Source organism: Spea bombifrons, chromosome 3 (genome assembly GCF_027358695.1).
Source record: "Spea bombifrons isolate aSpeBom1 chromosome 3, aSpeBom1.2.pri, whole genome shotgun sequence".
NCBI lineage: Eukaryota > Metazoa > Chordata > Amphibia > Anura > Pelobatidae > Spea > Spea bombifrons.
The window spans coordinates 44,043,994-44,104,941 of record NC_071089.1 but is presented as its reverse complement, the minus strand read 5'-3'; the positions used below and the strand labels follow the sequence as shown (position 1 = coordinate 44,104,941).

Here is a 60,948-nt window from a genome sequence, read left to right as displayed (position 1 = left end):
CTACCGCTTCTGCAGGGAGGCTATTCTGTTTATCTACCACCCTCTCAGTAAAAGTAAAACGTCTAAGCCTCTGACCCTCTACGTGTTGCCATATATTTATTAAGACCAAAACTCGTTGCAAGCCAACACGGTACAAGTTGCTGCTACTGCAGCAGAAGTGGTCCTCTCCGTTGCCATATGCATAACCATCATCAGCGAACCCTCACAGCGCAAGCCTCGCTCCCGTTGTGGGATTGGGCGCGGGAGGGTACTATGACGGGAACCCAGTGACAGGGCGCGCTGTGGGTTCGGCCTGTAACGTCACAAGAGACAGGGGGCGGGAATTGGCGGAGGGCAGCAACCAGTCCATGGCTTCTCTCGGGAAGCAGAATCAAAACAACGAGGCACGCCTTCTAATCCTGGCCGCAGCCTGCCTGGGTACACGGGCTGCTGGTGCATGGGGCAGATAGCATGCGGAGTACACACGCCTAAGCCGCAAGGCTTGTTAATGCAGCCTCTTTCACGTGCAAGCTTTGCAGCTCTCAAGGACGCTGTTCTCTGCTTTCCCCGAGCTGCGCTTCACCGTCTCTTATACTCATCGGTGTTTTCGCTGAGCATTATTTCCCTTTCCTGGGCTCAGGCACTATGGGGATCGGAGAGGCGAGCAGCTGAAAGCACCCGCGGAGGATCTGAAGAGGTGGATGCGCGATGCCGAACGTGAAAAACAACAAGGGAAAGAAAAATAAAAGGGCTAACAGCAGCGGCGATGAGCAGGAAAATGGAGCCGCGGCAGCTGCAGCGGGGGGCACGGCAGCGGCCACAGCAGGAGCTACTGCAGTATCTGCAGCCGCAGTGTGTGCATCCTCGGCGGCAGCACCAGTAGCATCGGCCGCACCTTCCAGTGACACCAAGAATGGTAAGGTCGCTCCTCTCACATGGCGCTCACAATGGGTGGGTACTGCTTCACGGTGTGGCCGCATCTTCTGCCCCTGGCTGATGAAGGGTAACGTCCGCGGTTGGTGTTTTGACAAGTGACCCATTAGTATTTCCACTCCGTAGAAACGTAAAGCGCCTTTGTTGTCAGCGAGCCGCAGCGTATACTTCCAGGAGTTGTCAATCAGTGTTGCTGTGTTTGCTTCTTGGGAGTCATGAACAAGTTCTTGTTTGCAACGGCCCGTGCGCTCGGTAAAAGCATAAGCAATCCTTACCGTGGGCCTATCATTATTAAATCACACGAGAGCAGTGATGATAACATGTCAAATAGCTAAGCCCTCCATTGAACAGGCCATCCAGTCGTCAAGCATAGACACGGCTGTCAGCTTGTCAAAGAAAGGCCTTGCAGGAAGCATTTCATTGGTTTAGCCCATGGAAAACAAATGAGTGTATTCGTAGGGTATGTTGACTTTCATGCTAGTGGTAGAAATGTACACTTATTAGCTCTTGGCAACCTTCCACAGCTCCATTGGTGAGATAAAACACTGGCAACACTGCAAACTTGTTACTTTTCAAAAAAGGATCAGTAAACTGCAAAACTTTTATTACATTATCATGCTTCATGGTAGTTGGTTTATATGCCGCCATTATAATCCGCAGGGACAACTGTAGCTGTCTTGTTGCTCATTAAAGTGGAGAAGATGTGGCAAAGTAAATTTCCTGTAGCAAAAAAGGAAAGCAAGTTGGCCACATAACTTGGCCAAGGCTGCCAGACCCAGTCGGCAACTTTACAACAGGGCAGCGATGGCATAATGGGGTGGAACAGTACAGAACGTTAAGTTGATACCATATTGTTATATGTAAACCGTTTTATAATGCAGGACTATAAAATGTAGATTTTGTGACAAATCTGGTTACAGAATTTTGCACAGACTGAAAAACTAAAGGTAGTATATGGATAGGCTTTAATAGGTTTATGCGCTAATGAAAACTACAGAAGTTATTTAGTGGTATTATGACACTTGTGTAGGAAATGACAAGACCCTCTGATGCACCTTACATGCTAGTTCTCTATAATTGGTACTCCTGGTTAAATCTCCAACATTTATCATCTTTGTAACAATGCGTGCTGGAAGCAGCATGATTGTGTTTCACTTTCAGTTTAATCTACATGTTTTTATTGTGAAGACTTAATCTGATCGAGCCCTTCGTTCATTGAGTGACGTTCTGAAAAGAATGGATTTTAAATCCTACCATGGCATGGAACATCATGGTAGGGGTGAGGATGCTTGTGTGCGCTGCTGTATACTGGTTCAGAGTGCAGGGACTGTTTTGTAGGGGGCCAATAGGGACACAGCTATGTGGTGTGATCACTGTGATTGGATAATCATAGAGATCACATCGCAAAGCTATGTAAATGAACATTGGCTTTACCGTCCTCCATCTTTCTGAGATTGAGAGGCAGATGTAGTGTGTTATATAGGCTTGTAAGTTGTATTTATCCAGCATTACATACTTCTTAATATAACCAAAACCTCTCATTTATGTTTATATATGTGTTGGCAACTTACTAGGATGAGAAGCGCAGACAGTCCCCCCCCCAAAAAAAAAATATACCCCATAGTTCTTCTCCTTGCCACAACCTTTTACGGTCTTCAGGATTATGCTGTATAGCTTTCATTTTTCATTTGTGTCAGTTGGGAATTACATTTGTTGCCGAAAAACATGTCCAAATTGTTTTTTGTCCATTTGCACATGTCTATTAAATGCTTTGTATGAGTGTTTTTTATCAGCATGTGTGTATTACACAAAAATCCACTATTAAAAGTTTGCATTCACATTTATAGGCTACAAGTTTTGGATTTCATATTTAAAATTTTTATGCTTTAAATACGACTTTACCCATTGTGAATATTTCCTTGGTAGAATGGATTGGTAGCGTCCAAGTGCCAGCCAGATGGAGGTGCTGCACCATAATTTGTGGTTTTGTTGTTTGGCATACTGTTGTGGACTACTTTGGAGGGGCATCTGCTGCTGTGACCCTACTGTTATCTCACCCCATCATGACATACCATGAACTCTTGAATAATGAGCTAACTTCACGGATACCAATTACAAAAGTTATGGTGGGTAAAGGTGATGGGAAAACCCTGCCACTTAAAATTAAGGGGGTAGCAGAAGCATTATTAAACACTCATCTACAGACAAAACTCAGGTAAGAGGTGCAGTAGCCAGGCTACTGCACCTCTTACCTGAGTTTTGTCTAAAAGCTGCCTTGTACAGCTGGCAATTACTTTCAAAGGTTCCATGTACAAAGTAGATATAGAGGCAAAAGGTGATCGTTGTTGACGTTATTTGCATGTGCCTACCCAGAATCCCCTGTGGTTGTGGCAGCACCATGAGATTTCTGAGGGAAAAAATAAGCCTTCTGGCTTGTCTGCGAACTTCACTGATGGCAGTGAAATGCCTATGTGATCTTAGGGGGGATTAATGCTGCTGGCTGCCTGAAATTCCAGGCAGTCCAACAGCAGCCAATCAGAGCCCATCGCAAGCATGAAGGTGTGATTCACATACTTTTTTTGCGTTATTTGAACTAGCAATGAGTAATTTTGAGGAAGACCCAGGAATGCATGGATAACCCATTGTAACTCCTATTATCTGTCTTATGAAGAGTCCACTTGGGATGAGGTCAAGATATTTCCAAGTGAGGGCTAGAGATTTATAGGACAGACAAGATGAGATGATTGCAATTACTACCACAAACTTTGATATAGGCTAGTGGTAGAATTAGTGCATTTATTTATAAAGCACTGGGGAATCGGCCGGCGCTTTATAAATATATATAATATAATGGAAACCGTTAAAATACCACTATTTGAGATGCCCTGTGGTGTGTATTTTTCAAATACGACTAGACGGTAAACTCCCAAATGTGGCTTTTTAGTCGCCAAACAACCAGGCAAACTTATGCATATGGTATCACCGTTCTCAGGAGATGTTGCTGAACACGTATTGGGGTCATGTGAGAGTGACGTATACCAAGAGAAAAAATATATGGCTTGATTGGAGTAAATTGACTGACTTCAAATATTTCCCAAATAGGACATGGGGTAAGATCACCAGATTTGGGAAAAAATGGTTTTGAAATAGCAAAACACTACTTGTACTTATTGCCATATAACGTGCTAAAAAACCCCATGAAAACATTGAGTTTTGAGTTTAGAAATACCATTAGTCTATTTAGCAGTTTTTTTTCATTGGCTTTTTTAGATGAATAAAATTGAGTGCTTTTATTCAATTTCACCACATTGTATTGATTTTTAATAGGAAATTAGATTATATAATCAAAATAATGGTATCTAAAGAGAGCTCTTGTTCGGGGGGGGATATACAACTTGTGTGAGTATGCTAAACAAGAGAGCAGAAAATTAGAGCTAAACACGAGCACCACATACAGTGGGGCAAAAAAGTATTTAGTCAGCCACCAATTGTGCAAGTTCTCCCGCTTAAAAAGATGAGAGAGGCCTGTAATTTTCACCATAGGTACACTTCAACTATGAGAGACAGAATACAGGAAATCGCATTGTAGGATTTTTAAAGAATTTATTTGCAAATTATGGTGGAAAATAATTTGGTCAATAACAAAAGTTCATATGAATACTTTGTTATATTCCCTTTTGTTGGCAATGACAGAGGTCAAACGTCTTCTGTAAGTCTTCACAAGGTTTTCACACGCTGTTGCTGGTATTTTGGACCATTCCTCCATGGAGATCTCCTCTAGAGCAGTGATGTTTTTGGGGCTGTCGCTGGGCAACACGGACTTTCAACTCCCTCCAAAGGTTTTCTATGGGGGTTGAGATCTGGAGACTGGCTAGGCCACTCCAGGACCTTGAAATGCTTCTTACGAAGCCACTCCTTCGTTGCCCGGGCGGTGTGTTTGGGATCATTGTCATGCTGAAAGACCCAGCCACGTTTCATCTTCAATGCCCTTGCTGATGGAAGGAGGTTGTCACTCAAAATCTCACGATACATGGTCCCGTTCATTCCTTCCTTTACACAGATCAGTCATCCTGGTCCCTTTGCAGAAAAACAGCCCCAAAGCATGATGTTTCCACCCCCCTGCTTCACCGTAGGTATGGTGCAACTCAGCATTCTTTCTCCTCCAAACATGACGAGTTGAGTTTGTACCAAAAAGTTCTACCTTGGTTTCATCTGACCATATGACATTCGCCCAATCCTCTTCTGGATCATCTAAATGCTCTCTAGCAAACTTCAGACGGGCCCGGATATGTACTGGCTTTAGCAGGGGGACACGTCTGGCACTGCATGATTTGAGTCCCTGGCGGCGTAGTGTGTTACTGATGGTAGCCTTTGTTACTTTGGCCCCAGCTCTCTGCAGGTGATTCACTAGGTTCCCCCGTGTGGTTCTGGGATTTTTGCTCACTGTTCTTGTGATCGTTTTGACACCACGGGTAGAGATCTTGCGTGGAGCCCCAGATCGAGGGAGATACAGTGGTCCTGTATGTCTTCCATTTTCGAATAATTGCTCCCACAGTTGATTTCTTCACACCAAGCTGCTTGCTTATTGCAGATTCAGTCTTCCCAGCCTGGCGCAGGTCTACAATTTTGTTTCTGGTGTCCTTCGACAGCTCTTTGGTCTTAGCCACAGTGGGGTTTGGAGTGTGACTGTTTGAGGTTGTGGACAGATGTCTTTTATACTGATAACAAGTTCAAACCGGTGCTATTAATACAGGTAATGAGTGGAGGACAGAGAAGACTCTTAAAGAGGATGTTACAGGTCTGTGAGAGCCAGATATCTTGCTTGTTTGTAGGTGACCAAATACTTATTTTACCGAGGAATTTACCAATTAATTCATTAGAAATCCTACAATGTGATTTCCTGTATTCTTTCCCCCCATTCTGTCTCTCATAGTTGAAGTGTACCTATGGTGAAAATTACAGGCCTCTCTCATCTTTTTAAGTGGGAGAACTTTCACAATTGGTGAATACTTTTTTGCCCCACTGTAAATGTTAAAATAGCTTCGGCCATGGAGGGTACAAAAAGAAAACCGCCCCGTCCTTAAGGGGTTAATGATCATACAAAACACTTGTCAGCCCATCTTTACAATTTTAAGTTATTGAAAAATCATCCCTTTGTTTGCTTTTAGTCAAAAATTGCAGAAATTTACAGTATCTCACAAAAGTGAGTACACCCCTGACATTTTTGTAAATATTTTATTACCGTATTTGCTCGATTATAAGACGACCCTGATTATAAGATGACAAATTTTGAGTATTTTGGAAAAAAGAAAAAGCCTGAATATAAGACTACCCTATAGGAAAAAAGTTTTACTAGTAAATATTCACATGTAAACTATTTTTTATATTTAACAAAAACTACGATTGAGAAAAATGCATTTTTGTTTTTATCTCCTTTTATTTCTCAACCTGTCCCCAGTTATGCCACTCTGCCCCCTAGATATGCCTTATACCCCCCTATATGCCACTCTGCCTCCTAGATATTCATTTTAACTTCGTATATGCCACTGCCTCCCTGATATTCCTTTTAACCCCTATATGCCATTCTGCCTACAGAAAGCCCTTATACCCCCCATATGCCACTCTTACCCTCCCCCGACTTACCAGTGCTTCCCTAGACTTCTCCCCATGATTCCTTGGTGTGTAGTGGGGCAGTCGGTGAAGGTCTGTGAGATGCGAGCAGACAACCTCTGCACTGCTGCCGACAGAAGTGCCGGTAGCAGCGGGGGTTGTGTGTGTGTGTGCATCGCACAGACCTCCACCGGCTTCCAGAGAGGAGGATCCAGGTCCCCTGCAGCGCTGCGGGGATCTGGATCCTAGTCTTGTGATCAGACCTCCTATTTGAGGTCTGATTAGAAGACGACCTCGAATATAAGACGATGGTTATTTTTCTGGAAAAAAAACTTGTCTTATAATTGAGCAAAGACGGTATATCTTTTCATGTGACAACACTGAAGAAATTACACTCTGCTACAATGTAAAGTAGTGAGTGTACAGCCTGTATAACAGTGTACATTTGCTGTCCCCTCAAATATAACTCAACACACAGCCATTAATGTCTAAACCTCGGCAACAAAAGTGAGTACACCCCTAAGTGGAAACGTCCAAATTGGGCCCAAAGTGTCTATTTTGTGTGACCACCATTATTTTCCAGCACTGCCTTTACCCTCTTGGGCATGGAGTTTACCAGAGCTTCACAGGTTGCCACTGGAGTCCTCTTCCACTCCTCTATATCGACATCACAGAGCTGATGGATGTTAGAGACCTTGCGCTCCCCACCTTCCATTTGAGGATGCCCCACAGATGCTCAATAGGGTTTAGGTCTGGAGACATGCTCGGCCAGTCCATCACCTTTACCCTCAGCTTCTATAGCAAGGCAGTGGTCGTCTTAGAGATGTGTTTTGGGGTTGTTATCTTGTTGGAATACTGCCCTGCGGCAGGGAGGGGATCATGCTCTGCTTCAGACCACAGGACATGGTTCCAGTAATCTTCAGCAAACTGTTTGCGGGCTTCCTTCTGGGACGACAGCCATGCAGACCGATTTGTGCGGAGTATGGTCTGAGCCCCCACCCCGTGGAGTGCCGGCAGGAGAGGCTGTCTGAGAGTATCGGAGAGTAGGGTGCAGGTCCCCTGCACCACTGCGGGGCATCTGTATCCTAACCCTGCCAGACCTCGAACTCCCTAATGTTGGGCTAGTTAGAGGAAGGTCGTGATCTCCCCAACCAGCCCTGCTCATCGGGCGCTGATCAGGGCTAGTTGGGGAGATCACGATCTTGCACCTACCTCGGCACGGCCCTGAAATCCGGCACAGGGGAGGCTGCTTCTCCGCTTGCCCCTCCCCTAGAGATTTGTGATTCTCCAGTCCGGCTCGGTAAGTTTCAGTACCCGGCGTATAAGACAACCCCCGACTTTTGATTAGATTTTCACTGGTTAAAAAGTCGTCTTATACGCCGGAAAAATACGGTATATGTTGTACGAATATGCTATTTACTTGAGATGGCAACAAAGTTCTGTGGATTTATCCATATCTAAATAAGGGGTAGTTATTTTGTATGGACAATTATGTAAGCATCCGCTTAATGAATGTGTATTGTTCCGAAACAGTGTCTTGTGTAATACTACAACAAAATAGGAGAGGGTTGCCAAAAATATTTAAAGATACATGTCTCAAAAGGGGTGAATATGCAGTGCCTGGGTCTTAAAGCTAGCTGGTGTAAAAGATAAGCACACAGGGTGATCTCTTAGATCAACTCCCTCTGACATTTTTATACCAGACCTTGCATAATTAAATAAGTGGCAATTTACTTAATGTGTTCTAAAAAGGTAAATGTTTGGTTCCTGTCAACTAATTGTGTGTAACAGAGCTCAGCGGTACACTATCACTGCTGATGTCCACTTCAGAACGGGAGAGCTCTCGCGTTGCTCCTCCTGCTGGCTGTTTGCAAGTATAGTAATCTGCAATGCAGGGCTATGGAGCAGAGCTATTACATTGTAACCAGAATAAACAGACCAGGAGGAGGAGAAAAATAGTGTCTTCCATACGAAAAATAAAAGAAAATCCCAATAAAATATTAAGGAAAAAAATTATTGGGAGCCCAGTGGGGTCACTGTGATGTCACAGGCATAAAAAATGTCTGAGATCCCCAAAGGGATGCTCTACTGGGAACAGTGTAAAAACAAAATGTATTATATATAATAAAATCGTAACATAAAGTGCCCCTTACCACTTCCACTATATGTACAAAAAATATATTATTTATTTCAAGAGATGTTGCTCAACATAAATTGGGTCATTGTTCAGCTGTAGCGCTTACAGTATAGACAAATGTAAGATTGCAAAAATGTTTTATGCATTTCTATTTTTTGAAAAGAAGGCCCTACTTCCAACAAATGTGTATAATACGATACAATCGCGTAGAGCTCTACACGCTGCCCGGACTAAGCACTGGGGACTCAGAAACACCGGTAAGTTGGAGGGGGGGGGGCATAACACAGGAGGATGCAGGAGCGTGGAGCTCTACATGCTGCCCGGACTAAGCACCGGGGGCTCAGATGCAGGGGACCTGGATCCTCCTGTGCTATGCGCCCCCCCAAACTCAGAAGCACCGGTAAGTTTGAAGGAGGGAGGGGGGGAGTGTTAAATGGGGGTGTAAGGCATTTCTGGAGGCAGAGTGCTCTGTGAAATGCCTTTTAACCCATTTAATGCCACTCTGCCTCCTGAAATGCCTTTTACCTCCCTATATGCCACTCTACCCCATAAAATGCCTTTTAACCCCCAAAATGCCAGAGTGGCATATAGGGGTATAAAGCATTTCTGGAGGCAGAGTGGCACATAGGGGGTCAAAAGGCATATCATGGGGCACAGTGGCATATAGAGGGTTAAAAGGCGTATCATGGGGCACAGTGGCATTTAGAGGGTTAAAAGGCATATCATGGGGCACAGTGGCATATATGGGGTATAAGGCATTTCTGGGGCAGAGTGGCAAGCCTGGGGGCAGATGTGCATAACTGGGGGGGGCAGGTTGGAAATAAAAACAAAATATTTTTCTCAATCATAGCTTTTATTAACAAACAATTGTTCACATAGTTTACATGAATTAACATTTACTGGTAAAACTTTTTTCCTACAGGGTCGTCTTATATTCAGGCTTTTTCTTTTTTTCATAAGTTAATATTCAGATTTTGGGGGGTCGTCTTATAATCAGGGTCGTCTTATAATCGAGCAAATACGGTACTTTAGTCCATGAGACCCAGTGAAGTGATCTGTCTATTTGAAAGCTGAAATTACACATTCCAAATTTGACCCCCATGATGTCTGAAAAACATGACATAACCATGCGCATACCTGGGAACTTCTTAGCTCTGGCTACTCTGGAGCCTTTCCTTGCAGAGCACGGCCCAGACTGCCCGTTGACGTCGGCGGGCGGTCCCGTTGAGATCACAGGAAACATCCCCATTTCAAGGGAAAAGGGGTGGGGAGCGGGGCGTGTGAAGACCCGCGACCCGGAGGATTCCTGGAAAACTGGAGAAGCAGTTACTCATCTCCGGGTCAAACTCGGAAAGTTCCTAGGAATGACCATGCATTTTGGATATTGCTGTACTCAGGGCTGTTGCTGAATGCAAATCAAGAATTGTTTCTGTATTCGCACATACCGTTGGAAAGAAATGTACCATGTTTATCGGTGTATAACACGCACTGGTGTATAACACGCACCCCCATTTTAACAAGGAAATTTGAGTAAGAAAAAATAAATTTAAACTTGGAAGCTATGAACTTAATGTTGGAATAATGTTTATAACGTTATAACATATATTATAATGTAATAAAAGAAATAAAGAATAAAGAAAAAGCACACGAAAAACTTCATGAGAATCACTGCTATCTGGGAAACCACACACACTCAGACACACACAGTAAGACACACTGAGACACACACACACACACACACACACACTCAGACACACATGCAGCCAGACACACACTTAGACACACACACACAAACACACTCAGAGACACACACACTCAGAGACACACAAACACACTCAGACACACACACACACATTAAATTTATATATTACTCCCTACCGTTTGGGAGATCTGGTATGGGTCCTCTTTATCTTCCAGCATTTTACTTTTTGTGCTGATGCCGGGGCCGGAGTGACGTCATCACCCAGCTCCCGGCATCAGAGAGGGCGCGAGAGAGCTGTGCAGGGGAAGATTGTGCAGCTCTAGGATTTATCGGCGTATAACACGCAGGTAGGGTTTCAACTTCATATTTAAGTTAAAAAAAAAAGTGCGTGTTATACGCCGATAAATACGGTACTTTTGGTTGTCAGCTTTCAAAAAGTATCTCCTTTTGTTTAACAGTTCTAGATTCTCTAGTTTTCTTTTCTATAACTATAGACTATAAGGGCTCAACTACCAGCGTATCACGTTAACCCACATTTAAAAAAAAAATCTAATCTAGTTTAGAATCAATGATGCACATTTTTAGCCTTGTAACTACCAAACTACACTATGACCAATAGTATATAAGCACCTGACCATCACACCTATTGCACATCACATCCAAGCTTATTGAACTTGTTGGGCATCACATTCTAAAACCATGGGCATTAATATGGAGCAGGTTCTCCTTTTTTGGCTATACCAGCCTCAATTCTTCTGGAAAGTATTTCTGAAAGACAATTTGTGAGGTCAGGCACTTGGAGGAGAAGGCGTTGCTCGTAATCTATGTTCCGTTTCACTCCAAAGGTGTTCAATGGGGTTAACTGCTTTAATGGTTATTATTTTACACTACAGGACCATATCAGTTTTTGCTTTTCTGCTATATCATTATTCAACTTTGATTTCCCACTAACTCATTCAGTGCATACAAATTATATATTGGGTTGATTTTTCCGGACAAGTAGGCCTTTCTTTTTAATGTAGCATGAAAATAAAATCTAAAATCTATAAAAAGATACATAACCAGTGCAAATGGAGGTAAAACAAAAGAAAATTTATTTACCGTATTTCCCCATGTATAAGACGCCAAAAAAATTTTTATTGGATAGGGGGACCTACTGCTTACCTCTGTGTTGCTCAACAGCATCTCTTGATCTGTCGAGGTCACACAGGAACCCAGTGGAGTCACGTGAATGTACATCACATGACTCCGCTCCGTTCCTGTTCGAGCAACACAGAGGGAAACAGCGCCCCCCATGGAAGTCTGTGGGCGGCACCAGAAGATCTGCAGTTCAGGTAAAAATATTAATATTGTTTTCGAATCTTTTGTCCAATTTTGGTGTGTTCACCACACCTTTATTAAAAGTAAGTAACACACCAAAATAGGACAATACAATAACAATATCAATTTATATATGATTAACCCCTTAATGTCCATTGCTGGGTCAGGCACTTCATGCAAAACGGTCACTTAACGACCTATGACGTGCCTGACACGTCATGAGATTTAAACAAGCTTAGAAAGTGATCAACGATCATTTTCTAAGCTTAAACGGTGTTGCTGTAATGCCTCAATGTCGAGGCATTCAGCAACACCGAGATCGGCATCATGGGCCATGTCTGGCCCCTCCCTGGGGCGTCAACATCCGCCATACATTGTATGGCGGCAGACGCCCGTTTTAAAAGCGTTTAGGAGGCGATCAACGATCACCTCCTAAACTTAAATGGTGTCGCTTGAATGCCTCGATCAGGAGGCATTCAGCGACACCAGACACTTGCCCCAGGACGGGCTGTGACCACTCCGAAAACACACAGCACACCCACATATTTGCAGTAAATTCATACCTGGGAACTTCTCGGCTCCAGCTACCTGGAGCGTTCCCTTGCGGGATGCTGCCAGGACCGCTGGGTGGTCCCGCTGCCGTCGGTGGGTGGTCCCGCTGACATCTGGGAGAACACCTCCATGTAAAGGGAAAAAATGGGCGGGGAACGGGGTGTGTCAAGACCCTGCTCCCACGACCCGGAGGATTCGGGTCTTGACCCGGAGGAGCAGCGTTCACCCGGCTATCTCCAGGCCAAACCCGGAGAGTTCCCAGGTATGCTTATTATTCACTGTAGTTCTGATGTATAAAGTCGCCGTGAATATTGAACCATTGCAAAATACAGGGTTTGGTTTGTGCCTCTGGTTTGAGCCTCTGGTCTCAACATTTATGCCAATGGATCAATATATAACCATGTGTTTAATTTATATTTTTAATCAAATAATCACATGCAGTACTCGCATACATTAAACAGATACAGTACTGTGAACACATACAGCACAGTAATGCAAAGTCCATTAAAAAAACTTTAAACATATATTAAGCATTTTAAGTCTGTGGATCGTCGTCTCAACCTAGGCTTGCCCCAGGAAAAACACTGGTTGGTAGAACTTATTCTGCAGAAGAGCAAGATGTTGACGAGGGTGGCATCTCAACATCTGGAAGTTCTACCCCAGTGCTTTGGTTCCCTGAGATCTGTTAATGGTTTCGACAGTTTACCCTCCTGAATTGGCTTGAAAAATTGGCTCAGCCTTGTCTGCTCTAGACATAAGTTGCAAATGCAGTGGAGTTTATGGATTTTACACAGTTTTCTAAAGAAAAGTCAGTGGCTTTTGCTTGATATCTAAAGCAATCTTGTGTACGTAAGATTTTGGTTGTTGTAAAACTCATAAAGTGCACCCAGGTGTTTAATTTTTTTTATTTTGTTTCTTTTTAATCAAACTAGACGAGCATTCAAGGTCTTCTTGCCTAAGGGTGAAAAAACTCCCCAAAGCAAAAATCATACAAACAAAGCCTAGCTCTCAATTGGAGTCCTCTCTTATCTATTCTTTGTGGTTCAGGGTGACCAGCTTCATAAAAAAAAAGTAGAAGTCATTACAACAGAGAAACATTGGGGGGAACAAATATTATTGCTCACTTTGGCAGAAACCCGTGGCCAAAATGCTCCTAGTAAAATACCTTGAATTGTCTGCTTTTCAGAATTGTATACTTTTGTCAGTGTTTGTTGGTGGGCAACTAAACTGTCCCTAATGAGGTTTAGACCCAGCAAAATAAACAGTGAAAATGTCAAGCTAAAAAACTACATATTGCGAAACTGTTTTCATGTAAAGTCCCTGTACCCCTCCTGTGAGTGGACAAAAAAATTACATGAAAACCTAGAGATCTGAACAACATGTAGAAACCTTGCATTGCAGGTATAGATTACTATTGCTTTATCCAATGGCTTCATTTTCTGCAGCGCTGTACAAATGGATCATATTAGAACCACATGGAAACAGAGATCAACTGAATATCACATGGAAACCCTGTATTGCAAGTGTAGATCAACTGAGAAAATACAGATTAACAGAAATGCCAATAACATTTCTTTTGATAACTATTCTAACAAAAATAAGTGAGTGTGTAGCGTTTATAGTGGTTGTGTATGTGTACCTTGGGGTACATGACCGAGCTGCTTTTCCTGTCTCCCGTGCAGGTCCGAAATTATTCACAAAGGGCCAGTCCGACTCCATTGTGATGACAGCGGCCGGGGATCAGGATGTATGGTCTCAGTTGGGGTTGGCCTGGGCTCCCTGGAGTGACAGGCCCGGTTGCAATTGTGACCATGGTAGTTATGCTGAAGGTCAGTCTGGCAGCTGCTGCAGGCCGGATAAAAAAATTGTGGCCTGCGAGAGACATAAAAAATACTATGCGTGCGGGGTATTGGTGTACTTGGAGATGTTGCCGAACAGTTTGTTTTCTGTCAGCATAAATGCTTCCAATTTTGTTATGTTTAATTCGTTGTTGCAAAAAAAAAATCTCCCAGATGTGCGAACAGGATCTAGTTCTTGTCAAAGGTTCATAAATGCATCTTTGATTACTTTTTGCTATCTGGTTTTCCATTTTGATGTTATGATACATGTTCAGATTATGTTTGAAATGCTTAGAGGTGGAGTTCCAAATAACTAGTAAACATAAATGCCTGATCAGTTAAATATTTGCATTCATGTTCTGGCATTTTCACTATTAAGTCTAAGGAGTAATTATGGTTGGTCCACCAATTGTGAAATACAAGTGAGGCTGATAAACAATTGTCTAACCCCCTAGAATATTTGATAATAAATACATCTTTGCAGCTCAATTTATATTATGGCTACGTTTTATGTACGGTACCATTTTATGTGTTCAGTTACAGAATGAGCTGAGCTGTGGACAGGTCTGTAGTCCCTTTATGATGTCAGTCAGATAATGATAGACTCAAAAAAGACAGCGCTTAAGTGGACATAAAAACAATAACTTTAATACAAAAATAGAAAAAAAGTCATACAATGCAATCAATAAAAACAACACAGTAATAAATAACATATATAAAAAAATCTTAATATTTGGATATAAATATACAAATATTTGAATTAATCAAAACAGTAGAGCAGTATGCAACCTGCCCCACCAAAGGTTAAAAGATACACAGAGAGAGAAAAAAAAAAAATAAAAAAAAATATATAACTCTTACCATTGAGATGACTGTGCCTAGCCAGGCTGGCGCCAAAAAACAAGCAGGTTAAGCGCTGTCTTTTTTTTTTTTTTATTCTGTTTTTATCTTTTATAGGCTTTCTCTACCTGTTGGAGAACCTGTACTAATCAAGACTAGCAGCTTTGTTCTCTATTGGTTATGAAACCATTTTACTGTCTATATATCCATTTTTTTTATTTATATACATATGGCTGGTAACTATTATTAATATAATTCCATATGTCACTTATTGTCGTGTGGGGTTAGTTTTTGATTATTCTCCTTTCTTTTCTCTTTCCCCTTTTAGTGGGTCACATAAAGCACTGTATTTTTTGTTTCTTTTTAGTCCAATAATGATGTAAACAGGCTGTGATGAGCCCATCTGAGAGTACAAACATGCTAAGGAGTAAGGATGAAGATGTTAAATCTCCTTACCATCAAGGTTTATGTATTAAGAGAAGCCATAAGATGGCCTGAAGCCAGACCAGAGTTTTAAAGTGACACTCCTAGCTTCTTCATGTTTGTCAGTTTATTTATATTAAATTGTTGTCTTTAGCGTCCATTCATAGAAATCCTACCAAATATGAGATACATATAGTTTGGAGCAAGTGGGGGCAATAAAATGACAAACTACCAAATGTAAAATGCAAATTTTTACTAATTAAAGATTTTTCTAGACTGATCAGGTGATTATACATTTAGAGCTAGCTATTAAAATGTTAATTTTCAAAAGGTTTTTGGCTCAACACATATTGATAAGTTGTCCTGGTTGGTGGTACCATAATCCTATGGATGTTCCTTTTTTCTGTACATCATCACAGGATGGGCATCCTCAGAATGTTTTGACTGGGTCTTCCTCCACACACTGAAACATATGATGTCTACATATTGGGTCTTTTTTTTTGTTTGTTTGTAGTTGTTGTGCTATTGGCTTTGTTATTGCTCATATAGTTTCACATAGTTTGAGCTTGAGTGTACTGAACTTCAGGCTTTGTTTTTATGCTTTGGCTCATTAATACATTTTCTATACTTGTAACATTTTTAGTGTGCGTATCTGTTATTTATCTCTGCTCCCCTATTTAATAACCATTACATCTTCGGAATGTTTCAGGTAGACCCTCTAGGTTAGTACTTTCTCTAAGTGCTATTAAATTGAATAGAGGCAGACCTACGCTGAGCATGATGGGTAGATAGATTTAATATAAAGAAAAGGTAATGTCAAAACCTGATTGTTCTTCCAACAAAATAAAACAAAACACATGCCGTTTTTCAAGATACTTTAAGAATTCATGTAACACAAACAATTATTCATCCCTGTGACAGCCCCTCTGTTTATTCCCTATATTGTTTTGGCCCCATCCCTGTCTTTTTCCCAAGGAATAAGGGCTCAGGGACCCTGTGTATCCCTAATGCTGGACGAATTACACCTTCCTCCTGCTTGGTGCCTCACAGTGACCTAGCCATGAATTCATGGACCTGTACAACGGCTAGGAACTGCGTCAATGCTGCAAACCATTGCAACTACATTGCTATGGACATCTTTTGTCCCACCTCGTTACTCATTTGAAGTTACATTAAGCTTGTAATGGGCAGGGCCAGATTAACGTAGGGGCTGATGGAGCGGAAAATAGGCCCAGGGCCGCCTTTAACGCTGGGCAAAAAGGGCAGCTGCCCCTTGAGCCCGCAGCAACCACGGTCACCGCAACTGAGTCCGGGCCCACCACCCTAGGGGGCCTGGGTGAGCAAATTGGGCCCACTACTTACATGTGCACATTGTGCAAGAAACGTCTCTTTTACCGCTAAGGGAATGCTTGAACCCGGTGGAGTCGCAGCACGTCACGTACATCACATGACCCTGTTGCGCGTCTGCTTCCCTTGGGTGGTAAACCAGAAGTTGTTCGCATAGAGTGCAAGCAACACAGTGAATTAATGAGTATCTGTGAAGGAGTGAATTAATATTTGTGTGATAGCATGGATGTGTAAGGGGGCATGCTACAGGGAGGCTGTTTGGGTGCAAAGATGCCACAGGCAGGCTTTTTCTGGGGCAAAGATGCCACAGGCAGCTGGGGCCATCACATAAATCAATCCCAAGGGAGGAGCAGGCTGGTGGCAATAAACAAGGGGGGAAAAACACAAAAGACATGAGCAGTGTGTAAATTTAAAAAATATATACATTGTTAGTTTACCCCGTCTGGATGCGGGTGTTGGTGTGGCAGAGCCTGTTCTGGTGTGTGTTTGGGTGTTGGTGTGGCAGAGCCTGTCCTGGTGTGTGTGTTTGGGTGTCGGTGTGGCAGAGCCTGTCCTGGTGTGTGTGTTTGGGTGTTGGTGTGGCAGAGCCTGTCCTGGCGTGTGTGTGTGTCTGGGTGTCGGTGTGGCAGAGCCTGTCCTGGCGTGTGTGTGTGTCTGGGTGTCGGTGTGGCAGAGCCTGTCCTGGTGTGTGTGTTTGGGTGTCGGTGTGGCAGAGCCTGTCCTGGTGTGTGTGTTTGGGTGTTGGTGTGACAGAGCCTGTCCTGGTGTGTGTGTTTGGGTGATGGTGTGGCTGTGTGTGTTTGGGTGTCGGTGTGGCAGAGCCTGTCCTGCTGTGTGTGTCTGGGTGTCGGTGGGAGAGCCTGTCCTGCTGTGTGTATTTGGTCATGTTTCCTGGTACTTTACTTACTGTAGGAATAAAACTATTGAACTATTTAATTTTTACTTATCCAGAGATAAAACGCACTCTTGAGTTTGTAGTCACAAACTCTCTAGGCCCAGAAATCAATGAGGAAAATTAAAAGTATTGTGTTATTTACTCTATTTCAATCTGCATATTTTATTAAAACGGCACTAAATTGTGGCTTCAGGCATCCCATGTATGATGACTTTTTTTTGGTGTACTGATGTACTCCCAATCCCATCACATAAAATTCTATTTTATGCTATCTGCCTAGCACTGATGTTCTCTTTATCCAGTACACATGGATGCCGAGGAGTTAAGATTCTGTCTATTTTATTTATTTCCATAAAAAGGCCCAAAATCCTCAGCACCAGGCCCATGATGCTCTTAATCTGGCCCTGCTGGCGGGCAAAACTCAGTGGTGGTTACGGAAAAGGAGCTTGTTTAGGAACCTTGGTTTTTTATTACCAATCTTTAGGACCGGGGTTTACCCAGCTGCGGCTATTGAGCTCTGGCTCATCTACCACGCTGACTTTTCCCGGGGAAGTTTCCGACGCTGTCGCTCAGGGTCCCGACATCGGATCGTGTTGCTTTTTGGAACATAACATCCATAACAACCCTGAGTTTTCCATTGGTCCCCTGGGATTGATGCTGCTCCCTCGGGATCGCCCCGAAATAGTGACTCTTTGTCGGCTGGGCATTGCTGGCCATAGAACTGTGTGGTGACGCTGGCTGTCTGGTGGTTGATGAGATTATACCCCTAATCCTATCATGTTTGTGTGTATAAATATCTGTGCTGGCTTCAATAAACTCAGTTCTGTTTTACCCCTACACTAAATCTGACTAGTGCTTGCGGGGAGGATTACAGAGGATTAACCCTTGAGCAACTGAGCATTCACGGAAAGGAAGATTTCTACGGAGGAGCTGCTCAGTTCAAGTTACGGGTCTCCATCACAATCCCATATTTAATATAACTATTTCTAAAGATTTGTTTAATTTGCACCATATAGACCAGGAGTGTCCAAGTTTTTTCTGCAGTGGGCCACTTCATCAGAAGTGTATACGTGCGCGAGCCACGCTTATTTTTCACTGTGAGAAAATATGGCCTTTAATAAAATATGCAGATTAAAATAAAGTAAATGACACAAAACCTTTACTTTTCCACTCGCTGATTTCTGGGCCTAGAAAGTTGTGTGACTACAAATTCAGGATTCAGGATAATTAAAAATGAAATAGTTCTATTTATTCTAGGGACGCACCAAGATGAAAATTCTGGACCAAAACTGAAAATTCACTTAGCCGAACCGAAAATGACCCCCCACCTTTAAAAATAATAATAATAAAAAAAAATAAAAAAAAATAAAAAAAAAAGCCTAACAGCAATCACAGTCCCATCATGCCTAGGTTCCAGCACTTACACATCCATGCTATCACACACACTCATTCATTCATATACTCATTCATTCACAGATTAATTCCCTCAATCACACATACTCATTCAAACAACCTCCCCCACCCCCTTACCTGCACGGCAGCTCTCTCGATGCTGCTCAGACTTCAGTAGGGGGTGCGGCCTCACTCTGCGTTCTCTTGTAGTCCACAGAGGAAGCAGGACTGGAGCAGAGTGATGTGATGTCATGTACATTCACGTGACTCTGCTGGGTTCCGCTTCCTCTGTGCAGTACAAAAGACCCCCCCACAGGTAAGCAGCCCAGCTCTTGTGATCCCGGTTGCCCTGGCTGCCGATCTCACGCGGGCCCCACCTCAAGGTCTCGCGGGCCGCATTTGACCCACGGGCCGCATGTTGGACGCCCCTGATATAGACAGATCTACGTGGTATGGATACAGGGAAGCGTTGGTCTTGAGTTGGTCAGAGCAGAGATGAATGCAAAGTAGTAAGTCTGAGCAGAGAGGGTGGGAAGGTTTTGGAAAGATAGGAGGGTGAGTTGGAAGAGCTAAGGGTAAGGCTGCAGTTGGCAGCAAAGGGACAGGGAAGGCTACAGAGAACATTTGTCCTTGCAGGAATTAACACTGGATGGGATGGGACGCCGCATGTGCACTCTGATTGGACCTTACTTTAAGCCCTGCCCAGTCTGACAAACAACTCCCACATTAACAAGGCTATTATATATTGGGCGTGTTAATGTGTTTCACTTGGATGCCACGTTAAAATTACATATTTGCCTTTTTTTTTGCTCAAGAAAATTAACAGATTTATTCCTATGTTGTTGCATTGCATCTATACCATAGCCACACCATCTCATCCACCGCAGTAAAGTGTGCTATAGCATTCGTATGTGTAATGACTGGTAATTCTGTTTATGCCTAACATTATGTTGAAAGTACTTCCCATATATACGTCTTTAAAAATTGTCGGTACATCATCAAACTTGATGACTGTTTCATCAATATTAAGAGTAAAACATAGCCAATGCAGTTTGAAATTGTAGAAGCAATTTGGCAGCTGAGGAAAGTACACATCTGTAAGTACGTAGACTTTTTTTCAACATACAGGCAGCAACTTAAGATGACTCTGTAATAAGCCATGGACAAAACAGACTACTTGCCACATATGTTTTTAATAACCCTCAATGTAGTAGTTATACTATTATTTGGTTTACAGGTTTAAACTTAATTTTGTTTTTTTCCTCTTCTTCTTTCTGCAGAATCAACATGTGCCACTCCACTTCTTTGTAGCTTAGCTAGACCCGTTGACCTAGAGAAAGATGACTACCAGAAGGTTATCTGTAATAACGAAAACTGCCCCTACAGCACCTGGATGCATCTGCAGTGCTTCTATGAATGGGAGAGCAGCATTCTTGTGCAGTTCAACTGTATTGGACGAGCCCGCAGCTGGAATGAGAAACAATGTCGACAAAACATGTGGACCAAGAAAGGTTATGACTTAGCTTTTCGGTTTTGCTCATGTCGATGTGGGCAGGGCCACTTAAAAAAAGATACAGATTGGTACCAGGTGAAACGAATGCAGGATGACAAAAAGAAGAAATCTGTCACAGAAAAACCCACTGGTAGATCCATGTCAGAGTCCTCTGATGATGTCAAGAAATGCAGAGGTGCAGCTAAACCTCAGAAAGCATTTACTTATGACCCTCCTCGTAGGCATTCAGTGGACAGACAAAACTCTCAAGAGAAGGGGATAAGTGGAAATGCCCACAGCTTGCGCTCTCCTTGCGTTTCCCCAGGACAGTCTCCTCCCGCTGGTTATCCCATACTTTCCCCTTCTCACTTTAGTGTTCCACGTAGCTCCAGATACCTAGGTGAATTTCTAAAGAACGCAATCCATTTAGAGCCTCACAAGAAGAATATGGCAACAGGAGGGGCACTCAGAAATGTGCACTTGGACTACAGCATGTCTAGTCTGCAGTCTCACAGGTCTGGACGTTTAGATACGCCAGTACAGTTTCTTCGGCGACTCGACCTTTCTGAACTTTTAGCCCATATACCACGGCATAAGCTTAACACGTTCCATGTGCGCATGGAAGATGATGCGCAGGTTGGGCAGGGAGAGGATCTTCGTAAGTTTATCCTTTCAGCACTTAGTGCTAGTCACAGGAATGTTGTGAACTGTGCATTGTGCCACCGGGTACTCCCTGTGTTTGAGCAGTTCCCACTTGTAGATGGAACCTTGTTTCTTAGTCCATCCCGGCATGATGAAATGGAGTATGATGTACCATGCCACCTTCAAGGTAAAATATTTGCTAAATTATTAACCACTTGCCTTTTGCATATTTGGTAGCACCCTTGTTACTCTATGCATAATGTAGTATTTGACAATCTGTAATGTACCAATCATTACATTTTCACTTAGAAAACATAATTTTGATATCTGTTTGAAAAAGTATATACCTTTTCAGGAAAAAAGCCAAAAGAAATTGAGCGATGCCAGTCAACTGTAATCTCTGGTGGGAAAAACCCCCAAAAAAGCATTGGGCTTTAAGCTTACATAAAACAGAAAGGGCTATCCCTGCTCTTGGGCGTTATAAAAATTGTAAGAAATCATGCAAAGAGAGAATCAAACAAAAATGACCAGCAATCCTGCGTGTAACAAAAAGGTTCACCCTTAAAAAATGTTGAGAGTACCAATTGACTCAAAACATAGCAATCAGTTTAGTTAAATTGGATCTATTTTCTTTAGAATAAGTAGCACCTACGAGGGGACCCTCAAGTGCTTTGAGGAGTGTATGAGGCCCTTGCAGGGGAACTATGCACCCCAGGAGACTTATTAAAGTTAGAGGAGCCACAGTAACGTGTTAAAGAAGAACATTCTTTGCAATTTGGCCTAGAAGTTGAGGCACAAATAACAGTTAATGCAATGCCGTACGATAAGAGCTTTTAGATGGCTGTTTACAAACTAATATTATTAAAATGTTATTTCCCATTTTAATTTTACTTCTCAATTTACTTGCTTCAGAGTAAAACATCATACTACCTATCTGAATGTATTTTGTATAGGGCTTTTCCACAGGACCTTTTTCTTTGACCATTAAATACAGTGCTAAATACAATGATTAAGGTTAACATTGAAGAAAACCTAGTTTTATCATATTTAACTCCAATAATCTGCAGACCTAGAGGTCCCATTGTTGTCAGTTATGTTATATTTTGGTTGGCTTTCCCTGCACAAACACCACTCTGAGATGACAGACAATGATACCAAAGCTATATATGCAGCTATCTGAAAATGTTGTATTATGCATAAAATAGATGTTTTAACAGAAAAACACTTTTTTTTTTACTTTTAACCCCTTGATGGCTTTAAACGGGTGCATAAAGCAATCTACGTTCACTTTCTGCACCCAAACAGTGTTGCTATAATGCCTCGATAAAAGTTTCACAGAGGGTCTCTCCATGCAAGTCAATGGAGCCCAGCTTTCTAATAACAATATTCTACTCTGCCTCCAGAAAGCCCTTTAAAGCCTCCCCATATGCCACTCTTACCCTCCCCCGACTTACCAGTGCTTCTTTAGACTTCCCCATGCTCCAGATTCCTTGGTGTCTAGTGGGGCAGCTGCTGGAGGACCTTAGCGGCTGCTGCCTGCACTTCACCCGGGGCTTCAATGAATAAGCACCGGAAGGTGATGTGAAAAATGCACAGGCCCCAAATGTGGCCTTTTAGCCCCCCCCCCCCAACAACCCGACAAACCCATGCCTGAGTATCACTGTACTCGGGAGATATTGCTGGGGTGTTGTGTGAAAGTGACATATACCAGGAGCTTAAAATTCATACCTAAAGTACAACATGTGTGGAGGAAAAATACACACAAAAATACTACTGCAAGTTTTGACAAAGGCTAGTAGTAAAATGTGTGCATGCAAAGAGTTAAAACACCAGCATTTGAAATACCCTGGGGTGTCTAGTTTTCAATATATGGTTTTATTGGGCACATTGAATTGGTCAGGCTCAAAGATGTACTAAATAGAGCATGGGCAGTGGATCACCAAATGTCAAAGTTCAACATTGAAAAATGTGCATGCCCCAAATGTGGCCCTTTGTGCCCCCAAACAACCAGGCAAACCCATGCATGGGTGGTATCACTGTACTCGGGAGATGTTGCTCAACACATGTAAAATGACATATACCAGGACCTGTTTATTCTTACCTGAAGTAAAATTAAAATGTGTGTGGGGGAAAAAAAAGACTACCTCAAAGTTTGGCAGAGACTGGTGGTAGAATTGGTGCATGGAAAGAGTTAAAATACTAGCATTTGAAATACCCTGGGGTGTCTAGTTTTCAAAAATATATGGTTTGATGGGGTAAATTGCATTGGCCATCTTCAAACATACCCGAAATAGCACATGGGGGAAGAATTACCAGATTTGGAAAAAATGGTTTTGAAATAGCAAAACGCTACTTGTATTTATTGCCCCATAACATGCAGAAAAAAGCAAAAACACATAAAAACATTTGGTATTTTGTAAACTCAGGACAAATAATCTGTTTAGCAGGTTCTTTTCATTAGCTTTTATAGATGATATAAATTTTATATAAATTTTTCATCATATTTTATACTTTTTTTTTATAGTAAATGATACAATCAAAATAATGGCATCTAAAGAAGGCCCTTCTTGTCTTGAAACAAATATATAGCTTGTGTGGATTCAGTAGACGGGGAAAAAAGAAAATTACAGCTAAACACGAGCACCACAGAAATGTTTAATCAGCCATTGTCACAAAGGGGTTAAAAGTTTGTGTTGACTGTTTTTGTTTCTGAATGTTTTCCTATTTTTCACCTTAGGCAGACTGATGCACTTATATGCTGTCTGTGTGGACTGCTTAGAAGGAGTTCATAAAATCATCTGCATTAAATGCAAATCGAGATGGGATGGAAGTTGGCATCAGTTGGGAACAATGTATACTTATGATATATTGGCTGCTTCTCCATGCTGTCAGGTTAGTATTGTAAAAAGTTTTGTAATACACGCAAATGTTTTTTTATTTTATTTTTTATTTTCTTCCTAATTACATGATGAATATAATACTATTGAAACCTCATCCTTTAAGCAGAATATCAAGCTCCCTTTATCAAGTCAAAAGCTATACTTACCACAAAACATCTAACTTAAACATGGGCAGCAGTACATGGGTTGTCTGAAATTTAATATGGATCCAGTCTTGGTGTATTTGTTGGTTCAAGTCTTCAGCATATCGCTGTGATAGTGTATTTGTTGTGTGCCATGAAGTTAGAAGGTAAGCGCTATGAAACCCAGCTCTGAAAACACTATGCTAATTTGAACAAAAATTTTGGCAACTTTATTTTGAACTCACTAGTTCAGTTTTATTAGTCAATGTTTAACCTATTAAAAGCGCATTTTGTAAAAACATTTCTACCTATATGCCTATATTTAACTTGCTGGTTTAGTTGCTCATTGACCTTAAGCAGTTTCAGACCTCTAAGCACATTCCCGTTATCTCTCTGTGGATTCCTGTGTATGACCTGGCCTGGCTGATTATCCTTTTGGTTCCTGACTTTGGCTTGTTCCTGACATTGTGGTGTTTTCCATACTCCTTTTCCTGCTTCGTCTGACTACCTGCTCCGGTTCCTGACTACTGCACTGTTCTCGTTTTCCCTTCTGTTTTTTTTTTTACTTTTTTTTTTTTTTTTTAATAAAGGCGTGTTTTCTAGCATTTTTCGTCTCTGTCTTGATTCTGGTATCCTGATAATTAATGACTGGTTGGTCATGGCAAAACCAGAAATTGTTCCCCAGGAACTTGTGTGCTGAACCCTGATGCTCCTGCAGAGATTAGAAGTCACCTCTAGTTAACTAGGGTTAACTGCAGCACTTTAGAAAGGTGTGTATTTATGTTGTACTGCCTCAATAAACGTCATTTAACTGCAAACCAGAGGGAAATAAATGAAAATAAAAACTTGATTTTCATTGGCTGACTCCTAGATATAAGCCATGATTGTTGACCCCCTGCTCTACAGTGTTTTCTCCTATCTATTTTGGATTCGCTCCCCTCAATCCTTAGGGTAGTAGAGTAGCAAGCAGAGGCGCTAATAAATGATTAATTGACGCAGCAGCTTCAAATTTCTGCCCTACGATTGCTATTGCTTCAACTTCAGAGTTGTCAGAATCTGGTTACAATAAGCCTTAGAAGAACTAGTCTCTATTCCTGGTGGCTAAAACAATAGCAGACACGATCTTACCAGTAGACTTCAGACACTGTCATGAAATACTTGTGCAGTACTGCCATAGTTTCGGCCCTGTCTGCCATGTCCAGAAGGGCTGTTTGGCTTAAGTAACGGGCAGCTGAAAATTCCTCCAAGAACTGGCTTAGTGGAATTCCATGTCAAGGGAAGAACGTATTCAGTGCCGAGGTGGAGGAGATACGAACCGACTGTCAGTCTTCTGGATGAGGGCTCCATGTATCGTTCATTTTATAACAAACTATACTTCTGGGGATACAACAAGAGGCACAGGAAGAGTTGACTCATCCCAGTAGAGGGTAGACTTTTACAACTAATTGCCTCTTATCACCCCAGACCCATGGATATTAAATATCATCCTTTGCGGCTATATGATAGTGATTGTGATTGAGTCATAAAAGAGTTTGTCAAGACGGTTCTCCGACACGTTCCTACCCTAGAAAGTGGTTTGGGCACCTGCTTCCTGGTTTTTGTTCCCAAAACTTCAGGGGACGCAACCTTCGGATCACAGAATCATGATGAGTCCATAAAAACTGTCAGCAGATAACTTCATGGTGTCCATTGATCTTCAGGTCACATATCTACATGTCCTCATCAGGAAAGATTACCAGAATTTTCTTCAATTTACTCTACCTTCCAAGAACAGGGATTTGACATTTACAATTTCATCTTTGCTATTCGGCATCTCCTCAATATATCTTCACAAATATTGATTTAACTGCATGCTTGAGACTAGAAAGCATCAAGGTCATTCCATATCTGGGTAATTGGTTACTGGCCTCAACTACTACACCAACCCTTGCTCTGCCCAGGAATTCATAAATCTAAAGTAATATCGAAAAATACATCCAAAATACATCTTTCTAGGAATGATCCTAGATACTGCTCCACAGCTGGAACCGAACGTCTCTAACCCTGCACCACAAAGTGCGCCTTCCTCTGAAGATCCTGGCCTCTTTAAGATGGTGGTTACAAGAGAATAATCTCCTTTGTGGTCTACCTTGGTCTTCCCCTCACTTAAGTGTAGTTTATACAGATGCCAAGGTTGGGGAGCCACTCTGGAAGGCTCTTGGTCAACACAGGAAACAAACCTACATATAAACTACCTATAACTTCTGGCGGTGTGGAGAGTTTGAAAGCTCTGGAGAAACCTACTGAACCATCGAGGTGTACGCATCCTGTCTGACAACTCCACTGTGGTTGCCTTTTTAAACAGACGCCGTGGCATCAGAAACAAATGAGTGGAACGCCACACAGCTTGAACTTGCTAGGGCGGAAGAGAATCTACTAGACCTTTCCACAATCCACAATGGGGAATCATTAAACATAAAGGTAGATTTTCTAAGACGTCAACCTGTTCTTTAAAGAGAATGGCGTCTACATTCAGAATTCACAGAAAAGTGAGGAATACCGCAAGTGGATCTCATGGCTTCCCACCTAAATGCAAAGGTAAACATATATTTTTTTTCTCTCTGCCCTATCAGAAATCATCTAGGATTGGAAGCTCTCACCCAGAATTGGTTCCAAATTACAACACACATTGCAACCTTCAGTTCCCAAGTTGCTGGATTTTTTTTCAGAAGAGGTTTGACGTGGGTCTTAGCCTGGCTACCATCAAGGTTCTGATTTCTGCTTTGAGTGCTGCCGTAGACGCCTCCTTTTTTGATCATACGTGGATCCGAAGATTCTGTAAGGGTGTGTGTAGGATTAGACCCAGATCCACCTTGTCCGTACTTACATGGGACCTCCAATTTCTAAAAGCTACATAGCAGCGGGGAAGAAACTATCTACCGAGTTAAAAGCTCTCTCTGCCAGAGCAGTTTACTCATCATGGGCAGAATCAGTCGGAGTGGAAAAAGCCATCATCTGCAAAGCGGCCACTTGGCGCAGTCTTCACATCTTTACCAGACACTACGGACTAGATATAGCTTTATTGAAAGACTCTGTTTGGAAGATATATATGCAAAGGGAGGCCTTAATTTATTTGTTCCTGCTCTACCTGATAAGCGGAGCCATTTCTCCTTAGTGCCACCATGGAATGGACATGGAAACATTTAAAAATTCTATGCTTCCTTTCCATTCCTGGTGGCACTAAGAAGAGGCAGCGAGAAATAAGGAATGTATTTATCGGAAAACTGCTCAATGGTTTTGTCAGAAATACAGGCTGCACTGATGCATGTTTGGAAATGACATGGTTAGAGACAACATAAATGTTGAGACCTTCTATCGGTTGTTACAGTTTAGTGTTATTTATTTGCACAAGTATGTATTATGATAATGTTGCATTAAGGAGTTTGTAACAGTGTTTTTCTTGTATATTGTCACAATATTTTGATAAGAGATACAGCTAACACAATCTGTGTGTTTACTTCCTCAAGGTACGAGACTACCTATTACCCAGTGCTAACATCATGTTACCTCTAGCCTGTTGCAAAAATCTGTTAATGTACTTGATATCTCATGGCCATATAGAGAGATCAACCAACTGAGTGGGCCAAACATGTGAGGAGCACTGTCCTATATACAATACTTTATTTTAAGGAATTTAGGCTCTACTCACATCAGTTTAAATTCTATGAAAGAAGATGCAATGTAGGCAATGCAGTATTTAATCAGGTATGCTAACTGCACAAAGCATATATAGTATTCTGAACACTACCGTATACGGTTTTTAATAAGTATAATTATTTTTGTAAGCCTTTTTATCTTTTGTTGCTGTTTGTTTTATTTCAAAATTTTTACCACTCTGTTTATGCATGTCCTCCATAGGCCCGACTGAATTGCAAACACTGTGGGAAACCAGTCATAGATGTCCGCATCGGAATGCAGTATTTTTCGGAGTACAGTAATGTTCAGCAATGCCCTCACTGCGGGAATCTAGACTACCATTTTGTGAAGCCATTCTCTTCATTTAAAGTTCTTGAGGCTTATTGATGAAAGCTTTTGTTTTAGTAATAGCCATTTTATAGGTATTACTACTTTGATACGTATATTTTATAGGAAATATTGTATATAAAAAAAACTTATTTTCCACTTAAAGCAACTGAAGCTTTTTTCTTTATATTGGTTTATTAAAATGTGCAAATAGTTTGTTTTCCCTTGGAAATATTACATTGAAATGTGACGAGTGAATGTAAATCTTTTGCCAGCAAAGTGTATTTTTTTTTCCTGTCCAGTTTGTTCTTTGGCATGCATTCTGCTTTTACTCTAGCTCACACCCTTGACTCAGCACTTAAAGAAAAACAAATCACCAAAGTAAATCTAGATTTATTTTTTTTAAAAAAAATAATAATTTAAAGCTAGTTTTGATTTTTTGTTCCTATGTTTTCATTTTAAGTGCTTTAGTTGTTTCTTTTGAATGTGTCTGAAAAATTGGAACAAAATGGAAAGTATTGTTAATTAAGCTTTGTATTAACAAAATGTTTATTATTGAAAAACATTTTAAAATGATTTTTTTTAATATTTTGAGTAAATTAATGAAAACATAAGCGGTTTCACATACATACATACATACATACATACATACATACATATGTGCACATTTTTAAGTAAATGTTTATTTACACCTTTTCTTAAAAAAAAAAAAAATGTATGGTGTTTTTAAGGATTCTTTTGCTCTTGAATAGCTCAAACATATTGTTTTGTTTAAAATATCTAATCCTGCCTCCTGAACTCATTATTGACCATATACAGTGCTGTAAAAAAGAGTTGGCCCCTTCCAGATTTCTATTCTATTTTTGCAAATTTGTCACATTTAAATGTTTCAGATCATCAAACTAATTTTAATATCAAAGATAAACCATGTAAACACAAAATGCAACTTCAAAACAATGATTTCATGTATATAAGGAAAAAGCTATCCAACACTACCTGGATCTATGTGGATCATTTAAACAAGTGTATTCAATAATCGGGTTCGGTTTTACTAGACACACCCAGGCACGATTACTGACAGCCCTGTGGAATCTAAACCTCAATTAAGTAGAGCCTGTCTTGCAAAGTTGGCTAAAAGGTCTCAAAAAGCAGCACATGATGCCACTATCTAAAGAAATTCAAGAACAGATGAGAAAGTAATTGACGTCTATCAGTCTGGAAAGATTTACAAAGCAGTCCCTAAGCTCTGGGACTCAGCAGTTGATGAACCACGGTGAGAGTCTTTATCTAAACTTGGAACAATGGTGAACCTTCCTAGGAGGGGCCGTCCTACCAAAATTTCTGAAGAGTGCATTGATGACTCATCCAAGAGGCCACAAAAGAACTCAGAACATGTAAAGAACTGCAGGTCTTGCTTTCCCATCGATGGGAGAGTTGAAAGACGAAAACCACAGCTGACCAAAAAGAACAGAGGATTGTCTCGTATTTGCGAAAAAAACAAAGCAAAACAAACAACTATACATCGTGATGAGCCCGAGACTTTTGGGGTAATATTCTGTTCACTGAGTCAAAAGTAGAACATTTCGGAAGGCATGGGTCCCAGTTACATCTGGTGTAAAGCTAACAAAGCATTCCACAATAAGAAAATTTCAAGACCTGGCCGACTTGCAATAATTGATGGAACCATGAGTTCTGCACTCTACCAGAAAATACTAAACTTAAATGTCCGGGCATCTGTTTGTGACCCAAACCTAAAGCACAGTTGGGCTATGCAGGAAAACAATGATCTGACGTACACAAGCAAGTCCATCTCTGAATGGTTCACAAGAAACCAACATAAGCGTTTGGAGTGGCCTTGTCAAAGTCATGACTTGAATCTGACTGAGATGCTATAGCATCATCTTAAAAAGGCAGTTCATGCTCCAAAACCCTTCAATGTGGCTGAATCAAAACCATTCTGCCAAGAAGAGTGGACCAACATTCCTCCACAGCGAAAAGACCCATTGTCAGTTATCTGTTGTCTTTGGCTTTCATTAAAATTAGTTGGATGATGGGAAACATTTAAATGAGGAAGAGACAAATATATTTTCACAGCACTACAGATGGAATATCTCCTATTGCGTTTAATAAAAACAAAAAGCAAACATCAACAATTGGGATATGATCAATATTTATGTAAATGCTATTGAATAAAGCAAAGACAAATATATAAAAAAATCGATTTTAAAGTAATCTGACATTTTGTTATGTTGTATGTATTTGTACCCATTTGTAAAGTAAATGAGCTTGCAGGAGGGTCTTTCTACTAATCTCACTGATATAATTATGCTTTAGATGGAGTCAAACAAGTCTTTCTTCCTGAAGAAGTTCATTGGGGTACACCTTTTACATGGATGAAATTGGGAGTTGCAAATTCAACACTGCTAATTTGTCCAGTAGTGAATAAACCCCTCATGTCTACCTGTAATGGTGTGTAAGCACCTTTAGTACCACAGTCCGGTTCCTCCAGTTCCCTTAATAAAATGGTTTTGTGTGAACTCCTGCCTAGGCAAAGGCCGGCAAGTTGAGCAAAATGGTTGGGTCACTACCTGAAACAGTTTTATGTATTTTAGCTCATTTTCCACATACATCCACCACAAGTACATAAGTTGTTCATTTGTGAGCCCATCTTATTTGCTTTTTTGCAGACACTTGTGGAGAATATATGATAGGTCGCGTATGTTGCATTCAAAAACTGTTTTTGGTCATAATACATAGATTGCCAGCTCTCCCTTGCCACCTAGGATTCAGTGCATCTAGTATTCATGTAAAATAATTTGACGTGTGATCTGGTTATTCATTGAGCGTTTGTAAATGTTTTGTATGTCTGTATGATATCTTTAGGTGTCACAACAGTTTAATACCCAGTAACTGTAGACATTGAGCCACTGAATAAAACATTGTCTGCAACCCTTTCCCTCATGTCTTATGCCTTAGAGATCTATGCCTAGGTGCTGACTGATATTTACGTTTTTAATTTTCATTTAAGTAGTTAAATGCACAGAATGTATTTTCTTATTGGTTGTACTCAAAATACACAGGTATTCCTGTTTTAACATCACTTTTAACAAATGGCAGCTTTGTTCGTTTGTCCAATTTTGAATCATTATAAATGCTGGGCATTTTTTTTTCTTTTCAGAATTCTCTCGGAGAAGATTGATAATTTAGAGTGGCTTCCTGAGCTTTACTAATGACAACTCCCCTTTGTTAGCATTGGGAAACTGTGTGGTAACAATAAATACCCATTCAATTAGTGTGACTAGGTGACTCCTTTTACCAGGCAGCTGAAGTTAATTAATGCAGCAGTTAAAGGAGCAACCTAGTCATTTATGTGCTATGAGATTGTTTTAATTGTATCAAAATATAGCATTATTTTATCATGAAGGAGAAATATCAACTTTTATACTCTTTCAAGTTAATTGTCCTGTTGAAATCGAATTGTTTCACATGCTTGTCATAGTGTTGAAATGCAGAACAAATACTGTCAGAAACCATTCTAATAAAGTTACTTTTGTTGTATGTGTCATGGATTACTTAAAAAAAAAAAAAACCAAAAAACTATACAATGATTTTCTATTGGCAGGGATTGGATGTGTTTCTATGAATTATGGGCTACCTTGAACTTTTGCAGCGGGCTGTAGCACGTACACTCGCTGGTCACTTTATTAGGTACTCCTGTTCAATTGCTTGTTAACACAAATAGCTAATCAGCCAATCACATGGCAGCAACTCAATGTATTTAGGCATGACAACGTAGTCAAGACACCTTTCTGAAGTTCAAACCGAGCATCAGAATGGGGAAGAAAGGGGATTTAAGTGACTTTGAACGTGGCATGGTTGTTGCTGCCGGACAAGCTGGTCTGAGTATTTCAGAAACTGCTGATCTACTGGGATTTTCACGCGCAATCTTCTCTAGGGTTTACAGAGAAACTGACTGCCATTCTGGGTTCAACAAGATTTTTTCCCCCTAGTTTGTGCAAAAAGACATCAGCAAGAAATTATAAGAAGGCTGAACTTGATGGACGCATGTCTTTTTTCAGCCTATGTACACTGCTCAAAATAATAAAGGAAACACTAAGATTAAACATCCTAAATCTGAATGAACTAATCGTATGACATACTTTTGTCTTTACATAGTTGAATGTGCTGACAACAAAATCACACAAAATTCTCAATGGAAATCAAATTTATCAACCCATGGAGGTCTGGATATGGAGTCACACTCAAAATCAAAATGGAAAACCACACTACAGGCTCATCCAACTTTGATGCAATGTCCATAAAACAAGTCACAATGAGGCTCAGTAGTGTGTGTGTGGCCTCCACGTGCCCGTATGACCTCCCTACAACGCCTGGGTATGCTCCTGATGAGGTTGCGGATGGTCTCCTGAAGGATGTCCTCCCAGACCTGGACTAAAGCATCCGCCAACTCCTGGAAAGTCTGTGGTCCAACGTGGCGTTGGTGGATGGAGCGAAACATGATGTCCCAGATGTGCTCAATCGGATTCAGGTCTGGGGAACGGGCGGGCCAGTTCATAGCATCAATGCCTTCCTCTTGCAGGAACTGCTGACACACTCCAGCCACATGAGGTCTAGCATTGTCTTGCATTGGGAGGAACCCAGGGCCAACCGCACCAGCACATGGTCTCACAAGGGGTCTGAGGATCTCATCTCGGTACCTGGCAGTCAGGCTACCTCTGGCAAGCACATGGAGGGCTGTGCGGCCCCCCAAATAAATGCCACCTCACACCATTACTGACCCACTGCCAAACCGGTCATGCTGGAGGATGTTGCAGGCAGCAGAACGTTCTCCACGGCGTCTCCAGACTCTGTCACGTCTGTCACATGTGCTCAGTGTGAACCTGCTTTCATCTGTGAAGATCACAGGGCGCCAGTGGCGAATATGCCAATCCTGGTGTTCTCTGGCAAATGCCAAATGTCCTGCACGGTGTTGGGCTGCAAGCAAAACCCCCACCTGTGGACGTCGGGCCCTCATACCACCCTCATGGAGTCTGTTTCTGACCGTTTGAGTGGACATATGCACATTTGTGGCCTGCTGGAGGTCATTTTGCAGGGCTCTGGCAGTGTTCCTCCTGCTCCTCCTTGCACAAAGGCAGAGGTAGCGGTCCTGCTGCTGGGTTGTTGCCCTCCTACGGCCTCCTCCACATCTCCTGATGTACTGGCCTGTCTCCTGGTAGCGCCTCCACGCTCTGGACACTACGCTGACAGACACAGCAAACCTTCTTGCCACAGCTCACATTGATGTGCCATCCTGGATGAGCTGCACTACCTGAACCACTAGAGTGAAAGCACCGCCAGCATTCAAAAGTGACCAAAACATCAGCCAGGAAGCATAGGAACTGAGAAGTGGTCTGTGGTCACCACCTGTAGAACCACTCCTTTATTGGGGGTGTCTTGCTAATTGCCTATAATTTTCACCTGTTGTCTGTTCCATTTGCACAACAGCATGTGAAATGGATTGTCCATCAGTGTTGCTTCCTGAGTGGACAGTGTGATTTCACAGAAGTGTGATTGACTTCGAGTTACATTGTGTTGTTTAAGTGTTTCCTTTATACAATAAAATACAATTTTGCTCTTTCTTTCTGTCCCAAAAAAATTCTATTGCTACAGAAAACACTGTCATGCCTACCGTTGACCGGAGCACTCCCTAGTAACACTCTCCAGGTTTTTGATCATCCCAACAGTGAGGAGGCTCTGGAATTGGTAGGTATATGATCAGTAGTCCTTGAGTATGTCAGGAGAGATCGGGTCAGGGGCATGATTCGCTAAATAAGTAGGCGGATAAGCCGAGAGCCAAAAACCAGAGCACAGGGTCAGACAAGCCAGAGGTCATGCACAGGACAGGTAGTCAGCCGAGAAATGGGTCAAATACCAGAGTTGGTAGTCAGACGGCCTGCGTCATACACCGAATGAAGCCAACACAGCCAAATCGTAGGACAAAGGAAGGTCAGGATAAGCCAGAGGTCGGTAACACGAGATAATACTTCAGAACAGGCAACGCCTAGAAGACCACACCAGGGTACAGAGATAAGGAGTCCCGGACTTTTAAATCTGGCGCCGGCAGCTGCAACGCACCCCCCAATGGCGTCAAACGCGTCCTGCGTTTGGCCATATGCATCTACTGTTTACTAGCACAGACCTGTGTGTGATTTCCAGATGGTCTAATACAGGGCTTGACAAATTTGTTGTGAATCTAGGCGCCAGGTAAAAAAGTTAGGAGCCAGGATTTTTTTAAACTAACAGTTGGTCAGGAGTGATCTGATAATCATCAGCCCACTTACTAAACTCACAGCGTTTGACCTGGAAGCACCCTGGACTTTCAGGTCAGTGCTGTTTTTTTTTTTTTTTAAATACATTTTTTTCATTTTTTTTTACTCTTTCGATGCTGATGTTCCATTGGAGCACAGCATTGACAGATATTTAGTCCCCACAAGCTTGTGGGGACAAATGTTAACCCCTGCAATGCCACGAATGTGTCATACACAATTGTGGCATTGAAGGGGTTAATGCTGCACCGTCGCTCTCATGGAGTGATCAGGCAGCAGGGGGCTGTTGGGGCTGGTCTCCACACTCATGGCGAGACCAAAGAACCCTCTCACCCTGTCCCTGAAGCTGCCTCTGGCAGCTGGGAAGCAATTGCTGGTCTATAGACCAGCCATTGCAGGGGGGAGTCTATGATGACTGCTGTAGGCTTCTATGCCTACAGGAATCATCAAAGGGCTTGTGGGGGCTCGTTTTTTTGCTGTTGCTGGTCTGCCTGGGCTTCCAGGCAGACCACCGGCAGCAGAGCCCCTTACAAAACGGGAGTTAACCCCTAAAACGCCGCGATCGCGGCATTGAAGGGGTTAACACTGCACTGTCGCTCTCAGGGAGCGATCAGGCAGCAGGGGGGTGTTGGGGCTGGTCTCCACACTCATGTGGAGACCGAAGAACCCTCTCCCCTGTCCCCACCAGCAGCAAAGCCCCCAAAACGGGAATTAACCCCTAAATGCCGCGGCATTGAAGGGGTTAACGCTGCGCTGTCGCTCCCATGGAGCGATCAGGCAGCTGGGGGGTGTAGGGTGAGGTCCCCAGACTTGTGTGGGGACCCAATCAACACACAAACCCCTTCCCTGAGGCTGCCTGTGGCAGCTGAAAACACGAGTGCTGCTTTTCCAGCAACCGCGTTTTCAGCCTACAGGCTCACTCCGTGGGAGTGATCTCAGGCTCGGGGGCGGGCTCGGAGTGGCTGTGCTGTCTGCCTAGACTTCTGGGCAGACAGCAACAGCGCCCCCATGTGGTGACTCAGCCTCTTACATCCACAATTTTTTCTGGATGTAAGAGGCTGACAAAACCTAGGCGCCAGGACAAAATTTTCTGTCGCCATGGCGACCTGGCGCCTGGGATTTGTCGAGCCCTGGTCTAATATGACTACCAATGCACACACTATGAAATAGCTTATATTGATTTCAGCTCTAGTGCTTTACAGGCAACACTACTTCCAAACTAGAGGTTGAGGTGATGCAATGCGGCTCTAGAGCTGGACTGTTTTAACAGGGTAAGTACTGTTGTTAGGGCTGTATTGAGTATAATATAGTATAGTCTCAGAGTTTGTGGCATTGAGTATCCAACAGCCCATGGGAAGTCCATTAGATGATTTATATCATCAGCCAGCACAGAGAAAATATTTTTGAGATAAGCAAAACGACACATAGAGTAAAGCAACAGACTGGGTAAGGCAGCTTTTGGGAAGTTGTAGAATGGGTCTACTCTCAGCAGCTAGGAGATCTCTTTGGGGACTCTACAAGCGAGGGATGATGTAACCATAAAGGGAATGCCTGAACAGAAGTTTAGGCACTTAGATCCCCTAATTGTGGAAGCTCTCACATTAAGCATTGTCACAGGTTGCTCAGCTTGCGGCTATACATTTTGCCCCCCCTAAAAAAAGGTAAAGTAGCTGGATAGTCCAAATGTCTACCTCTGCTCACTTGTGTTCCCTTACCCTGCGACAACACTCTCTTTCCCCGGTTTCTAGCTGAGACTCAGTGTAGGGTATATCCAAAATGAAGACTGCTTTATTTTTCACACACATGCCTGGATATAGCCAGCAAAGCACACATTAACATAAATCAAGATATTGGGATACAATGGGTACACAACTTCCCCTTAATCTGCCTCCCAGAGACAACATGGCCAGTAAAGGGATTAATAATACAATAGGGTCCCAACCTCCACTATCTATTACCGGCCAAAATCAGTTCCAGGGATGGCTTAACTGAGGTAAATGTCTGTAGTGGTTTAACTGGGAGAGGGGACTGACTTTTACAACATATTAGTGCGCCATGGGGGGAGGAGTCTGGCATTAAACTGAAACAATGATGGTCACTCCCTGGTTGCATATCCTAGCTGCCTGCCAGATATAATCCCCTCAGCAAACAATGACATACTTCTGGGGATAGACACAGAAATCTTTACAAAGCCAGGGCCCATAGTCAAAAGGGAGGCTGGCTCTCAGGCCTCTCCTGTGGCCCCAGTGATGGAGGGTTTCATCATATTTCTCCCCTTTCCAAATGGAACTGAGCCAGGAGGAGACCCCAAAAGGGTTGACTCCATAGTCAGTCAGCTCATTTGGCCCATCAATGCCCTCCCAAAACTAGTGCCCCAAACAATTGCTGCTGGAGAGAATTGCCAACTGCACCTTCTCTCTGGAGTCTTCTCAGCCCCTGGGGAGCTGACAGGGTGGGGGTGGCCCCTTCAATTCAGGGTTGGGGATCTGAGGCAGCTGCCCAGCATTTCTGGGGACCACAGGTGACGACCACAGTCTCATCCACCTGTATTGGATACATGTCCCCCCAGTGCTTGTTTTGTACCATCCTCTGGTGGGGGGACCTCTGGTGAGGGAGGGCAGAGGCCAGCTGCACTCTGACCCTGAGAAAGCTCTTCTATGGGGTTTGTGGGAACCTCCAGTGTTGGTAGAGAGGGACCGCCCTGCCTCTCTCCTGTTGCCAATCCTTCGGCTGGGGTGGTCTGAGTGGGCACTGCAGGAGCGTCATGGTCAGACTAGGGAACACGGGGGAGGGGTGGATTGAGACCAGTGACACTCTGCCCTGATGCCAGCACTTCAGCTGGGGAGTGGGAATTTGGGCCAAGTGTCCAACATTCCGGCGACCCAGGTCTGAAGACCGCTGTCCCATCCACTACCACAGTCTCTGGGGCCGCCTGACTGGACCTTACAAAGTTGCTGTGGACTGCTGTGATGAGATGATATACTTATGACCTATAGTCAGTAGGGAGGAGGCTGGCTCTCAGGCCTCTCCAGTGGCCCCAGTGATGGAGGCTTCCGTCACATAGGGTATATAAATATATAGTTTGTGGGGGTTATTTTGGTGTTTAGGGGTAGTTGTACCCATACCTGGGAACTTCTGGGCTCCAGCTACCCGGAGCCTTCCCTTGCGGGATGCGGCCAGGACTGCCTCCTGATGTTCCCGCTGATGTTCCCGCTGATGTCAGGGGGATTTCCGCTGATGTCAGGGGTATTCTCGCCGGGAAACAACATTTAAATTGAAAATGTGCGGGGAGTGGGGCGTGTCAAGATTCGGGTCTTGACCCGGAGATCCAGAGAAGCGGTGTTTCACATGGCAATCTCCGGGCAAACCTGGAGAGTTCCCAGGTATGGTGTACCCCCTAAATCATGCTACATGCATTCCATGTTTAACTCAACTACCCTGATGCATTTTGGTAGTTTTATAATATAAAATGGTATAAAATATGTAATGTTTATGATTTTTTTGTACTAAAGCAAATGTTTTGCCTCTCAGGGGGACAAGTTTGGCCAGCCATTTTTTATATTTTTTCTAGGGCAATAGGATGTTGGGGCACTTTATTTTTGTCACTGTTTTCAGAGGGGGGTCTCTATCAAATCTTAAGGATTCCAGCAATGTCACAGTGACATCACTGAGCACTGTATGTATAATTGGATCTGGACAGATTCTGGTGGGTCTCTCCTCTCCTCCAAAATCCTTCTGGCAAGCGTCTGCATTGACACATATTGGAACGGAATGCTCAATCCAGTGATCAGCTTTCCCGTTATAGTGGTCTACTGGTGCTCGTGCTGAGTGCCATTACGTACATAGAGATTCTGGTTTCTGCTGACAAGGGACAGTCCAGGCTGCCGAGATGGTAGAACAGCTAAATTTTACCAACTCAGCTATTTTGGGCTGAGTTCTGAAAGTCCCCTTGTAAATATTCCCAGTCCACTTTCAGATCCCCTACCCCATCTCACATGCTTTTCCCTCAGGCCCGTATTTTAACCCTCAGTCCCTAGTCATATTTGCCAGCCCCTGGCCCATTGGAATCTCTTTTCTCTTACCTATGTCTCCTCCTATAGGCTGTTATATCATTTGTCTTTTCCACCCTGTTCTTTAGTTCATAACGGGATCGATAAATGAAAAGTTAAGGGTGCATTATTCTTTTAACAAAGCTCTGGTGTTAGTTCATCAGGTAAGTTGTTGCTCTCTCCTGGCAAAATCAGGTATTCAGACAACATTCCAACTTCCTGTTCACCTGGGGTGTTTTCATCTGCTGGCTTGCCATCCCTTAAGCTACTTCTTGGTTGAGAGTGGTAATAAGATGTTCTGTCTGCACTGGATATGAAAGAGGGATTGGTTGAGGTGCTTTTATTTTTGGGGATGGAGATCTACACCCAGGAGATTATATTTTGGCCTTCTCAGTATGTCAGGCTGGTACTTTCATGGATAGGGTGTTATGGATAGGGTGTTATGGCTAGGATGGCTCCAACTGCTGTTGTTGGGTCAGTTGGTGTTTGTATTTAAATTGATCAAAATGGATCAGAAGCTGTTTCTTGTCATGTTAATTTTTGCCCCCTGACACAGCTTCATTAGGATGACCAGAGTAATGAATGGCAATCTGCAGGTGTGGCAGTGTTCACTGAAGGAAATGAATAGTCAGTTATGTGGGCAAGAGCAGGAGATGTCCAACACACAGGTGGTGTGCACAGGTTTGTGATGTTTTATAAACAGTAGTGGTGCATGGGTTGGTGGCAGGAGTCTTGGTTAGTAGGGGGTTTGCTTAAGAACTTGACATTGCATGGATTTCTTTCCACATTGTCTTAGCTTTGGAACTCTAGGGTGAGTTTACTTTGGGGGCACCCTATAATCAAACATTGTCATTATATTTCCATGGTGAGGATCCTTGTTGAATGTCTGTTGGGGAAGGGACTCCAACCTGTTACTGAATAGTCCTCAGACCACCTCACTCTTTAGTGCATATACCTTTTACATACCTTTAGATATTTAAGAATAAGTAGGTGATTTGCTGGTCAAATTAATTAAAAGGGTCCCTTCTGCTTCCTCAAGGTGTTTTGTTATTATTAAAATGGCTAAAGGATGGAGGAGGCTAAGTAGTTTAAAGGATTCTCAAAGAACCGTGTTGCTTGAGTTACTGCTTCTTGTATTGGGTTTCTTACATCATTTATTTGCATTTTATAGTGTCTTTCTTATTGGGGAGCTGGTCTTTCTTGCCTTATTCCACAATGGATCAGCATGCACAGGGCAGGTGGGTTCAGATCTTTTAGATGCAAGAGAATTGGCTTAGTCTCAAAGTTTGTGAAGGTTCAGGATCCTTCTTGGTCCATGCAGATGGCTCATTTCTGTCACCCTTTAAATTTGTTGTCATGTTTGAGAAAGCATTAACTTTAGTGCATATAACTTTTCACTCTGGAACTTGAGCACAATGTCTCAAATCCAGAGACTCTAAGGACCAGAATTACCAGTATACAGTGTTGCATACAATCTTGCACAGCAATAAACTATGCATTTTATTCACTAATGAATACACTTTTAATATGCGTGCCAAATGACCTACAACACATGGGTCATGTAATAAAGAGAACAAATGAACACAATGCAGTTTTAACCTGCCATTATTTGTAATTACACACGTTCATTTGTTCTAACCGTTATATGTGAGTCTATATTAGTCTACAGTTTCCATGTCGTGGTCCACTTCTGGTTTTAGTGATTCTTGCCTTGGGGGTTGTACTGATTTGACATCTGGGCAGCTGGTACCTTGCTCTGGATGTGCTCCTTGATCCACTAGAGGTGGGAAATTGCTGGCTTCATACTGCAGACATTCCAAACCACTATCTTTAGGTTTCTCTTCTAAATGATGGGCCACCATAAAAGCTGTTTCTAGATCATTTATGATCTTTTCATCTATAACTGAAAGCTCAGTGCTACTTGTCTGAGCCTGGTTAGTGGAATCAATCTCTTCAACATCTTCATCCTCGTCATCTCCCTCTTTGTCAGATGTTTTTGCATCTTTAATTCTTTTGTACAGTTCAATTCTCTCCTCTTGCAAAGCCCTGCAAAGTTTCTCCAGCCTCTCAATTTTCAGAACAAAGCATTCATATTCTTTGGCTTTCATAGACTTCTGCAATACGAAACACATGTTAGTAGGTGGGTAACAGAAAGGGGCAGAAATTATTGACAAATTATAGCATTAAATTATTCTGAACAGATGTATACAATGATTAAAGGTAAATAAAAAAAAAACACCATTGGGGAATGCCAAAAATCATCAGTGGTAAAGCTAAATTTAAGCATGGTGTCACAAAAAGGGCATACAATAGATGATTGTTGATGTTTTTTCTTAAAAATCACTATATTGTGCACGTATTCTCAGCCACCCTGATCTAGAGTTAATCTTAACCGGTTCTTAAATTTGCATATTACTAATTGTGTTTGCCATAGTCATTATGGCTCCAAAAAGGCCTTATGTATCAGTGTCTGTGTGTTGATGCACAGGGCAGTATCCACTGATCCGTTTGAATACAAGAAACAAATGGTATTAAATATATTAATTTTGTTTGACCATCTTTGTACCTACCATGTAAGAAAAAGATGGCTCTGTTTTTAAGTTTATGTGCAGTCTCTGTATTCCCACAGAATTATCTCCTGTAACCAAATTGAGTCTAAAGGTATCATGACTTTTTAAAAGTAGTTTGTTTTACTTAAAATGTAATTTTCTTCTGTCAATGACATAATAATCCTTTCCCTTTTTTATTGAATACCTTTGCCTGAAATTTGTTGGTATCATATAAACAAAGCATTACAATATTACTGGGTTACATAGTTGCCAACATTTAATTAAAAAATTACAGCGCAACTATCAAATACAGTATCTCACAAAAGTGAGTACACCCCTCACATTTTTGTAAATATTTTATTATATCTTTTCATGTGACAACGCTGAAGAAATTACACTCTGCTACAATGTAGAGTAGTAAGTGTACAGCCTGTATAACAGTGTAAATTTGCTCTCCCCTCAAATATAACCCAACACCATTAATGTCTAAACCTTGGCAACAAAAGTGAGTACACTTTGGAAATGTCCAAATGGGGCCCAAAGTGTCAATATTTTGTGTGGCCACCATTATTTTTCAGCACTGTCTTAACCCTCTAGGACATGAAGTTCACCAGAGCTTCACAGGTTGCTACTGGAGTCCTCTTCCACTCCTCCATGACGACGTCATGGAGCTGGTGGATGTAAGAGACCTTGCACTCCCCCACCTTCTGTTTGAGGATGTCCCACATCAGCTTCTTTAGCAAGGCAGTGGTCGTATAGGAGGTGTGTTTGGGGTCATTATCATGTTGGAATACTGCCCTGCTGCCCAGTCTCTGAAGGGAGGGGATCATGCTCTGCTTCAATATGTCACAGTACATGTTGGCATTCATGGTTCCCTCAATGAACTATAGCCCCACTCATGCAGGCCCAGACCATGACACTCCCACCACCATGCTTCACTGTAGGCAAGACACACTTGTCTTTCTACTCCTCACCTGGTTGCTGCCACACACGAGTGACGGCATTTGAAACAAATAAGTCATCGGACCACAGGACATGGTTCCAGTAATCCATGTCCTTAGTCTGCTTGTCTTCAGATAACTGTTTGCAGGCTTTCTTGTGCATCATCTTTAGAAGAGGCTTCCTTTTGGGACGACAGTCATGGAGAACAATTTGTTGCAGTGTGCGGCATAGGGTCTGAGCACTGACAGGCTGACCCTCCACCCGTTCAACCTCTGCAGCAATTTTGGCAGCCGTCATATGTCTATTTCCCAAAGACAACCTCTGGATATGACGCTGAGCACATGCACTCAACTTCTTTGGTCGACCATGGCGAGGCCTGTTCTGAGTGGAACCTGTCCTGTGAAACCGCCGTATGGTCTTGCCCACCGTGTTGCAGCTCAGTTTCAGGGTCTTGGCAATCTTCTCATAGCCTAGGCCATCTTTATGTAGAGCAACAATTCTTTTTTTCAGATCCTCAGAGAGTTCTTTGTCATGAGATGCCATGTTGAACTTCCAGTGACCAGTATGAGAGCGTGTGAGAGCGATAACACTAAATTTAACACACCTGCTCCCCATTCACACCTGAGACCTTGTAACACTAATGAGTTACATGACACCGTGGAGCAGAAATGGCTAATTGGGCCCAATTTGGACATTTCTACTTAGAGGTATACTCCCTTTTTTTGCCAAGGTTTTGTCATTAATGGCTGTGTGTTGAGTTATATTTGACAGGACAGCAAATTTACCCTTATTTCTACAGGCTGTACACTCACTACTTTACATTGTAGCAGAGTGTCATTTCTTCAGTGTTGTCACATGAAAAGATATAATAAAATATTTACAAAAATGTGAGATACTGTACTTACATGAGAATTTACCACACCGACTGCCCTAAAGACCCACCCAATCTGCATAACCGACATAATCTGCATGATTAACTCCACCTGGTTATTATGGTGCAGAAAGTTCACAAACTGACTTGCCACTGTACCCACAAGACTTGTAATTGCACCATTGCCATGAACCCATTAAGGGGCAGACCAAGGCCTATTGATTTTCCTAGGTCAGCTGTCTTGCTTTACATACACACTAAATATAGATACATGCCCAATACCTATATTAACAAATGACAAAATATTAAAAATAGTTTTTGATAAGTAAATAACTAGTTTATATAATTATAATATAATAGGTAAAATATTACAATAAGTAACTTAAATAAATAAAATAACACCGTTATGCAGCTGCATTGTCAACTTACAGACACAGATGAACTACAGATACTACTACAAAGTATTGTCTAAGGCACCTGACATTTTTTATATATATTTTTTTTTAAAATGGTTACAGGTCCTCTTAGGGACCTCTTGAACATGTTATTAATGCCAGTGATGTCACAATCACATCACTTAGGTTACTTTATTGTTTTTTTTAAATTATTATTTATTGTATAATTTTAATGATTTTTTTTGTATTTTTTTTTTAAATGACTAACCGTTTTTTTCTCCCTCCGTTTCTTTTTTCAGCATGTGAGGAGAGTGAGAAACATGGTTTCTCACTCTCCTCTCCGCGATCCCCCTGCACGGATCACACTGTGATCTCTATGCAAGTCCCCACAGACTTGCATAGAGATCACAGCGTCTGTGCCTCGTTGGAGGACAGGATATCCCCTGCCGGGAAGGGAATGCCTGATCACGCGATCTGCATTTAAAAATGTAATAGCTTTCCGGCTTTCATGCCGGAAGCTGTTACATCATATCGGACAGCAGAAAGCCGGCGATGCTGGCTTCTGCTGTCTGGGGGCAGTCCAGGCTGTCAAACAATGGTACGTCCATAGGGCATTCTTGAGATGTGTTTTTTTGGACGTACCGGTACGTCCATAGGGCACTTGCAATAACATCCCTGTACATTAACCCCTTAATGACAAAGCCCGTACATGTACCGGCTCAAAATGCATTGTTTTCAATGGGTTTAGGGACCGCCCATTGTCCTTAAGGGGTTAATATACCCAAATGCATGTCCATACTAACATATCCAGTCACACTAACACACCCAGAAAAACACGTGTCGACAATAACAAACCGAGACACACACTATCATACCCAGACATGCATTCAAACACACAGCAAACAGGTGTTCAGGTGACCAGGTTCTGTCCAAACCTAAGGGGTGAGCAGCTCCTCCTACTACACAGGTGCCTCATTAATGGTGTACAGAGAAGGCTTTAAATAGCTTGGGTTAACATCCAAAGCAGTCCCACTAATTCAGCTCCTAGGTGAGCAATATAGTCATAGAAACATAGATGTGACGTGTCAAACCTGGGATACTTTGATGTGGTGGCGGTGGGCTAAGCAATATAAAGCCATAGTGTGACAGAATCCCCAATATTTATGCCTTAGATAGGTGTTTGGTTTTTTTTACGATATTCGCTTGGCTGAGCTTTTGCTTTGTTTTGAACACTCACGCCACTCACTTAACCTGGCTCAGCCTATTCTTCAATGTAGCCCCACTATAACTGCTGAATCAATAAAATATTCCTGAATTCTACTACGTTTTAGTGGCCTTTGTTTTTGTGGTGCCCCAAGCAAGAATATTCTTTTGCACCCCCTCCATTCTTTTACATAGATGGTGATATTTTTAAAGCCCAGCAGGGTGGAGCAGTAAAGAAGCTGTACAGGGCAGGGTACAGAGGATTTTGTTATGCAGGTACACAGGAAATAACTGCTCTGCCCTCTAGTGTCTACAGCTTATTTGCTGCTACTTTGCTCTTCTATCTGCACTCCCTGGTTATAGACTTTTAACACTATATGCCAACACACACACTTAGTCTAACACCATACACTGACACACTGTTCGTGGACATTCAACCCACTCTAATACTTAACCCCACACACACTCACTCTGATGCCATACACTACACACCACAGTGTACACTAACACTTGACAATTGTAAATTGACACACACACTCTTGCATTGAACACTAACATACATACACTCATTGTAGCACCATGCACTGGCACTTCCCTCACACACTATATTCAAATTGTCTAACACTGTACACTTAATTTGCTAAGTCGCCCACACACACACTTACTGTAACCCTGTACATTGACCCCCACAGTCACACACACTCATTTTAACCAAGTATAGGCACAGACATGGTTCATGGCAGACATTTTCACAGTTGCTGGACACTAAAACAGACGAATGCTCAGCACTCCAAGTGTTATTAAGGGTCTTGGTGGAGCCTGGCTCGTGCACCTGTGAATCTTAGGTGCTACTCACCACTGCTACTATAGTTGCTGGACACTAGCATATTTTAGATAAAAGAAAAGAAAAATAGGGCCCCTGGGTTAAAGGTCTGTGTGTCATTTATTCTATTCCCTTTAGCGTCAAACTACCAATGGTAATGGATAGACAGTCGCAAGGCAGAATTCGAACTGGATTAATTAGGGTTTTTATGCCTTCTTTTGGATCAAGAACATAGGTCTTTTTTGAACCTTATGAACTATGTAACTATGTAATACACACATACACTGCCCTAAAACACTCCTGCCCATAACACCCATATGCACTGCCCTTAAAAACGTCTGGGCATAGAAACGTACATACATGTGCACTTCAAAATATGAATACACTCTCCCTCTTTCTCATTACCCCTCCCCGTTTTCTTTATCTCTCTCCTTTCTCTATTTGTCCCTATCTCACACCTCCCCCTTTATCCCCATCTGCTCACTGTGTGCGCAGCTTCCATGCAGACCGTCAGCCAATGATGTCATTTTGCACTGGTCAGCATCAATAGCTGGCACACAGAGTTAGGGAGCACTCAAGCAGAGGTCTGAAGAAACAGACCTTGTGCTCCCTTAAAGGTCTGTGTTCACCCGAATAGGCCCTACACCCACAACTACCAATTTCCCCTGACGTCTCTCAGACACTGATGTACCGAGAGAACCTTCCAAATCCCAAATCTGAGACTGTCGGGATAGTTGGCAATTATAGTATTTTAAAGACCTGGCTAAAATAACAGAAGAGGTCATGCTGGGGGTTTGAAATAGCAAAATTAGTTATGCACCTTGACAATATATGAATTAAAGTATTTTCTTACCTCTTCAATCATGTCCAGTAGAGCTTTATTGCAGTTTTCAAATCGAGTTTTCCAGGTGTTTGTGTCCTTTTCTAATTTCTTCATTTTCTTTGTCATCTAACAAATATATAATATAAGATCAGAGAGCACATACTCATAAGCACAAACAACTAGCTGCTGTTAAAATAAAATTGTCTTTCAAAGCATTGACTGATAGAATTCAAATTTTTCAAACTGTTGAAATAATAATTACATTTTGACAAAAGTAATTAGGTTTTATGTCAGCTATTCAAAGGAAGCATTTATTAATATATACTGTAAGTGTTTTACAAGTATGTCAAGTACTTAAGAATCATTTAATTTATTTTACAACCAAAGTAATACCTGCTAAAATCTAAAGCCGAGAGTCTGGTTTTTCAAATTATACATTTTTGCTCACTCAATTATGATAACCCATCACAATGTTTTTTATTTTCCATGCATTGCGGTGTTTTGCTTTTAAAATTCTTTCAAGGAATCTGAATTATTGTTTTATTAATTTATTTTAAACATACTTTCAAGGAAGCTGATGTATTGTTTTATTAATTTTGTAAACAAATTTAAAAAAGATTTTGGCTTATTCTGTGAACCTGTTTGGTTTACATACAGTTTGTTTAATTATTAAAAGATTTGTTGCAAAACTTCCCAAAGTGTTCTTAAGTATCAGTTGACTAAACCATGATTGAGGGGCCAGTATGGGCCAGTCCAAAAGACAACCCCAATTGTGAAGGCTTGAATGCATGAGGGTTATATATAATGTGACCTTGTGCGGCTCTGGAAAAAGGTAAGGGGGTGATTGAGAGAGTGATTGTGTGTTAGCATGGGTCTGTATGATTGTGTGTATGCTCATGATATATTGTAATAAGTAATATTATAACTATTATTACGGTTGAAATAATGGTCGCTCCACCATTCAGCTAAATGCTGGGCAGGAGATATGTTATATACTTTCCTCCAGTCAGATCCAGTGCTGACCCAGTAAATGCAGGTGGAGGTCTGTTTAGACCCCCATGCTCATGTGTGGAAAGTACACCTATTGGAAAGTCAGACCATGGTGAAGGACAGCCGCTGAAGCAGGACTGCATCTACTGTGTCAGATAAGAGGTTTTTTTTGCTTTGGTAGAATGCAGATTAAAATACTCACAGAGTTCTTTATTTTGTATACAATATGTCCCTTTAATGTTGTTTTTCATTCTCTACTTATAATGTAAGCTGTTCAAGGCAGGCTATACATATTATACTATACATATTATAGTAATGCGTTTTGATATGTCTACCAAAGAACTTATGTTTTAGACTTTTATTATGCACATCTATGACCCACTTTCTGGACTCCGCACGTTATAAAACAAACTCCCAAAAGTGCACTACAACTTCTGAATCTGTTTTTTTTTCTATAATTGCATTGATATAATTATTGTACCCCCATATGGTAACATGTCTCCTTATTTTCTCTAGCATGTAGAATGTGTATGATGTGCATATTCTACCTATAAGAGGCAGTTTGAGTACATTCAAATACTGCCAAACTATTTTTTTATGTTTTTGTGTTGTAACCTTTACTTAGTATAGAACATAATAGAATATGCAACCACTCTACTTCCAAATAAATGCTTGTAACATAAAGTAAGTATCTGTACCATATACAAAGTGCTACAGGCAACGGATGAAACAAATAACATACTTCAAATTTCAGCAAAGTACAAAGCGAGGGTCGTAATTTAAAATGCTCTTTTGTTCAAGACACTGTATGATTTTAAGATGCCAGAGAATATGGTGTAGTCTCTTATTTAAATGAACATCCAAAATGGTTATTTGTGTGTTTGTCACTAAACAAATGTCCAGTAGTTTACATTTTTTTAGAAATAAAGGCTACTACCAAAGACGTGTAAACACTTAATTAATAAATTGTAATCAGACACTTACCTTTTCCATTTCCTTTTTAAAAGTACTGAACACCTCATTGCTTTTAGTTAAAGAATTTTGAAACTCATCAAACCTCTCAGAATAAAGGGCTATCTGCAAAAAGATGGTTAAATGGACAAAGATAAGAAAGCTATGAACACGTAAAAATATTGACCATGATAACCCAGGAATGCCAACCTGTGAATGACAAGGAATATTTTTCATGGTATGTGTGGTTCCTAGTTTGGACCCATCTCCATGATCATAATACTTGGTTGTGTTGATCCTGGATGTACGATAATGTATCATTTTAGAGGCTAGAGACTAGATGTAACAGATGTTAAGTAACTTTTAGATGAATAACTGTCCAGTTTCCAGATGTGCATTCTTCCTTGATCCCAGTCCTAGATCACTTTATAGTCTTACTTTTGTCCAATGAGTTATACTGTACATAAGAGCACTATTTTGTAAAGTAATGTGTGGACACAAATAGCTTGAGCCTTATTGCTATTAACTACTGTTAAAGTTCTTCTGCTTCAGAACATATACAGATGTTTATGTAGTAATGCATATTTGTTGATCATGGACCTAGTTTTACCTGAGTTTTTAGCATAGTCTCCTGATCCTTCAGCATTTTAGACTGCAACTTCCACTCTGCAGCCTGGGTCAGCAGCTAAACAAATAAACAAATAATAAAACAAACCTATAAAATACTAGTGAAAATTGAATATGGTTAAATAATAAAACAAATTGCTCCAAAAGAAGTGACATTGGTTTACCTTTTTTAAATGTAGTTTTTTTAACTTAGACAATACAGAAACATTTTGATATTTTTATTGTTGCTATGGCAACAAAGTGCTTACAATTTTTTTTAAACTTCATTTTGTGAGCCACACCATGATAGAAACAACCTCCATTTATATTAATTAGTTAATATGGTGAAAGCGGATTATTATATTTAATTATTATTTAGATGGGTTTTTTTTATTCATATAATTAATGAATACACTGACACCAAAATATCCATATTACACCTATGGAAACTATGAAGTAATTTATATTATTTGTATTTTCTTCTTTTTGGGATCCCGAGTTTTTTCATTCTTTCTATATTTCTTTTTTCTCTTTTTTCAATGTATTTTTTGTTGATGGATACATAAGATGAACTCATTGGGTTTGTTCCTCACTTATTTATTAAAATAATATATTTGATACTCAAATTAATATATTAAAATTATTTACATGGTGTACAGTCCTGCTTCTATTTTTTTTCTTCAACATTTTATATTTGGTTGTTACAGTGTTAGTTCCAGATCAGGGTGTAAGGTGGGCAAAGTGTAGCATGAGCTGAGCTTGGGAGCCAATAGCCGCATACCAAAAGATGACTATTACTTCCGAGAAATAAGAAGCAAATAGATCAATTTAAGGAGTGCTTGTGGAAACGGTTAAGTATTTATTCTAGGAAAATGTAAAGGTTCAAATAATAAATAAGACATGTCAGATTTTTCCCTACCAAAGCATTTTATGTAAAACATTGTCAAACATTAATAATAGCTCAAGATTGTTAGCTTGGAAGCAGGGCCCTCTCTACCTAATGTATAGGTTTGTCTTTGATTTAAAATTAACTAATATGAATATCTGTTCAAGGAAAAACTGAAAAAGCGTAACATATAATCATTTTCAAAACATGATAGGAGAACAAGTGTAAAGTGGTAGGGTGTTTACCAGTTCTGATTATTGCCATCTTTATTCTTTTATATTTGTTATGGGAGCAATTGCGCAAAAAGGGAAATGTTATCCAAAGGATAATATAATTCAGGGACACTACAGTATGTAAAATCCAGTTAGTGCTCACTTTTTTAAACAAAAGGTGACAGGTCATGTTATTCTGTCACTCAGCATAGTTAAGGTTCTTACCTACACTGTGATCAATCCATATTGATGAGCACACATACTTCTCTAGCTGGGTTTTAGGGAAAGCCACTGATGTCCTTCAGCTGCAACAGTTGTCCCTAATTGGAGTTGGCCTCGGCATATGCTAACAAATTGAATGCCCGCTGGCTAAGACTACCTAGCATTGACATCCTCTTGTTATATAGGCCTGGCTATAGGTGCCCACTCAGTACATTGAGAAGGAGCTCTAGTGTGAGTTCCCAGAAATGTGTCTCCTGCAAACTCTTTGATGATATAAGCTCCTTACTGTACCACATTTAGTGATCCTACGACTGTGGAAGTCTGTAGTGTATAAGTCTGAGAAGACAACCCCTTAATGCCTTGGATGTAATTTAACTCCAGTTTTGTTTGCCTGAGAAAAACATCTGAGCACATGATGTAGCCAACCAGTGAGAAAATACTACCTAGACATCTGAATATATTTTCTTCTTTATGTCTATTATACTTACATGCTTTACACAAAAAAAAAATTGTTCCATGTGTTGCTGTCTTCAAGGAAGTTATGAGAAAGCGGGATTTCATATGTGTATTTATTTTTTTCCACATATTTTTGTTTTGCTATGCTTTTAGAAAATATTTTCCACTTTTAGCATGACAATTAATTAAAATGTTAGGTGAGCAAAAAACTACTGCATAATGGCCCAGCCAACAGCAGCCATTGTTTAGTCAAATCTTCCTTGGTTTCCTTATCGCTTGATTGTTTTTGGCTTGTACAGCTAAAAATTCTCAGTGTTCGTTAATTTGTTGATGCAACAACACAAAACAGTTTAGGATGTGGGGGGTTGAGTTTTTTTTTATACAATCTTTTTTGAAAAAAAATTGATGTTGCACATCTATTTCCAAAAGATTACTGTTTCTATATAAACCAGCAGATGTCGCCAGAATACCTACTCTAAATTATCCATTATTCCACATTGACAAGGTTTTAAGATAGCAGGTAATCCTTTGAACACCATGGAATAGATGTACCTATAAAGGATTCTAACATGGTTGCCATATTTTGAGGGAATACCAGTCTTTTGCTTCAATAAAGTTATTATTAGACTTTTGCACAGCAAGCAAAATTGTTTAGGACAAAATTCTCATTTCAGCTCAGTTTTTCCATCTGAAGGTTTAGGAAGACTCGATTTTGCGCTACGGGCCCAGCAACAGCAGCTGCACACCAAATGATATATACATGCAGCAGCACGCCGTGGGCTGAATTTCTTCAAAATTGGACGATTTCGGTGAACGGATCAAAAATTTTCAAAAATTAAAAAGAATTGATCCCTCGCAGTAAGGTAGGAGATTGAGGAGGAGCAGCAGCAGTAGAGGGCATGGCCTAGACAGACACTGGCAGATAGACATGTACAGCCCTTTGGTGCAGAACTGAATTTTTACACTATTCGATAAATTTTTATAATTGGCCACCTTAGAGTAAGTAAGGAGACAGAGGAGCAGCAGCAGTAGGATACTGGGCCTGGAAAGGCACTGGCAGGTACACATCCAGGAACTCGATATAGGACTGAAATTCCACAACATACATACAATTTAAAGAATTGACCACCCCAAAGTAGGGAAGGAGACAGGAGCAGCAGCAACAGGGCACTGTGCCTGGGCAGGCACTGCAGATAGAGGTCATGCAGCCCTTGGTGCAGGGTTGAATTGTCAAACTATGCAAACAAATATAAGAATTGATTCCCCAGTGTAAGGAAAAAAGCAGGAGTAGCAGCAGCAGTAGGCCACTGGACCTGACCGGGCACTGGCAGACAGACACAGACAGCCCATTGGTGCAGGACTGAATTTCCCAAATATATGAAAAATTTAAATCATTCACCACCCCAGAGTAAGGAAGGAGATATAAATCAGTAGTTCACTGGGCCTTGGCAGGCACTCGCAGGGAGACACATCCAGCCACTTTGTATAGGACAGGATTTCCACAATATACAAGACATTGAAATAATTGATTCCCTAGAGCAAGGAAGGAGACAGAGGAGGAACAGCAGCAGTATGGCAATGGGCCTGGGCAGGCACTGGCACTGGCAGACTGACACTTGCAGCCCCTTGGTGCAGGACTGAATTTCCACAATATACCAAAAAAATTACAATTGTGTAAGGAAGGGGACAGGAGCAGCAGCAGTAAAGCATTTGGACAGGGCAGGCACTGGCAGACACATCCTACCACTCTGTACATGACTGAAGAAAGCCATCTGCTGAACCAGGTGTGGGAAGAGCTGTGTTCTGTGAACGTTGAGTATGTTGCTTGTCACAGAAAAAAACTATGTTGCTTGGGAAACTGGTTGGTAGGCATGAAAGCAACTGCTGGGCAACTAAGGAGAGGCTTGGCCAGAATACAGGTTTCTCATTCCAATAACGGAGATTATTGAGGAAGTGGCGGTTCCTTTGACCATTTCAGAGATGCCAGTCTGACTTTGGGAGCTTGGGTAGTATCCACCAAAGTTTCAAGGGTCTCTGCCCAAATACCTGATGTTCCCGTAGATCTAGTTCTGCTGTTCTGCTTGGGTGAAGGGGATTAAGAATTGAACATGTGGGTGGTGCTACTTCCACTGCTATTTGGATATTCCTTTTCCTGCATCTCTCCGCTTAGCATGCCCTTTTCGTGGTGCAACTCACGCACCCTAAGTACAAGCACGTCCCTCCAAGTTTTAAAATTATTTTGAGGGTCAACTTGCCCTTAACCCTTGGGTCACAGAGGGTGGCCAACATGTACTCCGGGGTGTCCATAATGGCTTGCGACCTGTCATCTCCTCTATTAGCGTTCCGATCAGAGTTTCAACCTCCATGTGTAATCTGTCCCCCATAAAGACTTACCGTATTTGCTCGATTATAAGACACCCTGATTATAAGACGACCCCCCCAAATCTTAATATTAATTTAGGAAAAAACAGAAAAAGCCTGAATATAAGACGACCCTATAGGAAAAAAGTTTTACCAGTAAATGTTAATTCATTTAAACTATTTTTTTAATAAAAGCTATGATTGAGAAAAAAATATTTTGGTTTTATTTCCTTCTATTTTCCAACCTGCCCCCCAGTTATGCACATCTGCCCCAGAAATGCCTTATACCCCCTATATGCCACTGTGCCCCATGATATGCCTTTTAACCCTCTAAATGCCACTGTGCCCCATGATATGCCTTTTAACCCTATATGCCACTGTGCCCCATGATATGCCTTTTAACCCTATATGCCACTCTGGCACTTAGAGGGTTAAAAGGCATATTATGGGGAAGAGTGGCGTATAGAGGGTTAAAAAGGCATTTCTGGAGGCAGAGTGGCATTAAGGGGGTTAAAAGGCATTTCACAGAGCACCCTGCCTCCAGAAATGCCTTATGCCCCCCATTTAACCCGGCTGTCAGAGATCAGAGTTCCCCGCGCCGGCGCCGCACCGGTGCGGGGAACTCTGATCTTTGACAGTCGGGGAATGTCTGCGGGATGCACGCAGACAACCCCCGCTGCTAGCCACGCCTCCTTCCGGCTGCAGCGTGAGTCTACACGCTGCCCCAGCTACATGACAGCTGCACACCAGGGACTCTGAAGTACCGGTAAGTGGGGCGGGGGGGTTGAGACAGGAGGATCCAGATCCCCTGCAGCTGCGGGGGATCTGGATCTTAGTCGTCTCATAGTCAGACTTTGAGGTCTGATTATAAGACGACCCCGATTATAAGACGAGGGGTATTTTTCAGAGCATCTGAAAAAAACCTCGTCTTATAATCGAGCAAATACGGTAATTTTATTCCCAGAAGTCATGCATTTTTGTTTACGGTACATCAGTAGAGGGATACCCTTGCCCAAAGTGGCAGTTCTCTGGCTTAAATTCTCTGTCACATCCCTAAATGGCTTCAGGCCTGCCACCACCTGCCCCATTAAAGCCCATTCTCCTCTGCCCAATAGGTTGGACACCCCAATGTTCTGCTCAGAATGACGAGCTTCCTGCTGCTCTACGATCCACTCCATCATACCCAGGGTGGAGTTCCAACATGTGACTATGTCCTGATATAGACAGTGCTGGGTGGACCTTCCTCAGCTGCTGACTTGTTTCAAGGCTGTGCCTAGCTTACACTGCCTGTCAATTGGAATAGCTGCCCTTACCACCAGGTGTAGTATATGTGCAGGGCAACACAAACCCACAAACTCCTCATCTCTAACTGCTTTCAAAATATGAGCTGATGTGTGCTGCTCGACCATAACCTCAGCACGGAGTAGAAAAGATCTACAACCCTACTACCCTTCTGCCCAGTTCCGCCCCTCCTGTCAGCTTCAGTGGAGAAATTACTGGAAGATGTGTCACTTGACTCCTCCAAGTTTGGCTCATAATCTAAATCTAGGTCATAAGGTTTTCTACTAGGGCACAAGGCAGAGTAAGGTCCACTCCTGCCGCAAGAGTAGACCTTCCCACTTCTTCCTCACTTTCTTCTGGGCTAAAAATAGATCATCAATGGGTCATCTGACTGTGGATGCCTATGTGTGCTCTGATCCACCACAGCAAGTGCCGCCATATTGCCTTGAGTTCAAATGAGGGCAATATGATCTGTCTTGCGATGATGTCCTCTCCCCTGATTGGATGATCGGGGAGAGGATGCTGCCAAAAGTGCCGCCATATTGCCTCGAGGGCAAAGTGACGGCGCTTTCGGTGACATCCTGTCCCCTAATTGGTAGATCAGGGAGAGGACATCACTGAACGGCCCGCATATCATCCCGAATTCAAGTGAGGGCAAAATGATGACACTTTCAGTGACATCCTCTCGGTCTACTATTACTTGGTTGTGAGGGTTCTTCACTCTGCTTTTCACTGACTCAATGTTCCCTGAACTCACAACTAAGATTATTCACTGATATTCTTATTTACACGGACAGGACAACTCTTCACAAGCGTTTCAGCCCACAGGGTATAATGTTTTAAATGCAAAATAAGAAACCCAGGTAAAACATTATTTTCATTACTTCCCAGTATATGCCAAATTAAATAACACAAGTAATGAAAATAAATATGGTTTTCTAAAAAACCCCAAACCATAAATGTGTCAAATATATTTGGCTATACATACATCAAGATTCTACAAGAATTTAGAAGAAAATATATTGAAAAGGTAGAAACATAAGATGGGTGTTATCATTTTTGCAAAGAAACACAATTAAGGCATAAAATACTGTTAATATGACCCACTGTATACTTCTGGGTTATAGCTCCAATGACCCCATCATCATTTTGGCTTATGATAGTTGTAGTGTCCAAGAGCACACACACCCAATAGGATAGCAGGAATTGTGCTGACAAGCTGATCTAATCGATTAGCTCTGTATAGTACTAATCTGCATATATAAGGTGGATATAGAGGCAAAAAGGTAATCATTGTTAACCTAAAATTGCACATGTCTACCCAGAATCCCTTGCAGTAGTGGCAGTGCTACAAGATTTCTGTGGGAACAGCAAGTCTCTGGGTCTGTCTGGTGGTTGCAGAGTAGTGTTTAATAATGCCTCTGCTACCCTATTTTTTTCTTGTTTTATTCATTGACATCTAATGTTTTCATCAATGATGCATCTCAATTTTTGCTTTAATATTTACATCAGGGATTTTGGGGATCTAGGATAGATCTTATAGGCACCTATTTCACATCCTGTACTAAAAATGGTTGATTTTAGCTATTTTCACTTTACACCCTACCTTGTAACACATGTTGGAGCATATAATATGCACAGAAGGGATTTTTGGGACTTTTATTTACACACCCCTTATAGAATTAAATTCACTGCAAACACTTACAAACTCCTTTTCTCTATTGTGTTTTTCCTCTGCTTGTTTCATCTGTTCCTGGGCCTGCTCGAATCTTGCATCCACCAGCTTCTGCTGAAGTTCTTTCTGTTTAAAGACTTTTTCCAGGTTCTACAAAACATAATGTATCTGTCAGTTATAAACCACAGGGGCATGTAAAGGGTTGATTAATTTCAGCTTTCTGGATCAGAGGGTTTTTCTTCTGCTGGAAGCAGATGACCTCTGAGGTCCCAAAAGCTTATGTGACGCTATAACATTTCAATGTTGAATACTTTTTATTGATATAGATAAACACGCTCAAGCAAAATGATATGTAATTGTGTGTATAGTGGAGATTAAATTTTTCAGTGGACATATACATTGTTAAACATATTGGAAACAAGCTATTAGTCTATTACTATAATGCTTAGTTTTATGACCTAGCTCAATAAAAGTGTCCAGGCTACGCACTCCCCTCCCATGTGACACTAAATGGAACAGTCTCCTAGAGACAGAAAAGATCCTTAAAGAAAAACTTTTATCTTCCTATTGTTTTTTTGTATGTCTTCTTTTATTATTATGTTTGCATAAGCACGGTGACTATTTTTATTTAGATTAAATATAGTAGTTCAGAGGGTTACGGAGCCTCCTCAGCATTTACAAAACCCTAAATTAAACTTAGTGGCGGCAGTAACATTTTGAGGTCGTGGGAATAGATTTGGGTTAAGGTGTAGTTGCCTTGGGGCTGTGAATTGTTTCACGGCCACGTTCCCCTAACATCACGGTAGAGGTAGAGTGGCCTGCAGTATCTGTCACAATCACTTATAATGAAAGAACACTACCATGGTGATTTGGAACATTATTTATTATATTTGTTTACAGTTTATAATTGCGTGCCTGTAAGATAATAAATCTGAATGTAGGTATGTGAATGATAAGTAATACCTGTGTATTGTTATTTATTTACATTTATGTAAATGTTTTTGTATCTGCTGTATAGAAAGACAGCTCACACAATGCTATCACAGCTGTTCTTACCTCTTCTCGGACTTCATATTGGCCAACAATACTATTTAATTTTTCTGCTAGCTCTGTGTTCTCCAGACATAGCTTGTTATTTCTCTCTTTCTGTTGCTCAATCTGGCTCTGGATGTCTGTTAATGTTGACTGGAAATGGTTTGTGATGTCTTTCCGTTTTTCTTCATCCTCTCGGACACGTTGAATGGTCTCCTCCTATTTACAAATTATAGAAATATCATCTTATTATAGTAATTTATACATGCCAGCCACTGTTAAATGTGTTTATATTCTTGGAATTTATTTATTTCTACACATGGAAATAGTGCCACATATGGCTTAATTCACCATTTCTGTTCCAATTTATCATGCTGTTATATGAGCTACCTCCTTTGACTAGTAAATTTTTTTTAGTAATTTCTTTAATATTAAATCAGTCAAGATTATGGAATAAATATGGCATTTTATCTGCAAAACATAATTTTTCATTACAACCAGTGACACAAAAATATTGAACCTAACAAACCTAATAAAAAAACATTCTTATTTATAGAAAACTGGACAATGTCAGTGGCGTCACTAGGGGGGTGTTAAATGTAATCATAAGCCTGGGAATGCCTTCTACACTACTGTGACATTTCATACCTGTAAAACTATTTTCAAAACCTTTGGCAGTTGGGACAATGTCATTCTGAAATGTCGAGTACAGCTGAACTTTACAGAAATTTACTGCCATAGGCGGAAGCTTCTTATCAGAAACTGACTGAAGATTAATACTGACATTGGCACTTTAAGGCCAGTGGCTGCTAAGTAATGTGCATGTGGCCACCTGCTGGATACAAGCAGCAGTAGACTATTAGATTGTGTTTATACATGTATCCATCCAGTGGCTGCACACACCAAATCAACTGCATTAATGGCAGTAAAGTTCAGTGTGTGCGTGCGCCCTTGCAGCTATGTGCACAGTGTGTTGTGGTCTGACGTTTTAGTGAGGAAGCAGAGGAATCTGTGCTTTTAATAATGCCTGCTCCCTGCACCTTGCTTCATTTGCTCCTTTGCTTGATCAGATTAGAAGATGCAAGAAGAGGTAGGCCATCTGAAGAACATATTCCCTTGCACCATGGCAGGCAAAGGTGTTGCAGGTGCTTGCAGATGTTGCAGAAATGCCTCCTAGAACTACTGTAGATTGTTGTCTACAAAATGGAAACCTTGGAGATTCACCCAATAAATTTATTCCTATTTTTATTTTTCTATTTTTTATTAGTTTGTTGTTCATGTAATACTGGATGTAATTTGTCTCCCTAGGGCAATATTACAGAGGTCAAGTAGTTTTGAAAAATCATCTAGGTCTAGAACACATACCTCAATTTGTTTTTAAATTTACATTTACAAACATAGCTAATAGCTTTCTTATTTTGTTGTTACCTTAAGTGTTTTGTTGTGTCTTTGCAGCTCCCGACAGAGACTTTCCAGTTTGCTACGAGCTAAGATGGCTTTGCTATGCTCACTTTGCAGATGGTCTTTCTCTTTTATTAGTTGGGCCTGACGCTTTTGCAGGAGTTTCATCTGCTTTTGTTCTGCACGATACTCTTCAAGCTAAAGGATTAGAGAAACAGGAGAAAAAGACAAACTATCAATGCACTTAATCTTGCTAACATGTAATCCACTGACCTAAAACACTAACCCTTTGGATCAATGCAAGATTAAGTACCTATTAGACTTTGATAAATGTAGGATACTATCCCTATTAGAGGTAATGTGTCATTCAAAATGTATTAAAGACAATTTTCTTATTTTCCCCATCTATATGATTTGCTTTTCAACTATATTAAACAGACAAGGTCACTTGTGGAAAAAAAACACACTTAAGGAAACTCATGAGCTCATCTCATAAACACAAACCCTAGTAAAACACATGCTGCACTGACCATTTCTGAATACTTCTTAGCAAAAGCTTCCAACTTCTCTTCCGTGGTGTTAAGCTTATCCAGGCTTTGCAGGAGCATTGTAGTCTCTTTTCCTAAAGCAACATATACATTTCCTTAATTTTTGGGAGGAGAATACATTATATATATATATATATATATATATACACAAACACAACGCTATGACATCAGAGTTCAAAGATACGTAAAGACAGGGATGGGTGGATTTCATGCAAAAATTGATGCAACTTCCATGCATCCTAAAATTTAATTCTCACAGTGATGCTAAAAACCTCTTACAGGTAAACATGTCTAATCTAGAATTAATTCAATGTGAGGTGCTTTTGTAGGGTTTCAAAATACATTATCACCTTTAGTACCCTTTCTCCTTTGGTGATCATTTAGAAGACTACAACATAACAAGTGGAAATACCAGTTCCCATTACTGTGTGGGGACAGGGAGCAGGAGATGTGTTTGCCTAAACACATCTGCAAACCAAGCTGTTGGGGGCGATAGAGCAAGAGGCAAATGCTTCTGTCTGGATTCTGCAGAATCACTCAATGCATTTGCATTTAATTATCATCTGCATTAAAGTGCATATGATAACTGGTCTATGTTTAAATAAATCAAGAAATAAAATCAATATAGTCAGAGTTCTCTACTAATACAACATTGTTTGTTCACGTACAAATAGAAAAAACATATTCTACACCGTATAACATGAATTTTCCAAGTTTGATATTTGTTTCCTTTTTTTTTTTCTTTAAAACATTTAATAACCATCCACAAAATGTGTAAGCATGATCAAGTATTAGTTTTGTAATACAATCACTTATTTTACTACATTGAGACATATTGAAGAGCACATATCTCTAATTATTTTTTCCTTAGAAGAAAAAGAAATGCAATAACCATACCATACCCATGGAAACTGAAAATTTGGATAATCTGTGATTTAAACATCCAGTTCATTTGCAAATCAAATAAGCAGACATTAAAATTAGGCACATCTGCTGCATTTGTGCTGAAAATGTTTACAACTTGAGTCTTTATTATGATGTAGAATTACCTTACACAATATACGCTTTTGAAGGAAGGCATTTTAAAATACACAAAAGACAAAATTGCTTTGACAATTAGTGAATATTTCTAGTGACAAACATATATTAAAATATGGTGGGAATGGTGGTGTAGCTCTATACCCTGATCACTTTACAGGGCTTTTCTCTGTTGCGAAGATTATTAGCTGGAATATTATCTATGGGATTCATTTTTGGGATTATGTTTGATTATTTTTTGGTTTACATTGGATTTTGCTCCATCAGTGAATTTAACTGATCTATTTATTGACTAAAATAAATGAATTGAATTGTGTGATTGATATACTTCACCATTAATATGTGTTTAGAGAGCACACGCTCTCCCCTGATTGGAGGAACAGCATTATTCTGGCCTCTGGCAGAGTGAAAAAAACAACTATATGAAAACTAAAATGTGGAGCTCTCTGCTTCTTTTGGGTCCCTCCTCCTATTCGGACATTAGTAACAAAATTGGCAAAGTTTGTTAAGATTAAAAATCTTATGAATCCGAAAGGACAAGTCTACAAAGCACTACTCTGAAGTCATAGATATGATCACAGCAGTATAGCATAGGAAGGAGTCGGCTCTAGACTGCGTAACTCTGAGACCCTGTGACTGGGACATAAAATCCAAAGTTCACAGGTATGTGCATAATGTGTAAAAAATCAATTAACAGTAGAATATAAATGCAGTAAACATAAAGTTTATAAAAATATGAGGGTCCTCAATATTTAACAGTGCACTAGTGTAGTATTTTATGCATCACAGATAAGTATTAAAAATTATTATTTTATGGTAAAACACTTTATTTTCAAAAGAAAAATTTAAGGCCAGTATAAAAGGGGTACAATATGGTACACAGCTATTAATCCATTTCATCTTAAATTGCATGTTACAGCAAGATTAACAGCACAGTGCATAGTAGTATTGACAATGCATATTTTATAGAAAGTATCAATGAAAGCCCATGGTATGGGCAGATGCAATTATGTTAGGGAAACCTAATTAATCATAATCCACAGCCACGGGCAACAGGGTTACTGGGTAGGTACCAAGGAAAGTTGGGGAGAGGGAAAAGAACACCGTAAAAGAATATTTGTAAATACTAAGAGGATTTGTTAATATAATTATGTTTGTTAATATAATCAACCACCTCCCCGT

The 60,948-nt window shown here is 41.1% G+C and overlaps 2 protein-coding genes across 3 annotated transcripts in view; one reads left to right on the top strand and one right to left on the bottom strand.

Annotated features, from left to right (window-relative positions):
* The first annotated feature begins 314 nt into the window (after positions 1 to 314).
* Positions 315 to 28,526, top strand: HECA (hdc homolog, cell cycle regulator). 2 transcript variants are annotated; one of them, XM_053461036.1, is made up of 4 exons: positions 315 to 895; positions 20,249 to 21,289; positions 23,840 to 23,994; positions 28,022 to 28,526. In XM_053461036.1, exons 1-4 carry the CDS (start codon positions 688 to 690, stop codon positions 28,184 to 28,186), a joined length of 1,569 nt encoding a protein of 522 aa, XP_053317011.1. In that variant the 5' UTR covers positions 315 to 687; the 3' UTR covers positions 28,187 to 28,526. The 2 variants fall into 2 exon arrangements, with proteins under 2 accessions (XP_053317011.1, XP_053317012.1); XM_053461037.1 differs by lacking the exon at positions 28,022 to 28,526 and adding an exon at positions 24,485 to 24,632.
* Positions 28,527 to 39,965: 11,439 nt separating this feature from the next.
* The window catches only part of TXLNB (taxilin beta), a 23,765-nt gene continuing 2,782 nt past the window's right edge, over positions 39,966 to 60,948 (bottom strand). The window contains exons 2-9 of the mRNA XM_053461033.1: positions 58,711 to 58,802; positions 58,208 to 58,378; positions 56,804 to 56,998; positions 55,778 to 55,897; positions 48,659 to 48,733; positions 48,082 to 48,174; positions 46,138 to 46,233; positions 39,966 to 40,615 (exon numbers count right to left, since the gene is read on the bottom strand). Coding sequence (XP_053317008.1) covers positions 40,160 to 40,615; positions 46,138 to 46,233; positions 48,082 to 48,174; positions 48,659 to 48,733; positions 55,778 to 55,897; positions 56,804 to 56,998; positions 58,208 to 58,378; positions 58,711 to 58,802 — 1,298 coding nt within the window. The 3' untranslated portion in view covers positions 39,966 to 40,159. The remainder of the gene's footprint in view (positions 40,616 to 46,137; positions 46,234 to 48,081; positions 48,175 to 48,658; positions 48,734 to 55,777; positions 55,898 to 56,803; positions 56,999 to 58,207; positions 58,379 to 58,710; positions 58,803 to 60,948) is intronic.

What these genes read in the sequence shown, in the direction of transcription:
- HECA (XM_053461036.1), top strand. Translation starts at nt 688, where the DNA reads ATGCCGAACGTGAAAAACAACAAGGGAAAGAAAAATAAAAGGGCTAAC. An exon ending in TGTACCATGCCACCTTCAAG is followed by an intron (nt 21,290 to 23,839) that starts GTAAAATATTTG and finishes TTTTCACCTTAG; the next exon opens with GCAGACTGATGCACTTATAT. An exon ending in CTGCTTCTCCATGCTGTCAG is followed by an intron (nt 23,995 to 28,021) that starts GTTAGTATTGTA and finishes TGTCCTCCATAG; the next exon opens with GCCCGACTGAATTGCAAACA.